We start from the raw sequence: 71,011 nt of genomic DNA, 5'->3' as shown, positions 1-71,011 counted from the left end.
CAACAGTGACAATTTCACCCAATGCATAGATCTGCCAATAAATCGTAAAAGTATGAAATTTTATTATCAAGTATACTACTTTCTGCTATTTTGCAGTGTGTTATTCCAAGATTTCTCTCCTCTCACTTGCTATTTTTTTTTTGGCAGAGCTAGATGCAAAGACCAATGGCTACATTCTTATAAATGCTAATGGCGGCCTGAATCAGATGAGATTTGGGGTCTGGCTGTGTTGATTTCTGATGGTATATACTAGAAAGTTAGGCAGCAAACATAATCTAATGTCTCTATATATTTTGATTGCAGATATGTGATATGGTTGCTGTTGCTAAGATTATGAAGGCAACACTCGTCCTTCCTTCTCTCGATCACAGCTCCTATTGGGCTGATGAGAGGTTGGTTTATTTTTTTAACCTCCTACTATGGAATTAGATAATTGGATCTCTTGGCGAATATATAATGCCCTTGTTTCTTGCAAGCCTGAAACTTTATTCAGTTTCAATCAATGCTGACTATATGTATGGTTTGATATAAGTTTCGTTGTGTTAGACTTGTTCAAATCATGGCATAGCACAGAACTAGAGATGATTAAATATGTGCAAGAAATGTCGTAGATTATGTTGGTACTTTTGCATCATTTTTTAGAGATATGTCATCAATAGAAATCCTACAATTAAAATCTTTTTCCAGGCAATCATCACAACTTTTCCTGTAATGTAAAAAATGCAGATGCCAGAACGATCTAAGTTGTTTTCCTAATCTCTCTCTCATTTATATCTTTTTTTTCCTATCATTTCTTTTTTAAATTATCGCTGTCATCAAATGATGGGTTTCCAGCTTGATAATTTTCTCATTGAATACTTTTTGTGTTCTAGGACTTAATTTGTTTGGATATATTTGCAGTGATTTCAAGGATTTGTTTGACTGGAAGCATTTTATTAATACTCTGAAGGATGATATCCACATAGTTGAGACATTACCACCTGCCTATGCCGGAATTGAGCCTTTCTCAAAAACTCCGATATCATGGTCTAAGGTCAACATAAATTTTCTACTCAAATTACTTCTTTTTCAAATATGAAAAGATATGTTTGATTTATCACATTCTTGCTGAAGTCAGTCATCCATCCATCTAGTCTTTTAGGTAGCCAATTAAATTTTTTAAGAAAATGAGATTGTCACTATCAAATGAGGGTTTTATATGTGTCATCATGTTCATTCTGAGTCGTGTCGGCTATGTTTAGATTGATGAAAAGGAATGGAATGGAATGACATTATTTACCATTGTTTGGCAATTTAAAATGGGGTGGAAGAAATGGAACCTCATGGGATCTATTCCATTCAATATGTTTTATTTTTCTAAACCCCACAAAAAAAAAAAAAAAAAAAACCCTTCAATTTAGATGGAACTAACTTATTGTTTACTAATTTCCTTATCATTTTGTTCATTCCCTAGAAAAGTAGAAATAGATGAAAACTTCCATCTTATCCAGTTTCATTCCGTTCCACCTGTCATTAGATATCCAAACAAAGCCTTAGTGTCATAATCCCTGAATTTTATGCACATCACGTCGTTGCATTCCTTTTTCACAATGTTTTTAATAACCGTCAATGAATATACTTGGTGCTTATTTACAGGTTTCTTATTACAAGACTGAGGTTGTTCCCCTCCTAAAGCAGCACAAAGTGATCTATTTCACTCATACTGATTCCCGGCTTGCTAACAATGGTATTCAAAATTACATACAGAAACTGAGATGCCGTGTAAATTACAGAGCATTGAAATATTCAACTCTAGTTGAAGAATTTGGAAACACATTGGTATCTAGAATGCAACAGAATGGAAATCCTTATCTTGCCCTTCATTTGAGGCAAGTTGCGATTATAATATTTTAATACAAATATGGCTGGATCTTCTTTCTTCCTTTCTCTCTCTCTTGCTTTTTGTTCTTTTATGTTCATGTGGATGTGTCTGATTTAATCTGAGCTGGAAAAGAAAGGGTTGGGGGGAGATATTGGGGAAGTTGGATGTCATCATATACTGATAAGAGCACATTGAATGATCTTTTATTTCCTTGAAAAGTGATCTCACTTGAATCTACATAGATTTATAATAAGATCAAAGTAAAATGACATGTTTCTTGGTGAAGGACCCATGGATTATGGAACAAGAATCTCAACTTAGCACTAGTTTCGGACTCAGTTAATGATCTCAAGTTCTCAACCCATAAAAAAAAAAAAAAAATTGTGTTCCTGTCAATAAGTGTACAACTTTAAATAAACATTTCGCTTCTAATCACCTTACTCTATCTCATCTTTGCTATAGATATGAGAAGGATATGCTTGCATTTACAGGCTGCAGTCACAATTTGACTGCAGAAGAGGATGAAGAACTAAAACAGATGCGATTTGAAGTTGGTCACTGGAAGGAGAAAGAGATTAATGGGACTGAGAGGAGATTGCTTGGAGGTTGTCCGTTAACTCCAAGGGAAACCTCCCTATTACTTAAAGCACTGGATTTTCCATCACACACCAGGATTTATCTGGTAGCTGGAGAAGCATATGGAAGAGGAAGTATGAAATATCTTGAGGATGATTTCCCCAATATTTTCTCTCATTCGTCTCTGTCTTCTGAAGAAGAACTGAATCCTTTCAAGAATCATCAGAACATGTTGGCTGGTATAGACTATGTTGTTGCCCTTAAGAGTGATGTGTTTCTTTACACTTATGATGGAAATATGGCAAAGGCAGTACAAGGTCATAGGCGCTTTGAAAACTTCAAGAAGACCATCAGTCCAGACAAGTAATATATCCTTAACCTATTTCTTTTGTATTACTTAAAGCATTATTGTTTTGGTGATATGCATGTGAAACTGTTTCTCGTTCATTCTCAGTATAGCTGATCTCAATGGTTGACGCAGGATGAATTTTGTTAAACTTGTTGATCAGTTGGATGAAGGTAAGATTTCTTGGAAGAAGTTCAGCTCCAAGGTAAAACAGCTTCACAGAGACCGAATTGGTGCTCCATATCCTAGGGAGCCTGGAGAATTTCCAAAGCTGGAGGAAAGTTTTTATTCAAATCCTCTGCCAGGATGTATTTGTGAAAGAAGATAGGCTGTCTTTGTTATGATGGCATGGTGAAAGCTGCATTCTAAAGGCATTGTGGCTGTGCTGTGATCTTTTTCAATACTTGTGTGTTGAGGAGATGGCAATGTCAATGTTCAAAAGCTGGGTTATCTGCTTAGGTGCTATAGATTGCCTAGCTGTTGGGATAAGGTTATTAGGAGCCAAGGTGGGGATAAGAAACTGAGCTACTCAATTGCACTTTTTAAGTTAAGGATCAATCACGGGCAGACCAAAGTATACCACTGTCAATACACGCAATAGAAATTAAACACCATACCCTATTAAGCAAACCTCATCCCAAACCACACTTTGAATGAAAAGTTTTTTTTTTTTTTTTTTTCAATCAGCCTTTCTGGATTGTATTTTACTCTTTTCTTCTGTTGATATCAAGAAAAGGGGATGGGACTGAATAAGTTGTATTCTTATTGCAAAATAGGATTTTAAAAAAGTCTTCTTGTTATGCATATGAAATTATTTTAGAGATAATAACTTCTCCTGTTGGAGGAGAAGTTACCCCTCTTCCTATAGGGACAATAGTTCAGGAGAGAGAGAAGAGGTGAGAGAAAAAAATTGCAAGGGCACTCTCTCATGCATGGACACGGGATACGACACGACACGCTGACACGTTAATTCTAAAAAATGTCATATTTTGACACGTTGAGACAGGTTTTGATATTAAATAAAAATTTTAATATATATAATATAATTTATATTTAATACATATAAGAGTCCATAATAAGTCATATAACCAATCAAATATTTAAATTTCATAACATAAATATAAATATAAATAATTTTTTGTACTTTGTTAATTTTTCATGTCAAATTTCATAATAGAAAAAAAAATTAATTTATAAATTATTTCTTTTATATTTAGTTAACAAAATAAAATTAAGATTAAAAAAAAAAGTGTCCGAGCGTGTCTGAAAACGTGTTCGAGCGTTGACCGCGTGTCGGAAAAAGTTGACTGCGTGTCGAAAAAACGTGTCGGAGAGTTGATCGTGTGTCCCCAAATGTTGACCGCGTGTCCGTGTCGGACGCGTGTCCGTGTCGGACACGTGTCCGACACGCAAATTTTAAAATACATCACCTCTTTTTTTTTTTTTTTTTGTAAATAAAGAGAGGCTAAGCCCCATAAACAGAAAGAAATTACAAATCAGAAACTAACAAGCTAGACATATTTCTAGCATCAGCAACTATAAGTTCCATCAACTGAGGAGGAGGATCTTTAAAAATCTTGAAATTGAGATTATTAGTCTGTCAAAATACATCACCTCTTTGGGTGTGCATGACAATCTTCTCGGAATTTTTTTTTTTTTTAATTTCTGTTTTCAGGAACATAAATGGATAGAAAACTCGTTTGGTAAAATCGTTGGGGAACAGAAAAAAAGAATCATAAAATTTATGTTTTTTTGTTCTTGGGCACAAAATAAGAAACACTTATCTCTCTCAATCACTCTCCATCTCTACCATCATCACCACCACCACCATCATCCCGACACGACCACCGCCACCATCGCCGTCGCCGTCGTCGTACCACTAGTGTCGTCGTCACCACCCCTCACCACCCCAATGCCACCGCCACCATCACCACCACTTCCACCCATCACCACCACCGCCACCACCACCGCCACCATCAACCACTACCGTCACCGCCACCGCCACCATCACCATCACCACGCCACTACCACCACCATGACGCCACCGCTGCCATCAGCACCATTGTCATCAACCATCATTACCATTGTTGCAGCCACTATCGTCACCATCGTCGCCGCCACTACCGTCACTGGCGGACCTAGGTTAGTTTTATTGTCTGCACTTGCAGACATAAAGTTGAGGAGGAATTTTTTTTTTACATAGGGTGTGTGATTCAAGTCAAGTAAAAAAAAAAAAAAAAAAAAAAAAAAAAAAAAAAGATTAAAAGGAAAAAGGTAAAGAGTGGACTGGAGGAGAATCGCACAGGATTTTTCATGTTTTTTTATGAAACAAACATGGTCAACTTTGGATCAAATAGACATCGACAAAGGTGAGTTTTTGATCGATTAACCCCTACAATTATACTGTATTTTATAAATATCTTTTTGTGGTGTTTATTTATTTTTTAATTATCATTATCGATTATTTCCTTGAAACTTTGGTTGATTCACCAAAGCTTTACTTTTGAAGTGGAAGCAAAAATTGGATCATGATTATGATCTTTAAAAAAAAAATAGGGGGCGGCACCCCCGAACCCCCGCCCTGAGTGTGCAGACGTAAAGAAAATTTTCTGTGTCCGCCACTGACTACCGTCACCACCATTATACCACCCCCACCACTACCATCGCCGCCACACCACCACCACCACTGTCACCTACCACCGCCGCAGTCACTGCCACCACCACCACCATGATGCCATCACAACCACCACCACCATGCCACCGCTACCATTATCGCCGCCACCAACCACCATCCCCACCACCATTGTCGTAGCCACTGTCGTCACCTCCACAATCACCATCCCCACCAATATCACCGCCATCGCCGCAGCCATTGCTGTCACTGCCACCACCACTACCGTATCGTCGCCGCCACCACCACCACAACCACGAGGAGTTATTCTATGGACCGGTCCTATATAATTGACAAATGCTCCCTCTCACATGCAAAGGACAAAAACAGAAAACAAAAGAAAAAGCAGGGGTAGAATAGTAAAAATAAAATGTTGACTGTGAGTGGGACCACGAAAATATAAGATGGGCCAAAAATTTATATAAAATGTATAAATTTTTTTCCACAACCACACCATATGAAAAGGAAAGTGATGATCCAATTTTTTTTTAAAATTTAATAGAAATTTTTTTTATTATATTATTTGTTATGTCATCAAACACAATTCTCATTCTCGGAATAAAAATAGAACATGTTATCAAACACATTTTTTTTCTCAAAAACTGTTCCAAGGCACAGAAATAGAAAATAATTGTTTCTTTTCAGAAACAATGCTATGAAATAAAATGGTTGTCATGCACACCCTTTGTGGCCATGGTTGGATTCGAATCCTTTTTTTTTCTCTTAACCAAATTGTTTTATTATGTCTGAATTAGTTATATATTTTTCAAACCGGTTTAGAGTAGGTTAGGAATCGATCTATGTTTCAAAATCAATTTACAATTTATAACTGGTTCCAAATCAATTTCAAACCAGTTTTTAACTGGTTCTTCAAAGCAGTTTTTTTGGTTTGATTTAATTTTTAAGATGGATTATAAAATCAATTTTGTTCTCAAAACTAGGTTGGTTCGATGATTTTGCTTAATCCTACCCTTTGCTAATTAATTAATTTTCGGATACTACTCATTAATTCCGTTAAAAAACAGTGTCGTCTATCATCTCTCTCCTGTGAGACAGAGAGAGTGGCATGGCTGACTAAGAAGTACGGACACATATATTTTTGAGAAAAATATGTGTCAGACACGTGTCGGTATCGATACACGGTCAATTTTTTTCGACACATAATCAACTCTTTGACATGCATCCTACGCGTGGTCAACATTTTTCGATAAGCTGTCAACGTTTTTCAACACGTGTTCTTTTAATCCAAATTTTATTTTATTTTATCTTTTTAACTAAACATAAAAATTAATTTATAAATGAAATATTTTCTATTATGGAATTTGACATAAAAAATTAACAAGGTATGAAAAATTATTTTTGCTTTATATTTATATTATGAAATTTGAATATTTGATTGATTATATGACTTATTATGGACGGTTACATATATTAAATGTAAACTATATTATATATATTAAAAATATTGTTTAATATCAAAATATGTTCTAATGTATCAAAATTTAATATTTTTTAGAATTAATATATCGGCGTGTCGTATCCAGTGTCGATGCAATGGAAAATGAAACTGGCTCACGATATATTTCTTTTGTTCCCTTATGTTTCTATCCTAATATTTTTCAAATAATTCTATTTTGTTTTCACGAGTCTTCGTGACTCAATTTAAGTAGTAAAGCGTTGATGTTTTTAAGCCAACAAATGTTTTTATTTATTTTTTTAATCATTACTGTTTTAGCCGAAGCTGCCAAAGAACCTGAACGTGTAAAGTAATTTGGATAATCTGCGTCGACTTTACTGAGAGAAATAAACTACTAATATTTTCCTGATGGTTCATTGGTTATCAGCAGTCCCAACATGGAAAAAAATAAAAAGATAGTTGAAAGATAATGGATTAGAATTATTATGGAAATTGACAAAGTAATTCACAATCAAGTACAGAGCAGCAGCCTAGAGGAAAAGTATCAGGAATTATTTTTTGGTAAAGTATACCAGGCAAGGCAAGTATTCATAATTAAGGCACTCACTTAAGATTTGGAGACTCCAATTATACATATGACAGTATCAAAATTCAAAAACACAAAAAACAATACAATCAAAGACGTGCCCTTGGCTCCTTAGTCCCACTTCCTTTGCTCAGGAAAGGGTAATCCGTGTAGCCTATAACAGGATCCTGTGTGTAAAATGTCTTCCTGTTATACCTAGTTAGATCTGCATTAAGCTTGAACCTTAAGACTAAGTCTGGATTGGAGATGAAAAGACGACCATATGATACCAGGTCAGCATCTCCTTGACCTACAGCTTCCATTCCTAACTCCCTAGTGAATCCACCACTGCACATCAATGTTCCCTCATAAGCTTTTCTCAAGCTCCGCATCATATGAGCTTCCTCTTCCTCACTGCCAGGTCTGCCTGACTCGGTTTGGCCATAAGCAGTGTATCGAGGTTGAGTAACATGAAGATATGTGAGTTTTCTGCCCAGCTCTTTCTGGAGATTGTTGAGCCTCTCAACCACAGCTAAGCCTAGCCCAAGTGGGTCAGAGTCAACGGCATCAAGGTGATCAATTGCTGGTGAAATTCTCACGGCCACTCTTTCTGCTCCAATAGCAGAAACAACAGCTTGAACCACCTGAATTAAGAACCTGCATCGATTTGCAAGTGATCCACCATATTCATCTGTTCGATCATTGATCCCATCCTTTAAGAATTGATCAATGAGATAGCCGTGTGCCCCATGAATCTCGATTCCATCAAAACCTGTATGTCACATTTCATCACATATATGCTTTGATCAGTGTGATAATAACAGCCTAATGATAACAGAATGACGGTAAAGTTTTTGTCTTTTGTTTTGAAAACTAACGTTAAGCACAGGTTTGGATTGAATTCCATTCAACAAACCCACAAGCAGTAATCTAAAAGACAGAATAATTAATCTCCATAACGTCCTATTCTAATAAAAATTAAATTTCGGCACAAGTTAAATGGGTCTTTGTCTTCAACCTTAAAAGGGCTCTTGGTGGGATAGGCATGTGCATCGTCCAAACTACAATCCTTAAGATCTCTTGGAGTGAAGAGGCATATTAGAGATGTAATATATAATCATTCATGTTTCTTCCATCACCTCATAACTTAAGTTTTTGGGAGAGTTGGTTTCTGACACAAACTTTACTACTCCAGTGTAACAAGAAGTGTCACAAGAACTAATCAACACCTCAATTTTTCTGAAATATAAGTATTAAGTGAGTAATCTTGTAGTATTTAACTATGACGCAGTTACTTCTCTTCATTTCGAAGCTCATTACAGCAATATGAGACATTTTGTGTCTAGAACACAATACTAAGATGCATCATTGGACCAACTTCAGGTTTTTTTGCTTGGAAGTTGGAATTTGTTATGGAACCCTTAAAACTGAGACGCAAATAACATTAGAACGACAGCATATCATAGTTATCATTGTTTCTTGCTTTTAATATGTTAAGAATTACAATAAATTATACCAGTTGAGGGAAGCAGGTCTTATACTCGTTTATATCATAACGAACTAAAACTAAAACTACAAAAAATACTAATACTATGTACCAAAAAAAAAACTAAAACTAAAGTGAAAAAAGACTAACCTGCTCGAATTGCATTAATTGCTGATTGCCGATAATGCTGCACTATTTCTGGTATCTCAGAAGCGGCAAGTGCTCGAGGCTCTGGGTATGCGCCATAGGACCCATCGGGCAAGAGAATTCTCCACCTAGCTGATATGGGTTTGCTAGTGGAAGAAATGGGAGCAGCCCCACCAGGTTGATACACTGTTTCACAAATTAAGCAGTCAATGAAGTGTTCAATGAATAAATAACTAAAGGCATAACAAACAACTGATATATGTAAATACAATATCTGCCAAATTACTACTCAAGAGTTTTACATGCAGTTAAATTTTAAGGATGGAATTATGATCCATATAATTTTTTGTAAAATTAAGAATAGAATTCATGATCAAAATTGAATTGGTTGGTGGGATAAGGGGCCATTCATTACCAGGATGAGATGCACGACCAACATGCCACAGTTGACAAAAAATAAAGCTGCCTTTGGCATGCACAGCATCCACTACATTTCTCCATGCATCCACTTGTTCTTCGGAATATATTCCAGGTACATGTGGAAACCTGCATTAAACCATCACTTACATATTAATTAGTACTGAGTCCCTGTTCCACCACAGTACATATTGGTCGAGGCGTGCTTTCTTTTTAGCAACATATTTGTATTTTAAAAAATTTAGTCATTCTTACATCACTTTTAAAATAAAAAAATAAAAAAAATACACATTTTAAGTTTTTTTTTGAACAAATAAAGTACAAAAATAATACAAAATTTTTTAGGGATGAATATTATTTTATTTTTTTTATCTATTTGGAATTAAGGATCACAGCACCGACAACTAGTGGAATCCACGTGCTAAGTTTCTCACCATAGGACGCCTTGTTTGACCGTTCAATTTCAATAAGGTTAAGCATTTAGTACAAACATTTATGCGTTGAAAAAAGGAGGAAAATAATGTTTTGAAGTGTGGCTGTTAAAAATAAAAAATTAAATAAAGGAGATGGATTTGTCACAGTTAAATAAGAAAAAACGTTTCTCAATTTAAATGAAACAATTTTGTATCAAGTGAAATGATAATATTTTAATATATAATTGTTAATTTTTTATATTTTTTTTCCTCCACGGTCCTTTCTTCTTTTTCTCCTCTTAATTTTAAGGACTGGTCGGGTATGGCGGACGAGCATCTCCTCCGCTCGGTCGACGGGGAGCTCATCCGCATCAATGCGGCGAGGTTCATAAAAAAATATATAAAAAAGTAACAAATATACAGTGAAATATGGGATGTCGTAAAGTTGTATCTTTCCAATAAAAGATATAATCATAGTTATCACTACGATTCATGTGATTGTGAGGTGTATCATAAAAGAATTTGTATTGAATAATATGATATTTTCGTATAATATGATACATATATCATATGAAATTAAAATTAATTTAAAATTTATACTTTATAATATAAAAAAAGAAAAAAAGATTTAATTTATAATTTAAATTAAAAAAATCTAATAAATTAAAACAAAAATTTAATTTGTGATTTAAACTCAAAAATTAATATGAAAAAGTTTTATTAATAAAAGAAATAATTAAATAAATATTGTAAATCTCTCTAATCTCTCAAGAAGAAAGATTTTATTTTTGAAAATCATTTAGAGACTATAAGCTTCTGGGTAGGTTATATTTACAAACTTTTTTGTTTAGAAACTTTTACAAACTACAATATCTTTTCTCGAGAAAATACTAGGTTTCACTACATTCTCCCGGGAGAAGATAGTGTAATTTGTAAAAACTTGTCAAGAAAATTTGTAAACGGATCCTTCCTCATAAGCTTCCAACGAATCCAGCCATAGTTTTACATCAGAGAAGTCTCCATTCAGAATTCAAGCTTCGATTTCAGATTTAGTTTTCTTTTCTTATATCCATTAATCTATTTTTATTTTTGAATTTATTTATTTTGGTTTCTCTTGCAGAAATGATTCAAATGGCCTTAAAAAAAATCATAAAATATAAGGATGTAACATATACGATTTGATAAGTGGAGAAGGATTGTAACAATCAAGTTGTATTATACCATGTTACTACCAATCAATCTCACCGTTAGATCGATTATGTTGATCCAATGGTTATATTTATTTCCATCTTTGTATGATCATGATTTTTCAAATTTAATACTTTATATTTATTTTCACCGTTGTATACTTATGATTTCTCATATTTAAAGTGAAAAACTTTAAATATGGTCATGATTCCCCATATTTAAAGTTTTTCACTTTAAATATGAAAAATCATAAGCATACAACGGTGAAAATAAATATAAAATATTAAATTTGAAAAAATCATGACCATACAAAGATGGAAATAAATATAACCGTTAGATCGATTATATTGATCCAACGGTTATATTTATTTCCATCTTTGTATGGTCATGATTCCCCAAATTTAATACTTCATATTTATTTCACCTTTGTATGATTATGATTTCTCATATTTAATGCTTTCACTTTAAATATGAAGAATCATGACCATACAAAGATGGAAATAAATATAACCGTTGGATCAACATAATCGATCTAACGGTGAGATTGATTGGTAGTCACTTAGTTGTCACAATATCCTTCCTCATTCTTATGTTGCCTACCTTTGCCTATCCTTTTCAATACCGTTAGATTACAATCTCATTTAACGATGGAGATTTACAATATAAAATACATTATTTTACTCCTTTCTCTCTCCCACTGGCTCTCACTCTTTCTCTCTCATCCCCTTTCTCTCTCTTCAATGACGCTTCAGAGGAAAAAAATGTGCAATTTTTTTCTAAATTCATCCAATATAAAAATATTGAAATGAGGTGTCAAGAAGAAACAAACTCAAGATGCACTATGTTATAGAACCACGTAGATATATTGTTGGGCGTAATATAGAAAGAACAGAGATCATTTTCTCACCTCAAGTTGAAAAACAAAATAAGAAGGAGATAAATTGATTCGATTTCAAATTTCAATATCAAAGTAAAAACGTTGTGGTAAGCGTGTATTTTGAAATATATCATATTCAAAGATTTAGATTCAAATTGTTGTGATTTATGCCGTGTTCAATTATATCATATTCAAGTTATTTTGAAAATTATACTCATTCAGCAAAACTATCCTGTCATTAATCATTGCACTAGTTTATATTCAAATATAAATTCAAGCCGTAAATTATGCAAATCGATAAAGAGAAAAGGGAGGAGAGAGAGAAAATATGGAAGGCAATGAAAAAAAAGAAATGAAAAATTAATTTATTTTATTCTGCAAATCTCTGCTGTTGGATGAGATTGTAATCCAACGGTGTTGAGAGAGGTAGACAAAGATAGACAAAATAAAAGTAGATAGAATAACTTATCTGATGAAAAAATTATATAAATATGAAATGAATGTATTTATGACCATCATTATTGAAAAGAAATGAGCTCTGTAAAAAGAGGAATAATGGGAAGAGAATAGTAAAACAGAACAGTACCCAGGAGCAGTGGGAGAGATCAAGGTGCCTTCACTGATGAGAAATCCACCTGGAGTTGATCTTTGAGCATAGTACTCAGCAAGCGCAGCCTGTGGAATCCCCTTCAAAGCTCTGCACCTCGTCATCGGCGCCAGCACCACCCTGCAAATTCATCGCCAAAACCCTCTTAATCTCTCATGTTTTGAGGCCAAAATAAACAAATCTAAGAGGGGCAAAATTGTAAAGTAAAAAAAAAAAAGCTCTATTCACTGATATGAAGGCGACGAAAAGTGATCAAGTGTGTGACCTATGAGAGAGGTTGAAGTTTGCCATCTTGTAAGGAGAAAAGAGGGTGGTGCCTCCTTCTGTTGAATTCTCCGCCATTATTCCCTTTCCTCGATTCAATTTTCAGAATCTAAAAGACTTTTAGCACCGATTTAACTTAAAGAGGAGAGAACACCTTTTCATATTCAATTATTGAACATTCAGCTTTGGTCTTTCTTATATGCGCGCATGATAAATATTCTTTTATTTGTTGGGTTCAGCACGTGATTCAACTCGGCGACCCAGGTGGCAATGACCAACTTATGGTTGGGTTTTGGACGGTGATTAGAACCTAACGGGGTCTTTGGTTGAGGAAATTTTTTTAGAATAGTAGAAAAATATAATAGATAGAGAAATGATTGGAAAGATAGATAAAATGAGATAGGTAGAAAAATGTAAAAAAAAGTTGTTTGGTGGAGAAAAACTTTACTGGAAAATTAGGTAACTTTATTAAATCAACGGTCTATTAAAAGCCAAATAATCGGTTTTCCGAAAAATCAAACCTTCAAATTGGGTTTCTAAACAGTGCGGATATCTATGTTTATCATAAATTCATACAAATTGGATAGATGGATTTTTGGTGAAAATACGTTGAAACAAAAATAGTGTTTCTAAAAGCCATACTTGAGAAATATAAATATTTACTGAAAAACTCCCAACCAAATACCACCTAAATGGTTAAGAAGGCCTTGGCTATAGCCTAGCTTACCTTATGGCCGGTTTGACACTTTGACCTGCTCTATTTTTTAAATACAGTAGATTTAAGTTTTTATAAAAAATTATTTAAAAATTAAAATATAGATCCATTTTAAAAAGTATGGCCTGAAGCTAACATTTTTATTTTTTTAATATTATAATATATTTATGATATATATTATTCATATTTATAATATTATTTTTTAAAATAATAAGATTGACGTTATTTTAATAAATAATAAATATTTATTTAAAATTTAAAATATAATATTAAATTAAGTTAATAAAAAAATGCAAATTATATGTATAAAATTATATGTACATATATAAAAATTTTATGTGATCTTCGTAAATATTATTTCATGTGTTGTTAATAAAAATATTATTTTATATGATCTTTGTGAATAAATTTTTTTATCTTTTATATTTTAGTTTGATTTGCATCTATAAATTTTGGTTTTTAACTTATAGATTTTACGGGTTGTATTAGATTTTTTAATTTTTTATAATAAATCAGATGAGTATAATATAAGCTTTAAATATTTACTTAAATTTAAACTATTAACACCAAAATCTGACGTAAACTGAACCATTTATACCCTAACGGTGGAGATAATTTATTGTGAATCAGGACCATCATTTTTTAGGTGGTCTCTTAGTGTAAATAGGAGGGTAAAATTGGAAAAGAGAAAGAAAAAATTAATGATGTGAGAAGGAGTGCCAAAAAATTCAGTGGTCCTGGACTATATTAAATATTTTCCTAACGGTGGAATAAATCTTTGGTGTTACTGTTGCACCTAGATTCAGTACTTCCTATCAATAAGAGCATTACACATAGAGAAAAATTTGACAGAAAAAAGTAAATTTTTACTGATATGTCATATTTTTATTGATGAGATGCACTGAATTTCTGGTGAAACTGTAGTTCGCCCAATCATGATTTTCGCGTGGATATTCTCTTTCTTCCTTTGAATATCATTATGATCTGCTAAGTGGATTGGTGTCCTTTCCCACTTTCTTCTGCCATTTATTGGCCTTTTGACGGTACATCGTATATTATACATTCATTATCTGTGCCCACAACAACTTCTCAATTACGCTTTTTTTTTTTTTCTCTTAATTGTATATTTTCCTGATTAATTTTCTTAACAATCATACTTATACTTACAAAAATTGTAAATTAATGTCCGTATAGCACTAACTAATGACTCAAAATTAAAAAGTTAGGTGAAAGTAAAATGTTTGTATATTAAAAAAATTTAAAAAAAGTTTACTTTTTTAATAATTAAAAAAATTTACTGAAGACTATGAAATACTACTTAACTAATATTTTTATGCATTCGTTAACTATATCATTAGTAAGTTCCACTCAAAATACATAGGCATCAACATCACAACATCGTTTTGTCCCCAAAATTATTTTTTTCTCAAAATGATTTTGGTATTCAGGATAAAATATAGAACCTGTATGTGACTACCACGGTCAAATAGAATGAACTCGTTACGTTAGAACCGTAAAAAAAAAAAAAGTACCATAGATTGACAATTATAGGCCCATTTAAAGTGCGGACTAAACTGGTGTGGCCCGTTTGGTCTGCTGACATTTGATTTAAAACGAGATAAACATGGATAAGCATAAGCCCGCATTTAGTTTGAAAAATGTTTTGGATAAACAAATTTAAATTATATATATAAGTAAACTAAGTTGGGCTTGGGTTACTGGTTCGGACTCCTCCAGTCATCAGCCCAAATAATCCAAAGCGAACTCAGCTTAGTTAGGGATTTGATTGTTCCATTGTATAATTTTAAAAAACAATTAGGCATTTATTTAAATTTTACTACAATATTTTTTTATAAAAATCTCAAAAATTAATATTTGGATTGAACACTTAGCAATAGGCTTAATTTTTTTTACTTACCTATATCAGCGCAAATATCATGGATCGACTTGACTTTGCTCCAATGGAAGTGTTTGGTACAGAAGAAATTTTTATTTGTCCAGGAATCTCGATTTTTGAGAATATGATTTTTACATTAAATTTACGATAACATCTGAAAATTTAAAATTTTAAAAATTTCAGTTTCCCAGAAATCCAAAAAAAAATCATATACCAAACGAGGATGTTAGTCTCGCCAACAATTCCTCTCCCCAACAATTGTTTTATGCAAAATATCATCCTAAAAAATTGAACTCGTTACTTTGGCTCTGATGCCAAGCCATTATCTAGAAAGTATTTGATCAAGCGCTTATCACCATATCAAAAACTAAACTATAATTATCAGTTAGGTCACAACTCTTTTTATTTATCCGGACAAACTCAAGTGTTGACTCCAACTCATATTGAATCTTACCGACGGAGAATATTGGCTTTATCAACAAATAATCCTCCATACATGTACTTCAACTATTATGTCATATATGTACCGAAATTGATAAGTGTAATATATTTACAAGTATGCTCTAATGATGAGTAAATTTAAACTATGTGTTTGAGAAACATATACAATATCAATATTTCAAATATTAGAGCAATCTAGTATTTAAAATATGGATTATTAGAGCCAGCAATTTGTATTTGAATTAAATTATAATATAAATTATGTATTATCATGTTATATGTTGTATATTATGCCACCAATTAATGCTGAACTTTTTTTCTATTTATATCAAGTTTAAATTTTGATTTTAAAAAGTTTCTAAAAGACGAAACATTTCAAAGTGATTTAAGTGTGAACACAAAATGGATATTAAAAGAGAGAACGACATGTCAATAAAATTGCTAAAAATATTTTTTTTCTTTCAAAAAATTGTTGACAAAGGCAACAACATAAATTATGTTTCAATGCTATTTACGATTACATGTTTCCAACCCATTGAGTAATTAACTTTAAAAAATCTGTTTTTTAATTATTTTTTTTTAGAAGCTGATAATAATTTAATAATTTTTCATAAAAACTAAAACCTAAAAAATGTAAATTTAATATTTTATAAAAGCTTTAAAAAATAATTTCTAATTTTTTAACTTCTAACCATTTGAAAAAATGAGTAATATTTAATTTTAAGAAACATAAATAATTTAAATTGTTGAAAAAAGCCACAAATCCTTGCAATAAATAATTATTTACTATTATTAATAACTCAATTAAAATGAATGATCATTCAGTGACCAATAAACATCCAACTCATGCAGATTAAAAATGTATTTGACATTAAGTATTTTATAGACTATTTTAATATTTTTCACTATTTTCTGCATGAAAAAAGAGTTCAGTATGTAATATTTTGCAGTGAAAATATATATATATAATAAATTTAAATAATATAAAATTATAGATTAAACAAAAAAACATTTATATATATAAAAATAGAAATATAGTTGATAAATAAAATTTAAATGAAAAATAAGAAATGACATATTTAAACTTTAAAAGAAAATAAATTAGAAATTTAACTTAAAAAAACAATACAAAAAGAGGAAAAAAATTCGTTCAAGTATTTTTTAATTTTTTTTAACAAAAGTTTTAAATTTATATGTATAACCAATTTCTAAAAAATATAAAAATTATAAATTAAAAGAGAAAAAAATTAATTTTTAAAAAAATATGTATAATTATTACAAAAGAATCTAAATTTTAAATTTAAATAAAAAATAAAAAATGACATCTATCATTCAATAAAAAACAAATTATAAAAAGTTAATCACTACAAAAATATAAATTTTAATTTAATATATAAGGAATAAATTAAACTTTAATTCTTTTGATTTAAGAGTCTAATTAACACAGTTTTCGATGTTGTGAATGAATAACTAGAAGTTATTTTTTGTAGAATGTGCGCAGCTTTCTATGCATGTTTTCCACTACTTTTTGGAAAGAAAATTGTTAAGCTTATTAATAGTATTTATTATTATGTCTACTGAGTAAAGAAATATTTCATATTTAAAATTCCAAGTTTTAAATTTGAATTGTGAACTTAATATGTAGGAAAATGATTCATCATTTAATGTTTTCCTTTACTTTATGCATGAAAAATTGTTAAGCATATTAATAATCTAGATGCAACTATAAGAACCTTTTTTTGTTAATAAATATAAAAATCTACTACATGCTGATATAAAATATTGACAGTTAGAGGCGGCAAAATGGGCTTGGCTCTCCCACCCGCCAACATATATTTCTTCTTCTTATATTTATTGTTTAACAAACTCGCCTTTATGTAACGAACATATCTTCTTACTAAGCTCGCAGGTACATAATTTTATACATGGAGTAGAGTTTCGTTTGAACTATAAAAATAAATTATTTATTCTTGTTAATTTTTATATTAAAAGGAATAATCATTCAATGCTTTGCAATAATCATTCTTGTTGACTTTCATATTCTTCACCAAATTATTGTTGTTAGAGTTGTAGTATTATTGAGATTAAATACGATGCATTATTTCCAAAAAAATACGATGCATTAAATATATGCTTATATATATGTTAATTTTGTGAATAATTATTTATACTTATGCAATTAATCTAATGAATGGTCATTTGATATTACCACGTTCAAATTCAACTATTAAGTGTTTGTTAGAATATTAAATATAATACACACACCTGAGAAAGTTGATTTAACGACAACTATAGAAAACATAGATAGATAGTAATCTATACGCAACTATAATAACATTTTTTGTATGAATAAATATAAAAATCTATTATTGTTGATATAAAAAGCATACAAATATAGGTAACAAAATGGGACGACCCTCTCAACACATTTTTTTTTGCGAATAATTACTTATACATATGCAATTAAGTTAATGGATGGTCTTTTGAATTACCATATTCAACTTCAACTATGAAGTGTTTGTTAGAATATTAAATGTACTAACTCAAATATTTACCAACTCTACATATACAAAAAGTAAGAGTTAGGTATCTCATGGTGTTAATTTAAATAAAATGCAGTAATATATTTTTACGATTTGCGTTAACTTTTACGAGACAGACAAATTGATCTTTTTCCCGTGCATCGCACGGATAATACACTAGTAATATCTTAAAAGAAAACTTTTTTTGACAAGTTTGCTGATGTGTCGCTCTCTCCTTAAATATTCAATTTGTGTTCACACTTAAACCACTTTAAAATGTTTCATGTTTTAGTAACTTTTCAAATTCAAATTCTAAAGTTGATAGGTGGGAAAAGAGTTCATCATTTTTTTGTAGCAAACAGCTGTATTAATATTACACTGCTTTCTGGATGAATAATTGTTAAGCCTATTAATAATACCACTACTTTATGTATCGGAAATTGTTAAGCATATTAATAATATCACTACTTTTTGTATCAGAAATTGTTAGGGAAAAGATATTGTAACAACCAAGTTATGTTACTACCATATTACTACCAATCAGTCTCACCGTTAGATCGATTATGTGGATCCAACGTTTATATTTATTTTCATTTTTGTATGGTCATGATTCCTCAAATTTAATACTTTATATATATTTTTACCTTTGTATGGTTATGATTGCTCAAATTTAATGCTTTTTTAACTTTAAATATGAGCAATCATAACCATACAAAGATGAAAATAAATATAACCGTTGGATCAATATAATCGATCTAACGGTGAGATTGATTGGTAGTAACATGGTAGTAACACAACTTGATTGTTACAATATCCTTCCCCAATTGTTAAACCTATTAATAATTTTGTTAGAAGCTTTAAAAAATAAGTTTAAATTCAAAAAATAAGTTCAAAAACTCCTTAGTTCGTGTATAAATTGGATATGTGTTACTGCATAATTTCATTGGTAATCAGTTTTTTTGTACAAATTTCATTTGTTTCTGTCTGTATATTTTCTTCATCTTCTCAAGCTGTTATTTGCATAATCTTACCCATTATTAGTGCGTCTATAATTTTTTACTTCAAGTTTGTTAATATTCCATGTTCATTGCTATGTATTTTATTGGGTGAATTATTTATAGAGACAATAGTTCAGGAGAGAGAATAGGTGAGAGAAAAAAATTGCAATGGCACTCTATATGCACGGACATGGACATGGACACGGGATACGGGACACGACACGACACGCTGACACGTTAATTCTAAAAAATGTCATATTTTGACACGTTGGGACATGTTTTGATATTAAATAAAAATTTTAATATATAATATAATTTATTTTTAGAGTAAACACCCTTTTTAGTCCCTGTCAATATCTACGAAGTCCTTTTTAGTCCCTGGCGATAAAAAAGGACCAAATTGGTCCCTGAAATTACAAAAAAAGGGCCATGTTAGTCTTTATGTCAACTCCCAAATATGTAGAGTGGCCTTTTTCTTGTACTTTCAGGGACCAATTTGGTCCTTTTTTATTGCCAGAGACTGAAAAGGACTTCGTAGATATTGCCAAGGACTAAAAAGGGTGTTTACTCTTATTTTTAATACATAGAAGAGTTCATAATAAGTCATATAACCAATTAAATATTTAAATTTCATAACATAAATATAAATATAAATACTTTTTGTACTTTGTTAATTTTTCATGTCAAATTTCATAATTGAAAAAAATTAATTTATAAATTATTTCTTTTATATTTAGTTAACAAAATAAAATTAAGAGTAAAAAAAATCAAAAAAAAAATGTGTCCGAGCGTGTCCGAAAACGTGTCCGAGTGTTGACCGCGTGTCGGAAAAAGTTGACTGCGTGTCGAAACGTGTCGGAGAGTTGACCACGTGTCGGACGCGTGTCCGTGTCGGACACGCGTCTGACACACAAATTTTAAAGTGTCCGTGCTTTCCAGATGGCACTCATCATTTTATGTTTACGCAGGAAGATGGTAACTTCTCCTGCAATAGGAAAAGTTATTATCCTATTATTTTAATCATGTTTCTGTAAAATACATCACCTCTTTGGGTGTCCATGACAATCTTTTCGGAATTTTTTTTTTTAATTTCTGTTTTCGGGAACATAAATGGATAGAAAACTTGTTTGGTAAAATCGTTGGGGAACAGAAAAAAGAATCAGAAAATTTATGTTTTTTTGTTCTTAGGCACAAAATGAGAAACACTCATCTCTCTCAATCACTCTCCACCTCTACCATCATCCCCACCACCACCACCACCACCACCATCATCCTGACACGACCACCGACACCATCGTCGTTGCCGCCGTCGTACCACTAGTGTCGTCGTCACCACCCCCCACCCACAATGCCACCGCACCCATCACCACCATTTCCACCATCACCACCACAACTACCGCCACCGCCATCATCAACCACTACCGTCACCGCCATCACCACGCCACCACTGCCATCACCACCATTGTCATCAACCATCATTACCATTGTCGTAGTCACTATCGTCACCACCGTCGCTGCCACTACCGTCACCACCATTACACCACCCCACCACTACCATCGTCGCCACACCACCACCACCGTCACCTACCAACGCTGCAGTCACTGCCACCACCACCACCACCATGATGCCATCACAACCACCACCACCATGCCACTGCTACCATTGTCGCCGCCACCAACCACCATCCCCACCACCATTGTCGCAGCCACTGCCATCACCTCCACCATCACCATCCCCACCAATACCACCGCCATCGCCGCAGCCATTGCAGTCACAACCACCATCACTATCATCACCATGTCTCTGCCACCACCACTACCGTATCGCCGCCGCCGCCACCACCACAACCACACCATATGAAAAGGAAAGTGATGATCTGAATTTTTTTATATTTAATATGAATTATTTTTTATTATATTATTTGTTATGTCATCAAACACAATTCTCATTCTCAGAATAAAAATAGAACATGTTATCAAACACATTTTTTTCTCATAAACTGTTCCAAGGCACAGAAATAGAAAAGAATTGTTTTTTTTTCAGAAACAATGCTAGGGAATAAAATGGTTTTCATGCACACCCTTTGTGGCCGTGGTTAGATTCAAATCCTTTTTTTTTCTCTGAACCAAATTGTTTTATTATGTCTGAATTAGTTATATTTTTTTCAAACCGGTTTAGAGTAGGTTAGGAATCGATCTATGTTTCAAAATCAATTTACAATTTATAACTGGTTCCAAATCAATTTCAAACCAGTTTTTAACTGGTTCTTCAAAGCAGTTTTTTTGGTTTGATTTAATTTTTAAGATGGATTATAAAATCAATTTTGTTCTCAAAACTAGGTTGGTTCGATGATTTTGCTTAAGCCTACCCTTTGCTAATTATTTAATTTTCGGATACTACTCATTAATTCCGCTAAAAAACAGTGCTGTCTATCATCTCTCTCCTGTGAGAGAGAGAGTGGCATGGCCAACTAAGAAGTACGGACACACATATTTTTGAGAAAAATATGTGTCAGACATGTGTCGGTTTTGATACACGGTCAATTTTTTAACAATATAGAGTAAAATAAGTGTAAAACTAACTTAAATATCTTTATTTTGATATCAATAAATTGATATTATTATCAATACTTTTAAACTATATATATTTCAGTTCAAGTTTACTTATAAAATTATGTTATTCTTATTAAAAAATTATTCAAGAAAAAAATTAAACTTCATTAACAATATATCATAATAAAACCCTTTTTCTTTTTTATAAACTTCACCACTCAATGAGAGAACAGTGAACCTCAACCTAGATCATACAAAACACAATAAATAAATAAATAAAACAAATAAAAAAAGTAAACACTATATAAATTGAAAACATATTGTCATTCTTCGTAATCCTTGAATGAATAAGAAATAAACCCTTAAGCTCAAAGAACGATTTAAAAATGTTTGATATGATAGTTCTACGGTCAAACATAAGCCTTCATGTTATTTTTTTGAAAATAAGTAATTTATTTTTAAAAATGACGGGAGAAACACTATGGCCAAACAACTCTTCATCAAATTATTTTTCACTGTCCTAACTTACCAAACAACTGTATTCTTCCATTCCCTCATATTGTAGGAACGTAACCACTACTTTCTGCATCAGAAATAGTTAAATATATTAATAAATTTTTTTATTACATATATTAGGATTAATTAATTTTGGGGGTCTAAAAAAAACTAAATTGCTACAACTATATCACTATGTTCTGCTTTAGAAATTGTTAAGCCGATTAATAATATTTATTATTATGTCTATTAGGATTAATTATTATACCTATTAATAATTGAAAAGTAAAACTGTTTCCAATCACCATGTGTCTCTTCATAGGTCACTCAATATGCCTATATCCTTTAATGTTTGCATGCTTCTTACAGTTTTTAATACACAACGTGTCTCTTCATAATTCACGTTATTTTCCCATAAACTTTTATTTTTGCATATATTATACAATAATAAATTTTAAATGTGCAAAGAGACGAAAATAGACTAGAACTACCAGAGCATTGTATCAAAAGTGAAAAAGATTGGAATTCTTCATCTGATCACTAACTCTTATGCAAATAATAAAACCAAAACTTAATAGAAATACAAATACCCTGATGTTATAATATGCTATTATTAATTTTATTTAAAAGTATAATTATTAAAGTGTAAAATATCAAATTAAGTATATAAATTCAAATGTTTATAAGCTTAATAAGAAAGAAATCCGGATACCAAAAAAATAATGAAAGAAAGAAATCCTTAATTGCATATTTTTTGGGTAAACTAACAGAAATCTTTAATTGCGTCTTTAATTAGTGCCTTTAGGTGATAAGCTCAAATATTTCTTCATAAATGTTTGGTACGATAGTTCAATAGTCAAACATAAGCTGTCATCATCATATTTCTCTTGACAATGGTATGAATATATAAATGTTTAGAACAATGTTATCAAAAAAAAAAAAAAAAATGTTTAGAACAACAATTTATATTTACACATGAAATTTTATAAGCGACTATGATTACATGCAAATTTTGTATACTAGCACGTTTTTATAATAAGTGTTGAATGTGTTTTGTATTTAACAAGAGATGATTGCGTTCTATTAGGAATTGTCATTTTACGAGTTGGTTACATATTGTCACAAATTCAAATTTATTTGTAATTTATAATTCTGAGCCTATTTATGGGCAACATTTCAATGAAATGAGTAAGAGTGTACATACCAACATTTGAGTTGGTGACAATCTGTAACCAACTCGTAAAATGGCAACTCCTAATAAAACGCAATCAGCTCCTATTAAATATAAAACATAATCAAGTTCTATTAAATACAAAACTCAATCAGCTCCTATTAAATACAAAACGCAATCAACTCCTATTAAATACAAATTGCAATCAACTATTATTAACTTGCTGATTTGCTTCATATGCATGGAATCTGCTTTTGTTTATAGAGGAGATTTGACCTTTATTGCCTGTTGGGAGATTTAATCGATTAACTTGAAGATTTAATCGATTAAATCTTCAAGTCAACCATTTTTGTCAGTTTTGACCATTTAATTGATTAAATCTTCAAGTTAATCGATTAAAGATGGACAGATTGGTAGATAGTTTCGAATAAGGGGCAAAATGATTATTAATTAATTAATGAAGGGTAAAAGGGTCAAAAAACCAAAAATATCATGTATTATATGTATATTTTTATTTTAAATACAAAAATATAAGTAAAAAAAATATTTAAGAGAAAATATATTAAAAATTACAAAAGAAATATGCACAATTTAAATAAAATAATCAAATTAAAATATATGAATATTAGAAATCATAAAAAAATCTTAATCAATACAAAATATTTGAATTTAAAATTTTAAAAAGTTACGAATAATATGTGTCATTCTTTAACGGAGACAAGAATAAAAAAAATTGAATGTATAAGCAATTAATATTTGGAGAAAAAAAATTACAATTTTTTCAATTGAGAATATAATCAATTAAGATTTGGGGAGAATACGAAGTTTTAATATAAAAAGAGAAATTTAAAAGTAATTGATAATTTGAGTTTATTTTTTTGTGGAATTTAAAAATAATTTAAAACTATAGAAAACATAGATAAATAGTAATTTAAACACAACTAGTGAATTACCCGTGCGATGCCCGGGGAAAAAAGAACAAAATATTTATCGTCTGCCCTGGTTGGTTAATCGCACTGCAAAGCTTATATTTACAAAAACCTGAGAAAATCTTACCGCTACACTAAGAAAATGAGATGTGGTGGCAATATTATGAATCCTTCCGTCCTGAAAAATGAATAAATCAGCCAGTATAAAATTTATGAAAATGAATTCATAGGGTTTGTTCATAAAGAAACAGAAAATTATACCAATAGAACAATCCCTACACACATGGACGAAAAAAAATGCAAGCAAGACAACAAAAAGAAGCAACACTTCCCTATTTATAGACAAAGTCGTAATTTTTTTTTATTTTTTTTAAAAAAATAGCTTGTAGAATACATTTCACCATTACCAATGCAGAAAATAGTGGAGGGAACTTAATTGTTAGGTGACTGATTTCAATTTCAATTAATACACTTCCCACCCATTTCAAATTTCAATTTCAATTAATACACTTAGTGGAGGGAACTTAATTGTTAGGTGACTGATTTCAATTTCAATTAATACACTTCCCACCCATTTCAAATTTCAATTTTGAATTTTGAATCGAGAACATCATTAATACAACTGTTTGCCACCAAGTATTTTATAATGATTTAAAAGAAACTCTCCCTCCTTTGTAGAATTTTTTTATTTATGAAATAAAAAATATTTCTAAAAGAAGTAACTTTTCAAACTATCTCCAATGTGAACACAAAGCTGAGAATTAAGGAGGAAGTGACACGTCAGCAAAGTTTGGTTCTCCTTTCTATATATTATTATTATAAGATATATTAAGAAGATTATAAGAACCTCTCTTTTTTTGGATAAATATAAAAACCTATTAATATAAAATGCTAACTGGTAAAATGGGCTAGGCTCGTCCCATATGCCAGCACGTTTTTATAATTAAACTAAAATTTCACCCTTTATCTTTATAATTAAATTCCTAAATATATTTTCAATTTTGTAAATACTAATTTGAAAATTTCAAATACTAAGGGCACAAATCCTTGCAAAAAAACAATTATTTATTCTTATTAATTACTTAATAAAAAAAATGACCATTCAATGTTGTGCAATATAGCATTATTTTAATACTATTTATTATTAGTTGTTTCCAACCCAGTGAGTAGTCGATTTAAAGGCAATTATAGAAAATATAGATAGATAGTAATCTATATGCAACTATAAGAATATTTTTTGTGTGAATAAATATAAAAACTTATTACATGCAGATAAAAAATGCTGATGTTAGAGGTGGCAAAATGGGCTTGACCCGCCCGCCCGCCAACACATTTTTTACTTTTATTTTTACATTTACTGTCTAACAAATCCGTCTTGGTGTGACTAAGATCATTAGATTACTGTAAATATTTTTAAACAAAATGAACAATCAAATTGTGATAAATGAAAGTTCATCTCTGACAAATACTGAACAAAACTGAGTCAAACTAAGTAATTTTTGAATGACTATAAAACAAGATAAAATGCAGTAATATACTTGTAAATTTCGCGTTAATTTTTATTTTTCTAGGTGAAACGCACGAGTAATATACTAGATTTTATTAATAAAACAAACACAGCTTAAAATGTTTTTATTTTAATGTTATTTTTTTTCCTTTGAGAATGTCAAGATAATAATTTTTTTTAAAAAAAATAATAACTATATTATTTTCTTGCTATTATCGTATCACAAAGAGAGCATTTGGTAGAAGAATTTTTTTTTTATTCGAAAATCATGATTTCCAGAAATATGATCGGAAAATGAGTTTTTCGGGAATATTAGCAAAAAGTTATTTGGTAGGCTAAAATATTTTCAGAAATATTGAATTAATTTTCTTTATACTATATTTGGTTATATTAAAATTTTTCTTGTCATAGAAATCTTAGAATACCACCCTTAGATGAAATTTTCAAAAAAATGTACACACAAAATAAAATCCCTAAAAAATCAGATTCTCAATTTTTTTTTTTAAAAAATCTCATACCAAACGTGAATAAATAAGATTATCACCTCCAGTTTTTCAGGAATCCTAAAGAAACCTTTCTAGTTTCTGCCAAACGGCCCTCAAAAGTAATTATTATTTTTTTGGCGAGGAAAAGGGATTATTTTATTAAAAAAAAGACACCTCAAGTTAAACAATAGCTAAATTAAAATGCGGCAATTTAACATCTAATTTTATATAAGATAAGTTATTCTATCTACTTTCTTTTGTCTACCACTCTCCAACACCGTTAAATTAGAATCTAAAGAGCAAAGAGAAAGATAAATGTTAATTCAGATTTTGATCTAATGGTGTTGGAGAGTGATAGATAAAAAAAAAGATAGGTAGAATAACCTATCCCATTTTAAATATCTATATTTATATAAAATATGCAAATTCTATTTAGGGGGTATTGTATCATTAAAATCATAATTATATAAATGATGGTTTTTGTTGTTATGCAGGTAAAGTCACTCGGTTTTTTTTTTTTAAATATTCTAATTAATTTATCGCTTCGGGATTAGTCCAATTTGTCTCAAGTTTCAGAATTAAAAACTTTAGAACTTTTTCGAAAACACACTGTAAAAGATATATTAAAGTCAGTTTTAAATCTAAACTATGCGCGTCTAATTTCGAACTAGTCTTTGTGATATTTGTATGGATGAGATTGCTTGTACGATGATGACGAGGCTAAACTAAAATTAGCTTTTGAAATAATTAATTGGTTCACTTTGGCTAAAATAGCAAGGTTATAAATATTTGCTGTGTAACTCGATAAATGGATTAATTAAATATATCATCTTATGAGGGTTAACATAATTGGTCAAATATTTTGTTAATTTCATGTTAATTGTGACTTAAATTCAAATCTCAATTTTTTTCTTTTGGCAACTTTAAATTTTGAATGAGATTGATAGTTTTTTCGGAACTTACATTGGACGTGTGTCCCCTGTAACTAGTTAATGGCTATGCTTAAGTTAAGATGCTGAAGAGAAGCACCCGTTGATAAAAAAAAAGATCAAACAAAGTAACAACTAACAAACGAACAGTGAGTTCAAGCGACACAGTAAAAGTACGAGGGAAAGTGAGGGTTTTCCGAACATATGTCTGTCAGGTCATGCATGCAATTATGTTGGCTATCGTCTAGGGAAGAAGATCATCCCCGTGGGCCCCATGACCATGAACATCACAACCACAAATAAAAGTCCTACATTGTTTGGTCACTCTCATCATATTCATTACTGCATCTTTCTATCCACTAAACCAAACTAAATTGGACTTTGCTTTTGAGCGCTACTACAATTATCAATAGTCATTACTATATCGATGTGAACTTGTTAAAAAATATACAAGAAAAAGAAAAGCAAATAAATTGCGAGCTTGTTAATCCATGGTTATGTATATTGTATCATGGTTTTAATGATAATGATAATAATAATAATAAATTTCAAGGCATTTTTAATGAAAATTAAATAGAGAGAGGAAAATTGTTTGAATTTTATTTTTAAAAACAGTTTTTTGATTTTCACAATTGATAATTCTTGTTTTGTAAAAATAATTCTAAAAATTATAACTATTTTTAGTTTTTAGAATTAAATTTAGAGAATATATTTGGGTTGTTTTTGTTTTGTATTTTGACTTTTAACTTTCAAAATCAAAATAAAATAAAATACAAAACACCTAATTCATTAACTATTATACAAAACAGTTTAAAAAACAAAAAATAAAAAACACAATCAAACAGACCCGAAATTCGATTGTGTTCTATGTTTTTTCTCTCTAGCTCTCTCAAAACTTTTTTATAGAATAAATAATAAAATATATATTTTTTGTGTTTTAAAAGTTAAAAATAAAAATACAAAACAAAAACAATTCATATATATTCTCTAAATATTATAAAAACTAAAAAAAAATTATAAATTTAAAAATTACCTTTACAAAACAGCTAATTAAACAATTTTTTTTTTCTGAAAATCAAAAAGCTATTTAAAAAAATACAATCCATACATATTCGCTTAATCCTCAACGTTTGAGCAAAGCAACAGACAGGTATGGTACGAGAACAAAGTCTTCCACTTGACATCACCCATTGAACTACAAATGTGAAATGCCTTTGATTTGCCAGAACTTTTATTTTTTCAATGAGGGGTTAGAATTGTGATTAAACAAATGGGGGATCTGGCTTTTCCAATTTGATGCAAATAGCATTATCATGATAACCATCTCCAAAAAAAAATTAAATTATCACCAATTCACCATCAACTCCCTTCCATGGATTGCGTGCATTTTCAGGTAATAAGAAAAATTAATAATATACTTTTTATTATTAAATACTTTTTATATAAATTTATTAAACTATTCCAATTTATTTTTATTTAATAAAATTCAAATTAAATTTACTCGATAATATAACATATATTAAAAAGATGTGTTAAATAATATAATAGTATCATTATTCATCTCGCAAAGTGCCATCTCATAAAGCCATCACCATCACCATAAACAGATAATTGATAATAATCAAATAAATATTAATAATATAACCCAGTTAACTATATGAGGTTAAATGAATATAAAAAATAACATACAGTAAAACAAAAAAAACAGAAAGAAAGGGTGGAGGCATTGATTGGATGGAGTTGTGAGCATAGGAACGAAAGAGAAGAGAATATTGGGAGTGTAGAGTGAAGGAGAGAGAGAGAGGGAGAGAGCACTAGCAGCAAAGGCCAAAACAAACAAGGCGTGCAAAATAAGAAACTGAACCCCCTTTGTGTTTGCCCTTTGTGTTTGCATTTCGTCTCTTATTTTTCTTCCCATACTTGTCCTTTCTCGTATTATTTATTATAAGATTCGATTTTCTAAAATTATTTTAAATTATTTTATTTAATATTCACCGAAATGATGTTGTTTTGTGATGAAAATTATGGTATGTTTGTATTTTTAATTTATTTAAGGACTATAATAATATTTATTATTCTAATTTTTTAATTCAAAAACGACGTTGTTTTAGTGAACATTGGATAAATTGTCTAAAGTAACATTAGATACTTTTTTTCCTCATTATAACATATGAGTTTATTGTTTTTCATTTTAAACGATGAGTTTGCTTTTTCTGCAGTTAATGCAGATAAGTTATATGCAGTAAGCCCGATACGACGTCATTTTGGGCAGAAATTACGATGGTTTTGTAATTTTAATTTATTTTAGGGTTATTATAGTCTTTATAATTATAATTTTCTAATCTTTCAATCTCAAAATGATATGGTTTTGAAAGTAAATGCACATATTTATCTGCATTAATTACAGAAATATTTTTATGTTAAAAGATATAGTTTTATGTCATTTTTAATAAAACTACGTCGTTTTAATATATTTTGTCATTTCTCTAATTGATAAAATTAGAAATAGAAATAGAAAAAAATGGAGAAGAGAAAATGCAAAAAATTATAAAAAATGATGTAATTTCATTAAGGGAGTTACTAATCTCATGTTGCTTGAGATAGTTCTCTCATGTGTGTGAGAAAAATATGTGGGATCCACAACTTAAAATAAGGAAAAAGAAATGGAAAAAGCTGGCACAAAATTCGATGAGTGCATAGCATGAGATAGTTATTTCAACTAAATGAGAAAAATATTTCTCTTTCATTAAAATATGACATAACTTTGTATATTTAAAATGACAAATATTTTTTGTTTTTTTCTATATATATATATATGGTTTTATAAGAGTGTAGAAAAAGTGATTGTGTAATGTTAAAGAGATTCGTTTTGCGTGCCGTAATTTTTTTTTTTTCTTCAAAAAGTGTGGATCCCACAAAATATTGTTGTATATGTAAGAAAATTTGTTGTGTCGTGATAAATGACAAATGCAAATCCCATATATTTATATATTTATGTGTGTGTTTTTTTTTCTGTTCCATCGATCTTTCCAAATCTAATATAAATATAAATAAATATATATGTATATATTTCACCCAGAAGCGAAAACTACGCGATGAAGTTGATCAATTAATTCAGCCAATAGCTTTGTTAATGGCCGCCTGAATTCTTTCTGTCTATTTGTCTCTGTGATTTTGTGTCTTTCCTTCTATTTTGCTATTTCGAGGTGAGGTTACTTTTTTCTTTTTCTTAATTTTTTTTCTTCTTGTATGTGAATTTTACTGGTTCCAATTGCAGCTGTATATATCTGTTCAATTCGAATTGTATTTCTTTTCCTGGACTGTTGCCATTTTTTTACATATATAAATAATAAGCAACTATTAAAAGTTTCTTTTTTTGGTGGGGTGCTTGGACGATGGTTGGTGTATTACTATTTAGTATGGCGAACTTCAATTTAATTAAATGTTCTCTTTTTTTCTTGAAAGAAAAATAAAAATTGGTTGTGTTTCATTAACTTGTGCAACGTGTTTCCTTTCTCTCTGTGTTTTCAGTTCGTGTAACTGACAGAGCAGAACATGAAATGGAAATAGAAGATACTCGCCGATGCATCCTATGAAGAAAACTATGAGTATGTCATCGGACAGTATATGTTCTTTGAGCCAATTTTTTTTTTTAATTTATAAATACTTCTACTTCTTTTAATGTGCGGAAGCTTTTAAAGATTTACATTTTTGTATGAGAATGAGAGATATGAGAAAAGTGGGAAATGTAATGACTGGATGTGAATCTAGTTTCTTTTGTTTATTTGCTTTCGATATTCAGTTGGTAGAATTACCAGTGAGAAAATAGCTTGCTAATTACACTTTTAATCAGGTAAATATTATGTCTTTTTAAAAGTAGATTGATATGCATAGCAATTAAATTGAAGTTCTACCGCAAAATGCCTTGTCCGTTTGCATATTATAAAATGGTGCTTGAGAGTTTCAGTTTTTGGTGGCTTGTCCGTATACTTATTCATAGCTGTAATTATGCTCCCTTTTCATCATTCAGAATGGATTTGAGATTTAATGTAGCTTTAGTTCTGACAGATACTGTATTTAAATTGATGTTGCTTACATGACATTTTTGTTTATCTGAGTCATCGAATATCATGTTTAGGAAGGAATAAATAACTGGAATGGCAAAGGAGGAAGAGTCAGGTACTCTTAGGTGGGGTGCTTCATTTTTTATGCAGACAAAAGAGGAAGTTGCTAGAGCTGTTGCTGCTGCTGTTAATTCTCCAAGGTCGTCCGCAACATATTCATCAAAAGATGATAGTAGTGGTAGCCAACTTCAAAGGCTGCAGTATCAAGTTACGAAAATGATAAAAGGCTTTTCACGCCCTCCTGATGTTGTAAACACGAATTACAACCCTGAAATCCTGACCAGTCTGAAGCGTCAATGGGCTGCAAACTTTCAGTTGCAGTGCATGGTATGGTACAATGTTGTACTTCAATGTACCAGAATTATGTGTTCCTTATAATCTTTTGAGTATGAACTATGAAGACAGCTTGAGCTGCTTGTTATTGCAGGATCCTTAGCCCTTGGTTTTGAATGCTTCCTCTTCCTTGCATTTCCTTTAGAAGTTCAGCTCTTGCATCTGTTACTTATTTGAACTTTTAGCTCTTTCCCTTTCTCGTTTCTTTACTCTGTTTGCCATTATCAGTTTTTAGGATCTATACATTTTCTTCTTGCCTCATGGACAACTCATGAACTAAATTGTCCCTTGATAGTTCTCATACACTCCCTCTGATTTGAGTTGACAGGACCAGAAGTCTTGGAAGGAGCCCTCACGGCTGTTCGAGAGCATGGTGGTTGTTGGACTTCATCCTAATTGTGACATCCAGGCACTGCAAAGGCAGTATGTTGATAGAAAGTTTGAAGGCTCTGGTAAATTGAGAAGTGCACTTGGTTACCAGAATCAATCCCGTGTAGAACCCAATATTGAACCTCAGGTTGTGATCTTTGGTAGAAGAGACTGAACTATTGTAATTATTATCCTTATTGCCAATGCTACTTGTACTAGTGCAAGTTGTATTTTTATTATAGTTTTAGTGCAATGACTACTACAACTTTTATTGACTGCTGTCTTTAATATTAGTTGTCTTTAAATATTTCTGTATCATGAACACTGCACATTCAATTTTTTTCAGGTCTTATTTGCTTACCCTCCAGAAAAACAACTGCCTCTTAAATACAAGGATCTTCTTTCTTTCTGCTTCCCTGGAGGCTTGGAGGTCAGGTGTATGCTTAATGAACTTTAATCTTCTCCCCCATCTTTTTTATTTCAACAAAGACTAGGGTGTGATAATGATGATGATGTTGGGTATAGCTATAGCATCAATGGCAACGGGTGTGGCGCGTAAGAGAACATCACTTATGTAATATATTGAATTATGTCCCTTTACCTGGCGTACGTATTAAGTATACTAAATGAAAAATCAGAGTGATCAATAGTGACAATATTGCTCATATTTAAATTCATGTCATTAATTGTAGTTCATGTATGTATTTGTACAGTAAGTAGTCTGTAGAGTCAGTCATCTAGGCTCTGTTTGATTGTTGTTTTTAAAAACAGTTTTTTAGTTTTCAGAACCAAAAAACTCGTTTGGTAAGGCCTGTTTTGTAAAAAATGTTTTGAAAACTATAACTGTTTTTTTTTTGTTTTTAGAGTCAAATTTAGAGAACATGTCTGAGTTGCTTTTGTTTTCTGTTTTCGTTTTTAACTTTCAAAAATTAAAAAAAATATAGAAAACAACTATTTCTATAACTATTTTACAAAACAGTTTTAAGAACAAAAAAACCAAAACACAATCAAACAGACCCCTACTTGTCTGTTTTGTTTTGCATTTATTTATTTTCATGTGTAACTTATGTGGAGCTTTTAATCAGGTTTTGATCTTTCTTGGATATAATTTTAGGTCCGTGCTGTTGACAGAACCCCTTCCATGAGTGAGTTGAATGAAATTCTTTTTGGGCAGGTATTTTTTGCAGTGTTATACTTCCATTAATATTAATTTATGCAAATTATTTTCTTAATTAATATTTGATTGATGTATGAATATATTTCTTCCTTCCCTTCTTAAGTGATTGACCAATTATTAACATATAATCTGAATTGATATATCAATCTTTGTCAATCTGGTTACCCTGTATCTCCAACTTTATTTTTTATAGATCTGGTATAAATAGTGTTGGAAACTTGGACACCTAATGGGCATTTAGTTCTAGCAGAGTGCTTCTTTCTAGAAGATGTTTCATGTTTTCATGAAGTTGTCATATTGCAGTTATTTGAAATTAAAGGCACTATATAGTTACCATTATCAATTGGTCTTTCAGATCCATGTTTCCCCAATATAGTTATCACGATTTTAGTGGATTTTCTTAGCTTATAGACACATTGTTCAGATTCTGGTTCCTAAGCCATTTATGCTTTCATTCAGCAAAGGTTGTCTACTGTAGGCCTTATAACTTTATGTGTCAATGGATAACAAATAATTTGGGGTTGTTACCACTTACTTTTTATATTATATTAACTAGGTAAAATCATCATCAGCAAAGTGTTGACAAGCTTTTTATTTGATACAGTTGGAGGGAAATTAAGTGGTTAAATACTGATAACTAAAGGACGTTTTCCAATATTGCAGGAACACCTTAAACGAAGGGATCTGTCATTTGTATTCAGGATACAGGTATCTAAAGCAATCTTATTGTCACTTTGATGCCACTTTCTTACATTTTCTACCTTTGGTTGTTTTTGATGACTCTATTACTGTGTGGGCCTTTGCTATTTTCTTAATATCAAAACATTCTAGGAATGGTGATTCGAATACATGCAACTTTTTGAAACTGTATTCTAAAACTATATGTGGGATTGTACTCTTCACTTATCTTTCCATTTTTTTCTCTCATACTTAACTTTCCCTATTACCATATTATACTCTTACGAACACTATTTTATGCTGAAGAGGTTTTTGTCTGGACCAGTGTTAGTCGGGATTCTTTCATAGTCGTTTTATTATGGTAGTTATGATGTCTACCTCCTTCTGTGATGTAAAAACCACCCTCAATTTGCTAGTGCTAATTGTATTTTTATTATTCCATCCTAGAACTAATATTTACAAAATCTCTTGTAAGAATACAATTTTCTTGCTACTACTGTAATTTATTTGTTGGTTTTCTTTTATATAAGGACAGAGGAATCTAAATATTTACAGTAATAGATTGTTTGGTAGAGTGAATTTGGAAAGAAAAGAAAGGATATGATTGATGTGTTTGGATTGGAGGTCTGAGACCTAGTGTGGGGAGGGGTGGGGTAGGGTACACTAAAGTGCAGGTCATCAAGTAGCCTAGGGCAATTCCTAGGATCAAGTAGTCCCCAATGGCACTTGTTGTCACTTTAGCTATGGCTCTAGGGCTAGAGCCTAGTCTACTTTATATGCTTGAACCATTTACTTTATTTTCTTTCATATCTACACCACTAAACAGTGTCTTGTTATTATTATTATTATTCTATTTTTTTATGGTTCTTATACTCGCAATGTTTGTTACTTTGTGGTTATTTTTGTTTCGTAGGGTGGTGACAACTCAACACTTTATGGGTGTTGTGTCCTAGTTGAAGAATTAGTGCAAAAGCCCTCTGGATTGCTCCCTCTGATTTCTGATAAGCAGCCATCTTACTCTTCTTTGAGACGTCATATATTAACCACACACAGATGTTACTGCATTCTTTCAAGGCTTCCATTTTTCGAATTGCACTTCGGCGTATTAAATAGGTAGGTGTTTGTAATAGAGTCGTCTGATGGGAAATGGAACGTAGAAGATATATGCAATTTGTGACATTAAATTTTGAAAGGATGATCTTGTTAACGGTTCTATTTTCTACGCCTTGCATGCACCAAAATAGTAAAAAAGTGTCAAGGAATTATTTCTGATCCAGAGATTGTTCAATGGGATTAATCTGTAGTACATGTATGATAGTATTTTGTATATTTGTGAAATTGAATTGTCAATATACCAACTAAGCACTCATATGAAGATATTCTGTTTCAAATGGAGACAGATAGAAGGAATATTTGCATTTTATCAAATTGATACATTTTGAAAAGCGTGTGTAACAAGCAATGTTTAAAAAAGATTCAACTTAAGTACTTACCTACTTTGGCAGAATGTTCACACGCACATGTACACTTCCACATCCCAACATAAGTTTCTGCAAGAAAAAAGGAAAACTGGTTCATTGATATCCAAAGATTAGGTGAAACAAATAATATATTGGTTTAAAGTAATTAAAAAGGTATAAGCTTCCCAGGATGTAGTTTTGTTTTGACAAAATCTTGGTCTTGTGCAATGAGGAGTCAACTTATAAACTGAGGAGCTTTATCTGTTGTTTTTATTTTTCCTGCCCTTTAGCATCAGATTTCAAATTCACAAGATTATTTCAGACACTTTTTTCTCCTTTGACTTTTTTATTTTTTGGTGGCTTACATGATGGCATGCTGTTTGGTAACTGTCTATTTGGCTGAAATAATTTGAATTATGGATAATATATGGTCGCACATTGTATTCATGCACGAGACTTAGAGTTGTTTACTTTCTAGCATGCCAGGTATGTTATGGTTTTATGATTTTTGCTCATTTTATTGTCCTAATATCTCTGTAGCATTTTTACACAAGAAAGGCTAGAGCTCTTGACAAAAAGTGTTGGAGATTTAAATCTAGAATTTGTTGAAAGTAACTATGAGGAAGAAAACTCAGAGGGCAATTCTGATAGTGTGTTAGTGAGCGATGGACCAATAGACAGACTTAATGAAAATCAAATAATCTGTGAATCAAGAGTACGAAATTCTACACCTGAAAACATTGTTGGTGATGGTCACCCAGAGCACCTAATGGTAAATGGTGAGCTGCAGACATATAAGGATAGAATCAATTTTGACAATGTTGTGCCAACTGAGCCTGAAACTGATAGGACAACAGCCAAAGAAGAATCTGGCCCTGCAAATTTTGAAAATAGTGAACAGTATGGAGATGCTTTTGCAACCATCAAACAATCAGAAGATAGGCATTTACCCACTGCTATTTTGCCCTTCCTGCGCTTTTGCCAGTATGAAAGTTCTGAATCTTCCTGCAGGTACATGGCTCTGAAGCTTAGTTGTTTTAATTCTGGTGTGCTTACTCTCTTTTTCCCCTAGTAGATAGCGTGTTTGATCTTTTGTGTGAGGGAAATATCTACATTTTTAAAATATTTGAACCCAATGCTTGCTTTCATAGCCCCCTTTTTTTGGGGGTTCCTGAGTTTCTTTCTGGGAGTCTCCTTGAAATACATGCAAGGGATTGGAGTGCTTTCTTTTATTAATGTCTTTGCTTTGTTGTATTTGTATTTTGTCCCCTATTATTCGGTTGCTTTGTTGACACAGAATAACTTGTTCTCCTTTCTCCTTTGTATTCGTTATTTATTTCTTTCCAATAACTTTTCTAAATTTATCAAAAAAAGAGTATTTTTCCACGTAGTTTGCTCCTATTGGGTGGCATCTTGTCCTCAATGAAATTGTTGTCCCATTCTTCTAAGTGATGCATCCTGAACATATGATCTGCTTTATGCAGTTTTCAAGGCTCACCTTGTGATGACAGAAATTTTAGGAGTGATGTTGATAATGAGACAGAAAATGGATCTTTTTCTGGCCAAGAGGATTTAAATGACTTAAATGATATTCTTGAATGGGCCAAGGTTTGTAGTTTAACAGGCACCTAGAGCTGTTTTTGCCTAGTCTTTCCTGATGACATTTTATAGCTGATGGTATTTTACCAATTTCCAGGAAAATAACCATGGACCACTACAGATTATAACCGAATATTACCGTTTAAGTTGCCCTGCAAGGGGCTCAACACTTACATTTCATCCTTTGGAGCACCTGCATCCCTTGGAATATCATAGACCAGATGAGACAGTTCTGCGTCTCGCTGGTTCAACAGTTGATTTGAAATCTTGCAGTACCGGTCTGGAATTAGCTGATGTATGCTGTCATAATAACTTTTTATTGGATGAGCTTGCTTTAGTCATACTTTAGATTTAAGATTTGAGTCTTTTGGGCTGCGTTCTGTTTAATGGTCATATGCTCATGGTAAACACTGTACTTCATTGTTGTTTGTTCCCCTCAGGCACATAATGCTCATCTGGTGGAAGAGGCAACTGCATTATCTGTATGGGCTGTAGCTTCCATGTGCGGTACCTTGAGACTAGAAAATGTATGTTTTATGCTTTGGTCGAAGATTTTATAACTCTATTTTTTTTGCCATTTATTGTTAATATCTTGCTTCCCAACTAGTCTAGAATAAAGGTGATGATGATGTTGATCTTGATTGTTAATATCATGCTTGATCTTCCAAGTATATGGATTTTTTTCTATGGAAGATTTATCATGGCAGTTTTCTCCTGAAGTTGATATGCAGTGTTCCAAGTGTAATGGTTTCATGATGGTTGTATAAGAGTTTTACAACTATGATTTGGTTTAACTGATTCTGTGTCCATCTGCAGGTGTTAACATTCTTTGCAGGAGTTCTGTTAGAGCAGCAGATAGTTGTCGTCTGTTCTAATTTGGTATGTCTTGTACCTAAATTTAAGTTTGTAATTATCCAGTGACATTGATTAATCTACCCTTGTTTATATATTGGTTTATCCTTTGGAAACCTTAGTGTTCCCTTATTGATAAGTCCCTGCTCTATCAGGGACCGTAATAATTGTATTTTTATTTTGGTTTCTTCTCATTGTTATGTTGGTCTGGCTCATGTTCATATGCATATATGAACAGTCATTTTGCTGCTTATTTTTTACGTAAAAGCCATGTTCGTTATTTGTCTATCTTGCAACAACATTCTTATCCTCTAGTTTTACAAATTAGTCACTCTAACGATGAAATATGCATGCCTATAATTATCTTGTTCAATAATTTGCACAACTTATGCTTCACACCCAATCTTTGGGGAGATAATTTGGTGAGTTCAACTGAAAAAATCATTGATGTTTTATCTTAGTCCATATTAAAAATAGCTTTGCCGGCTTGATTTGATTATATAATATTTTAAATTTTCTTTCATTTCCAGGGATTCTTATCAGCTTCAGTTTTATCAGTTATTCCGCTAATCCAGCCTTACCGATGGCAAAGCCTGCTGATGCCGGTTTGATTTCTTTTTCATTTTCTTTTTCCAGCATGGAAGTGAATATGAGTTTTTACTTTATATTAATTTATATTTTTCACCTTACGGTATTTGATAAGAACATTATCTTCCAGGTTTTACCGAATGACATGCTTGAATTTTTAGATGCACCCGTCCCTTATATAGTGAGTATTCCTTTCTTCTTGCTTTAAGTATTAAGTTAAGAATATTATCTGCTTGAAGTCGGGACATGAGGTTGTTTTTGCATTTTGGATTATTTTGTTCTTTTAAATACATGCTCATGCTTGCCCCAGCACATGTCCAGCTATTACTTAGATATTGATATTGGATATATTTCTTTGAAGCTGGTAAAACTTTTTATATTACCTTTCATATATTGGAAGGGTAATGATGCGAACAATTTTCACTGCGAACAATTTTCACTTCACCTTCATTAGTTGGTGTTTAATAGGGAGTGGTGTATATTGGAAGATAATGTTAGATTTGTTATTGGAGTGCTTAGTTTTAAATTTGCTTTCAAGTTCAACTGTTTTTATCTTAAACCTTCAGTTGATAATACCATTTATGATATCTTTGACTGTCCACAAAATTAATTCTCTAGGTTGGTATCAAGAACAAGACCAGTGAAGTTCAGTCAAAGTTTAGCAATGTTATTCTGATTGATGCAAATAGAAACCAGGTTTGTGATTTTTAACAACATCAACATCAACACCACTTTTATTCCAAACTCTTTCTGCAGCTTTCAATACTAATAAAAACTAAATCCTTTTCGACCCAACAGTTTACTGAGCATTAGTATGCATGACCTTTTCTTTCCTTTTATCGTTGACAAGTTATGGCTTCAAATGAAGGAAAACATTATTCTTCATATCATTGATTTTGTACTACTGTATTTTATTATTTTTTCCATTTGCTTGTGAAACACGTTCGAGTTTCATTTTCTGGTTCCTTAAAATAAATCTGTTGTCAAATTGACATCTTTGTTAAATTTAGTTTTCCCTTTTTGATAAGAAAGGGCTCATTATATAAGTTTTAGGTTTATTACTGTTATAAATATGGAAGATATTTGTTATTATTTCTTTCCTTTATTGGTTAGATTATGTTTCCTTATTTCTTAGAATTTGGGTTCATTCCTTTAGGCCCATTAGTTTCTTTATAAATATTGTAACCCTTTGTACCTATGTTTTTGCAAAAGCAATAATATTTACCAGTTTCTCTCTTTTCAAGTTGGTATCAGAGCTCCGATCTTGGAGCCGCTGCTTTTGCTAAACCCTAAGCCTGCCTCCAGTTGCAATCGTCGCCTATTGTGTGAGATTGTTCTTCTCCTTTAGTGAGCTTTTCACTAGCTGTGCTTTGATTGTGTCGGTTCTGGTCCCATTCCAATCGCTGCCACCAGAAAAACTTTTTGGCGACATTTATTACTCATCCTCTCTTCAGATTTGCCTTCACTTCGTTCAACGGACATCGTTTGGATCACAGATTTGAGTTTTTTTGGCTTTCTTGAACCTTCATTACTCGGATCCGATCTTTCCACTGCTGTTTGGGGTTCTCGGAGACTTCATTGACTTCTGTGGTAATTGTCCACACCTTTTATGTGCTGCCTTTTTCTTTTTTCATCCATGGGACGTTCGTGCATCCACTATGAGGGGTTTGGACACACAAAACACATGTGCTTTCGCCTTCATGGAAAGCAACAGGTTCTAGACAAGCTTGGTAAAGCATCCCCATATGTGACTATTCGACGAGGAGAGTTGGAGCAAATTAAGGCCATTGCTGATACTTTTAGTAAGCCTCATGACACTTGTTCTTTTGGCTATGTCTCGTAAGATCACATACCGTACATCTCTTCTTGCCTCTTGCACTGATTTCAAAAATTCATAGATTATGGATTTTGATGCAATTGATCATATGACTTGTCTAGCTGAGCCGTTTCTTTCATATCACCCTACTAGGGGTATCCATACTATAGCTGATGGATCTCACAAATTAGTTGTGGTTTCTGGTAACATTCAAATTCAACCCTCATTGTTTCTAAACAATGTTATTTATGTTCCTCAGCTCTCCACCAATCTTATTTCCACTTATAAGCTTACAGCTGACTTGAAGTGTGTTGTCACATTTTTTTCCACTCATTGTATTATTCAGGATCTCACCACCAGGAGGACGGTTGGAGTTGCTAAGGAGTAAGGTGAGTTGTACTATCTCATTCTAGAGCATGTTATAAGTGATATCAAGAATCAATTATTGATGACTCATCACCCGTCTACTCCTGTATCACAAATTTGGCTTCATCATAAGCGCCTGTGGTACCCGTCATTTAGCCTACTGAAGTCATTTCTTTGTTTCTGGATCAGTCAATTGACTCCTTCCATTGTGCTGTTTGTAAGCTTGCAAAACACCATTATGTGTCCTTTCCTTTAAGTTCAATAAAAAGTATTGAGCCATTTACTCTTATTCACTTTGATGTTTGGGACCCTTCTAAAGTGCACAATATTTTAGGTGCTAAGTGATTTGTTTCTTTTACTGATGATTGTATTCGGGTGACATGGGTATTCTTGATGAAAGACAAGTCAAAAGTACCATAATTGTTTATTCAGTTTTATCACATGATCAAGATACAGTTTGATAAAAGTATTAAGCGATTAAGATCTGATAATGGTACGAAGTACGTCAACCAACGCCTGGATTCATGAGCTCACGTGTGTGGATACCCCTTAACAAAGAGGGGTTGCTAAAAGGAAAAATCGTCACTTGCTGAAAGGAAAAATTGTCACTTGCTTGAATTAACCAGAGCATTACTTTTCAGACATATGTTCCCAGCTCTTATTGAGGAGAAGCGATATTAACAGCAACCTATGTGATCAACAACTTACCCTCCCGAGTGCTTGGCCATGTGAGTCTTGTTCATTCCATGATTTCCTTCTTTCCTTTTGTTCCAGTCATGTAAAGCCTTCAATATTGGGTCTTTGGGTGTATTGCCTTCGTCTATATTCATAAACAACATTTGAGTAAATTAGACCCTCGAGCTCTTAAATGTATCTTCCTTGGTTATGCTCTAGACAAGAAGGGGTATAAATGCTATCATCCTCCAAGTCATAAGTTCTTTGTCTCCATGGATGTCACTTTCCATGAATCTGAATCATATTTCCCTCGTCCTCACCTTCAGGGGGAGAATAATTCATAAGCTTCGTCCATTTTCTCCTTTGAGTCTCAGCCTCCCTTACCATTACCTATACCTCCTGAGTTAGTCTCTACTTCCGTAGGCACTCCAGAAGTTGATAACAAGTAAGAAGACTTAGTTGATGAGCCTAACTCAGTTGATGAGTCTAACAGTTCATCTGATACTTTAAGTGAGATGTCTCTTATTGATCGAAAGAAGGTACAGAATGCTCGGACACCGCAACTACTATATCAAAGGAAGAAGCAATCCACCTCCCCCTCTGTATAGCTCACAATCCCGTTCAACATGACAGAATCAAGTATATTGAGATCGATCGTCACTTCATCAAAGAAAAACTAGACAGTGGACTAATTACTACACCTTATATTCCCTCTAGTTGTCAACTAGCAGATGTCTTGAACAAGGGACTTCCCGCAGATAGATTTCAAGAACTTACTGATAAGTTGGGAATGATAAATATACATTCCTCAGCTTGAGGGGGAGTGTTGTAAATGTGGAAGATATTTGTTATTATTTGTTTTCTTTATTGGTCAGGTTATGTTTTCTTATTTCTTAGGATTTGGGTTTATACCTTAGGCCCATTAGTTTCTCTATAAATATTATAACCTTTTATACCTATGTTTTTACGAAAACAATAATATTTACCAGTTTTTCTCTTTTCAAGTATAACTCTGGGCTTAATTTTGTGGATACTAATGTAGACTAATAGCACATTTTGCATGGACCTTGTAGTGTGATAGGTTGATGGGATTTGTTTGAGGCAATATTCAGTTTTAGTAATTTGGTAGTTTAATTTTAAGTTTTATTAGTTAGTCAAATGATACCTCATGCTAAATGTGTAACATATGGGAGCAAAAGAATTAAGATTTTGGAGGTTAGGGTTAAAGCTTAGGATTGATTAAGGTAAACTGATTAGATGTGTTAAAGATTGAATATCCTGAGTTCCTAATGATTTGTTGCAGGTTTGCAGAACATAGAAAGGGCTCCCTTCTAGTTGTTATTTTCATGTGTTTCTATGATTCTGAGAGACTACTAGCCATTTATTTTTACACTATACAGCTGTTAGATATTTATGGTATATTGTGGGTTCACGTGAGTGTAGAATATGCTCCAATTAATCCTGCCCCGAAAAAAAAAAATGGGGCTAAGCTCCTCCAATTATTTGGTTTTCATGTGCTTATATGCTAATTGTTTGGGTGTCTCTACATTGTATATTCGAGTTGCAGATCGGCACACGGTTTCTTATCAAACTGCTGTTATGTTGCAATAGGTGAAGTCACCAACATTACCACAACTGCCAAGACAGAAAGAGCTAGTTTCCTCTTTACGTTCTTATCATGCAACTCTTGTAGGGGAAAGCTACTTGGGTAGGAAAAGGCCGGTTTATGAATGTACAGAAGTGCAGGTGTGCCCTTCTAAATGATCTCATGTTATCCATTACCATTACCCTTCCGGATTCCCTCTTCATTGCTCTCTCTCATTCTCTACTTTCGATCATTTTTGGTATTGTGATCATTACAGACGTCAGTCATGCTTGCATGTATTGTATTAAGTGATTTAGAGTGCATTTAGATTGTCCATTTTTTTTAAAAGAAGTTGCTTTTTTTTTTTTAAAAAAAAAGTAAGGTCCTTTTGGGTCATTTTATGCATTTGGATATGAACTTTTACAAAAAGCAGAATTTAAAAATAGAAGTTAAAATAGTGCTTTTTTTTAGAAATCAAGAATCCTTCTTTATGAAAAAGCAGAAGCCAAAAGTCAAATAATTTTTTAAAATTTAATTTTATCCCAACTCTAATCCAACTACTCCACCGCACTACCATCACTCACATATCCTTTTAAGTAATTTTATATATAAATAGTGCTTATTAATTTTAACATCCAAATAACTTTTTAATTTAAAAGTTCTTTTTTATATATTCCATCCAAACATAAAATAGCTCTAACTTTAAAAATAAAATTATTCTAAAAAATGCAAGCTATAAAAAATCCTTTTTTTAAAAGTTCATCCAAACGAGCTAATTGCCATTTTGTAAGAAGCAGTTATTCAGTTTCATAGTAGTTCATCTATATATTGTGCATCCTCGGAAAAATTCAAGTAGCGTTTCTGGTTTTTCACAGTTGTTTCCATGCCAAACTGTTAACAATCACATCTCAATATTTTAGTCTATGGTTCTCATGTATGTTAGTTCTTCTACAGATTGAAGCTGCGAAGGGGTTTCTTTCAGTGTTAAGATCTTATTTGGATTCTCTTTGCTATAACATCCGTTCTCACACAATTACTAATGTACAATCCAATGACGATAAGGTCTGTGTTTTAGTCTCGACAGCAAATAAGGATTTGATTGATACTTGTAATCTAGAACCAACTTGGACTTGGACTTAATTTTACCCAAAAAAAAAAGGATCAATTATTTGTTGGACTTATAATCTTCCTTTAATGAAAGAAACAACATAGTTTTTTTGGAATGAAATTGTTTCCAATAACCACCTTAATTTACTGATAATTCTTTGTTGGCGATATTTTAAAGTTCAGTGATATGAATGACAGAAGTCCTAAAATATCTCAATACAACTAGATAAGCTTAGGTGTAACACCTTTATGCATCTAATGCCCAACCTTTATCACTGTCCTTTTTGTCTCTATATGAAAACATTACTAAGATGCCTGGGTTTGCCTTCTGCTCAAGTGGTCATTAATGTGACTGTGAGGCAGATTATTATATCCTAAGTTCAGTAAGCAAACTTGAATAAAACAAGATTATGTATAATTTAAAAAATTGTAACCGAAAGGCATGTGTTAAAGTGAGCCAATCATTTATAAACATTAACATGCATTGCAATGAGCATATTTTAGTAAATATTTTGAAGATCTGAAGTGATGGCTTGTACCTTCAGGTATCTTTGCTTTTGAAGGAGAGTTTCATCGGCTCGTTCCCTTATCGTGATCGGCCTTTTATGAAGGTTTGTTTCTTGAATCTTGAGCTTACATCATACTTTACGCTAACTATGTAAACAAATTTTACTCATATTTGCTTGTGAGTTTTAAATGATCGGAATTGACTTGCAAACTATTTTGGATTTCTAGTAGTTGAGTCCAACTCGAAATCTGCATTTAATATGTGAATATAATTCAGACTTTCAGATTTTTATCTTCTCAGGATCACAACTATAGCACTCTGCAAGCAGTTTTTTTGCTAAAATTTGTCTGGCTAAATTGAGCTGACATTAACCTTTCAGGCAGAGAACATGTGGAATTTGTTAATTTTCTCTGGAATAATCAATGTAGGGACTAGCTAGGTCTCCAGAACCTGTTGCAGAGGCTTGGGAAAGGTTGTTGTGCTTGTAATGTGGGGTCTGAGTTTATTTTCAACTGTTGACCCTGTTTGTCTGGGGTCTCCACATGTCGGCTGATCATATGTTCTTAGGTGCATCAATTCATAAACACTTGTGAGAACACAAGTGAATGTGTTTAATGAGAACCAATTTTTTTAGAGACTATTGAACATTAAACATGTACTTTTTGCTCATCACAGCGTACTCGAATGAGCTTAAGCTTGTTTGCCTAATTTGTTTTACTTAGATGACAAATGTTTCTATATTAACAGAGCCTTTTCAGTTCTGGTATTGTATTTTCAGACTACTAATGCAGATTTTTTCTGCTTTGTTGTCTTGTGCTAAACAGCTTTTCGTGGATACACAGCTTTTCTCTGTACATACAGACCTTGTTCTCTCTTTCTTACAAAAGGAATAAGGCCGCCATGCAAAACATTCTGAGAATATTGTCTTATTTCAAGCTTGACGGAAGTTCATTGTTGCATAATTCTCGTATATGGAGTTAAAATTTTCTCCTCTTGACACGTTTACACAAACACCTCCCTTCTAGGGCCCTTCTTTTTGTTTTCCCCCCTTTAGGCTCTCTTCGAGCTTTTAAATGGTTATAGGGTTTTGTTCCATGTAATTGTCTTTTTTTCTCACACCAAGAGTAAGAGATGATAAGCTTATTCTCATGCAAAATGTAAATATTGCAACCCGATTATAAGAAAGCTACTACCTCTTATTATGTGTTACTAACAGTGGTGTTTGGGGATCAAAGACAACATGATCTGGATTCGAGGCTTGTTATTTGTTTAAATGGTTAATTGCAGTTTGCTTTTGTAGGATATTTATTAGAGACAAATAATGGATATTTATTATGTAGGTGAGATGCAGCGCTTGAAAATTTGTTGGAACTTGGAAGTGTTCACATGACTTTGTGTTTGAAATTGAGGCTACTATGCCTTGCCATGGCTATGTGAAGTTAATAATAACTATATTTCTTTAATGGAATGAAATTGCATGCATGCCCATGGGTACTTACGAGTTGCGAGTTTCTTTTTTTGTTTTGGATCGGAGGTAAGGATTGTAAAATTGGGTTGGTCCAGAAAGGTCTGTTACACATAACACCAGCTAAATGATTGCAAATACTTATAACTAACAAAAAAAGTTATGTTTAAAAAGTAAATAGATAATGAGGAAGATTATATTTACAGTCATTTTTTTCTTACAATATTTTATAATTATTGAATCAAAATCAAAATAATGACTCTTAGGGTGTGTTTGGTACAGGAGAAATTTTTTGGTGACCGGGAATCATGATTAATGGGAATTCAGTAGAAATTGAGTTTACTTGGAATCTTATGAAAGATGTGTTTGGTTCGCCAAAATATTACCGGGAATATTGGGTAAAAATTACTGATTCCATATTTGGTTTAGAACGAAATATGACTTGGAATATGAGGTTATTTTACAAAAATAACCCCAAACTATTTTTACTTTTGTAATTGATAGATTGGGTCTAGATTTTTATGTGTATTGGGGTATTTTTGTCTCAAAATTTATTGTTGTGCTTTCCTTTTACTTGGTATTCTGATTAGTATTCCGAATTACCATATTATTTTTGGTAATCTGAATAGTGACTTTTCTTTATAAATCAAATTACCGGTAATCCTTGGATATCCGGGAATCGTAATTTATTCCTTCTACCAAACGTGGTAATTACATTTACCAAAGAAGGATTACCGGTAATCCTCTCCAAAAACTTGAACCAAACACCCCCTTACTTAATATTATTTTATAATCGTTAATTAGATTTTGATTAAACGGTAACAAAAATGACAATTGGGATAATAAAAATAATTAATTTTTGATTTTATTTTGATCCAATAATAATAAAAATGATTGTAGGAGATTATAAGAAAAAAATAGATGTAAGTATAATCTATACTTACAAATAAAAACTAATTCAAAGTGAATAGGTCCATGCCATAGTTCAAACTTTCAAGCTACTGTGTTTATTTCAAGGCAAGTTCTATATTCAAATTTGAGAATCTGAATTTTAAAGATAGTCTGCAGAGTTTAAAGACCTTTTCCTAACGTTTTCACTCCAATTGGCATTACACAAGGATAAAAATTGGAGAGCGTTGAGTGTGTAGTTGTGACTGCAATTGCAAGTTGGGGATATGATATGATCACTATTGACTAAGCGTGGGTTGTGTTGTGTTGTGTCTTGTGTGGTCTCAAGACTGTGGTCCAAGTTCAAGATGTGTCAGCTCTGCTTGATTCAAAACCAGAATACTACAGCAGAGACACCGGGATTTGCCCTTCTGGCTGTTACATTAATGGAAACATATGATGTGTCCCTTCCTGCTTTGGACCTTTTACTTCTTAAATGTGCCGCTGTTTTCAGTAACTTGGTAGTTTTGTGGAGCTTTGATTAAGCATTTTGGACTTTAATTGTTTTGACTATGAATGCCAAATTCAAAGGTACGTGGCATGCTTTGAGACCTTAGCCTCTGTGGTTTCATAAAGTGGAACAAATCATGGATGGCTTACTCATGTTGCTTGCACTTTTTCTCATTTATAAAATATTCGATGAAAAATTAAAGGAGAATATTACTGTAGAGAATTTTTCTTTAATGCACTCATAAATTAAGGATGGGATCCATTTTCTATTTTTTTTTCTCTTCTTTATTCTCTCCTCTAAATTATGAGTATATGAAAGAAAAATTATCTTATGTAACATGAGAATAATATTTTTCAGAATTAAAATGGGAGTATTTTGTGAATCAATTGATTCCTACTTATTTGATAGAACAGTACCCTTGTATTATTATTTACACTCTTATCGAACATGCGGCAACGTAATAAATTTCGGCTTGTATTTTTTTATGCATAATTTATACTTTAAGTTGTTTATTTTATTTTATTTTTTTTTGTAATATTTTAAGTTGTTTATTAGTTGAAGTGCATCGGGTTTGGGTTTACTCTCTCTCTCTCAGGGTAGGAAATTCTTGGTGAGGACTTTTACTAATTTATTATCCTCGATCATAACAACATAATTGATGACAACTTCCAAGAGTATTTTTGGTGAGGATAATGAATGCTTTTTCTAACAGATGATACTATTGCGATGGGAAATTCTACCGTTTTGACAAAATTAAAGGTAAAAGATAATACACTGACCAAAAAGAAAAAAAGAAAAATTACATGACATGTATAGTGAGCAATGAACTCACAAATTATCATTTTAGAAGTTCTAATGCATATAAAATAAGAAATTTTTTATCAACCACACTCATATAAAATTAAGTGAATTTTATCAAATTTCTCTCTCTTTTTTTATAATGAGATATATTTATTTTTATGTGAATGTGACCGAAAAAATTTTTGTACAACCAAAAACAGAAATTTTTCCCCATAAAATAATATCTTTTTTATGCGCGATATCATCTATCTCTGTTCCAACATACTTTCTATATATCAACAAAATCATATATGGCACTCAATATTGTGAGGGTGTGTTATGTCAGCAGCAAACCAGTTCTGTGAGCATTAAGATTGACAAAAAGTTTGAGTATCTAAACGAAATAAAGGCAAAAAGAGTTGGATGTTAAAACAAGATATAATGTAATTTGAAGCATAGACGTCTAAGCAAGAATGTCTATTTTTTTTTTTTTTTTTTTATAATAGATAGGGGCTAGGCCCCAAGAAGACAGAAAAAACCACTAAAACAAACAGAAAAAAAACCCTAACTAGCCAGGATCCGCATCTATGCACTGAGATATTTCATTGAGGTCTAAATTAAACAAGGAAATCAGATCAGTAGGCATAATCCGATAGCACTGTAGATCAAAGGAATTCTGGATTGAAGACTTGGCTAGCCAGTCAGCGCACCTATTAGCTACTCTCGGATATGCTTTAGAGTCACTAACCAATCTTGATTAATAAGAGTTTGTACTCTTGCCACAATGTGGGGTAGACAAGCTAACCAATCTTGATTAATAAGAGTTTGTACTCTTGCCACAATGTGTGGTAGACAAGCTGCATTGCTTCTACAAGCAAGAATGTCTATTTGTTGAAGCAGGGTTTTGTACAAAGGTAACGAGGATGTGTTGAGGTCATTGTGATCTTCTCAATAAACTGTTGGAAAAATCTCGCAAAAAAAAAAAGGTTATATTTATTTTATTTTACATGAGATAAATAATTTTTTTACACATACAAAAGAGGAGTGGATTCCACCACTCTTTTTTTTCTCTTCTCTTATTTGCGAGTCCCACTTGCAATTCTATTTCTACAACATGATATAACTATTTTTCCACGACATAAGAAAAATATTTCCGAAATTTTTTTTTAGCTCCAAGGGTCTTAATGCAACCTAACACTATTGAACTGCTTTTCATTATTGCAATCAATATCTATATTCAGATTGTAGTGTTCTGCTATTGCTTAAGAAGTGATGAACGAATCATTTCATGTTGAGATTTCTCACATGAAAATTTTATGTATATTTCTCCTTTTTTTTCAAAGATATTCATAATTTTTTTGTACCAAAAAAGAAAGATATTCATAAATTTCACATGAGATAACGTAATCTAAAATTTTAACATGAGATAATATATTCTCATAATGTAAACTAATATATTCCTTTGTGCCATTTCTTTTGTCTTGCATAAAACAGAAAAAAGGGTGTTATATCTAAGCATGTGAGGGCTGTTTCATTTTGAAGTACGGATAAATTGTAGTTGCTTCTGCATTTCAACAGAGATAATGGACAAAACAAAAAAAATATGTCGATCTCGTCTTTTTATAAAAGTAAAATAACAGAAATTATGTTATTTAAAAAGATAAATATTTTTTCTATAATATTTAACTTGCAGGGCAACCGGATGATCAAGTTCTAATACTAAGAGACTGTAAAGATCACACTGTCTGAGCACTAACCACTACAAGTACAAGATTTGAATCAGTACTTGGATTAGGTAAGTAGCTTTGCTTTTAACAAAATATGGAACTTGTTTCAATGGAACTAGCAAAACGACAATACAAAATAACCCCAGCTAAAATTACAGGTGGAGGATTCCTGTTTTATCTCTGCATCTCTTATTTTCTACTTTTCTGAAATGGGAAAAAGGTGAAATTGTAAGTGGGGGGGTTCTGGGGTCTGAGTCTGAGGTAAAGGAACAGAAAAAGTAAATGAGTTAGTAGCAGTAAAAGCTCAAACCGTACAATCTTCTCCGACAGACATTGGCTTCAGACACCACCAACTCTTAAATATAGTCTCTTATAAAATAATACCAATAATAACTATTTCCTCTTTTGTCTTTAGGAGCTTTTTGTTTTTCTCTCTCACTCTCCCTCCCCTCTTTAGTTTATGGATTTCCGTAAAAGATGTCAGAGACAAGAGGTGCCAGAGAGGCAGCTTAGTTGCAGAAGCAGTAGCAATAGCAATAAGAGAGGTTGAGTCATAATAGGAGCAGATAGAGTCCATTGGCATGCACCTCACAGTCGTAATCAGAAACCATTAGTTTATTCATGTACAGCAGATTCTGTAACACAATGGTCTCTGAAATAAATATACCTACCCTACTCCAAGGCCTAAAGTAATAAGTAAATAACCCCTAAACACTCAAAACTCTTCTGCTGTTATTTCTTCTCTTTCAATGCACTGTGAGCTCTGAAGAAGTTCTGTTTCATTTGTTACTATCACCCATCAGCTCTGTGCTTCTTGATTCCTTTTTACCCCCTTTGTTGTTTTAATTTGTTTTTCCTGTTTTATGATGAATGGAAGGAACAGGTTCCCTTTTACTCCATCACAGTGGCAAGAGCTTGAACATCAAGCTCTTATATACAAATACATGGCTTCAGGTATCTCCATTCCACCTGATCTTCTCTGCACTATCAAAAGAAGCTACTTGGACTCTCCTATGTCTTCAAGGCTCTTGCCTCACCAGCCTCATCAACACTGTAAGTCTTGTATGCACTTGAACATATAATTTGGGTTCTTTGAACCAATAGTTTGACGAAAGGGTTTTTTTTTTTTGGATACATGCAGTTGGGTGGAACTATTTGCCAATGGGTTTGGGAAGAAAAATAGACCCAGAGCCAGGTAGGTGCAGAAGAACAGATGGAAAGAAATGGAGGTGCTCAAAAGAGGCATACCCAGAATCAAAGTACTGTGAGAGGCACATGCATAGAGGGAAAAACCGTTCAAGAAAGCCTGTGGAAGTTTTGAAAACAACACCAACACCAACACCAACAAACATAAATGCTTCAACAACACCAACAATCTTATCAATCACAAAAAATAGCCCTTCACTAACCCCAACCACTCATTCTCTCTCACCTCTTACATCGGTGTCCTCTCATGACTCTTACCATCATCACCCTCAGCACTCCTTCCTCTATCATCCACCACCTTCAAGGCCATCATCATCTGGTATTGGTTTATCATTTCAAGACAACAATGTTCCCTTGTTTCTTGACACTGGTTCTTGCTCTCATAATAACACTGACTGCAGGTTCTTTTTCTCAAATCCATCACATACACAGTGCTTAAGTTTTAAGTTCCATTCTTTCAAGTGTTTGTGAGTGATTCTCCTTTTCTTCTTCTTCTTTTTGAAAAAGGAACAGGTATGTATATGGACTCAAAGAGGAGGTGGATGAGCACGCTTTCTTCACTGAACCTTCTGGAACTATGAGAAGCTTCTCTGCTTCCTCTATGGATGATTCTTGGCAACTCACACCACTGACTATAAGCTCCTCATCGTCTTCAAAACAGAGGAGTTGCTCTGGCTTATCCAACGACAACAATGAGTACTCTTACTTGCAACTTCAGAGCCTCAATGACAACTCAAAACAACCACAGCAAGATCATGGTTGCTACATATCAGGCAGTGATATCAAATGTGAAACATTCATGAAACTTGGGAAAGAAGAGCCTCAAAAGACCGTTCATCGATTCTTCGATGAATGGCCACCCAAAAGCCGAGGCTCGTGGCTTGATTTGGATGATAAATCATCCACCACCCAGCTTTCAATTTCCATTCCCACATCTACTCATGATTTTACAGCTTTTAGTTCCTCAACCCAACAAGGTACTTGAGAAACCCTCAGCTTCTTTGATTGTTGTATTCCTTCTTAGTTATGGGCTTATGGCTGAGGATGTATCTTTAAGTTAACTCACATTTTGTTATGCAGATGGTTGAGCTTAGCTTTCAATAATGGGTGCATGTACTTGACTCAAAGGCCAATAATGTACACTTACATGGTTGGGTTGGTATTCTGTGAGGTCTTCCTTCAATTGCTCCCACTTTTTCGATAATGTTGTTGAAGTGGATTTGATTTGTGCCTCCATCGAGGGATCCAGTTGTATGCTATTGTTTTCAAAGTAATGTTCTTTCTACCGGACGGACATAGTTTCAGATTCTCCCAGTGACATCGCCATATCTGTTTTTTTTTTTCTTTGGTTTGAGCTAACATTCAAAGGCACATATGTTTTTTTTTCTTTGGTTTGAGCTAATATTGGATGTTTATGGCCCCCAGGATTTTCTTGTTTGTCAATTATGAACTCCAAAATTAAGTGTACTCTGCGAATCTGGTAGTCATTAAAGTTAAACCAAAGGGAAACTCATTGATTACTAATAACCAAGTACACAGATTTACATAATAACTAACAATGGTAAACAACACCCTTGATTGAGAAACAAGGTTTGAGTGTACCCAAAAAAAAAAAAAAAAAGTTTGCTCAAAGTCATTTTGTCATCACTATTATATTCATTTTACTATTTTATTATCGCGATATGCTGCTTCATCAGCATTACTGACCTCTGTTGATGAGGTCGGGTACATGTGCCTCAGTTCTACAGAGCAACATCCAAATGAAATAATAAGATCAGAAATGATTCAGTGCATACAAAGTTTTTCAGTTACGAAGGAACCCCGTTAAAAACTATGTTGGAGAAATTGTGACCCCAAATGCTTACCATAAATGTTGGTAGTTTACTTTGTAAACTAACAAATAATCATGCATATGTTTAAGTCTAGGAAAAAAAAAAAAAAACTGACTATGTTTCGTTGCGTCGAATGTGTTGCGCTTTAAGTACTCATTTTATATCGATGTAAAGCTTGTATATTCTAAGCTAATGTTAGTGGATTAAGTGCAAGTTATATTGTAAACTACTTTACTTGATTTGTAAAAGACTTCGTCATGAAGTGATAGTTTAATTTTTTTTGAATATTAAACAAAGAATGATCTTTCAATGAAATGATATAAATAATTTTAAGGGCTTTACATTTCTCTTTTCACCTTTTTCACCTGAGAAAAAGAATTTTCTTACATAACATATTCAGGTGGATTCTACTGAAAAAAATAAAAATTAAATATGTAAAATGGTGTAAATATAATATAAGGAGACACTTCTCTTATGATAAGAGAAGTGTTTTCCCCTAATTTTAAATACTATTTTAGTGGGCAAAACTTGTCATTTCCTTTCACGCCCTTCTGCAACCTATATAACATAATACATAAATTGCCCAGCTAGTACACATTTATCTTTTAATAAAGCTATACAAAGGAGGGGAAGAATACCATTCTCTTCACTCTGAAAAATAACATACAAATTAAAAAAATAGAACTGTCCTCGCTCCTCTCCACGCCCATGTAATTGTAAATAAAATTAAAAAAACATTTACTAAAAAAAAAAAATGTGAAGAAAGAAGAGTCGCTTTCATTATTTATTTACTGGGTCATAAAAATGAAAGCAACCAAGTAGCCACCCTTGGACTGTCCAAGGCAGCTTTAGCCAAAAAAGAGTTCTGATTGTGAAGAGTGTGGTGTGGTGTGGTGAGTGAGTGGGACTGTTGTTGTGTATTGGTGCAAATAAAGTGTTAAGTAGTGGTTGCAGGATTCAGACTTTCTCAGGCCTGTAGGGACTTTAACACTAATCAGGAGTGACAGATGTAAACATACACTTATAATCCTTTGCATTGAACCATCTGATCTGACTGTGTCAGGTGCCAGTCACTACCCGACATTCAAAGAATCCCTTATAAATGTCAAATATCATATTATGTTTTTTTTTTTTTAAATTATAAATTAAATATTAAAAACTACAAATTTAATAATAAAAACTTTTTAATTTTTATTAATTAGTTTGTAATTTTTGAAATAAATATTTATTTAATAAAATAATATGATACTTATTTTTTGGAGTGTTAAAGTGAATTTTTTATATTAAAATGTTGAATTACCATGTTCATTGTGTTGAGTAAATGGGAACCATGCTAGGAAAGAATTACTACGAAATGAGTTAGACAGTAATTCATTATAATGAGTGGGCTAGGTGTTAAATTTTAACTCAAAATCTTAAAATATTAGATTATGAGTATTTTTTTATTTATTTATATCTACGGAATTACGTTTACACGTGAAATATTTGTTTTGCTAAAGTTTTTGTCCTTAGACCTTTTAGAATGTTGTTGGACTAGACGTACCCTTCATCCACTTTGTTTGGTCCGGATAAATTACTTGTTGAATTTATTTGACAGTCGAAATATTATTTCAGCCAACATTTGTACCGTCAATGTCATCATACACATCTTTAATATAACATATCGCAAACTTGTGTTTAGGGGATCAAATTTATAAGTTTTATGAATATAATGTTGCTTGACATTTTTTGTGTCATGTCATATACACATAAATATTATGAATTTCACTGCATAGAAAAAGAGAAAAAAAAAATAGAATAAATCCCATATCTTTTTTAGTATGTAGAAAAAAGAAGTTGGATCATGACATACCTATAATATTTGTGTATAATGTTAGATAATTATTAGCGAAGTCTAGACTTAAATTTTAACACTCTAAATGTTAGATACAAGAAGTTTTATTGTTATAATAATAATTATTTTAAAAAAGAACTATTAAAATTGAAATACCTTTTTCCTTACAATTATCGCATGAGCTTTCTTTGTAATATAAAACCTGTCTTGTATCTATTTATCTGGTAAATTTTATAATTCACTGTAGTCACCCCTAAAAATGACATAAATTTGATGTAAAATAAATTCTTCGGTTCGGTAATGACATTTTCTAAATAACCCAGAAATGTATCAAATCATACACACCAAAATATAAAGGGTGTATAGCTCTCAAACTACCTTGTTATTCTTTTATACTCCATTAGAAAAATTATGTAAGATGGAGCACCGTGGCATTTTCAAATAATTAGTGATGTAGATTTAGTAGAACATGTGATTTATCCATGTTTTCCGGTTTATGATCCTCCTCTCCCGCAGTGTCCAAATCCTCCAATTCACGAACCTACATTTGTGTTCTACTTCCATTTACGTGTTATACAAGTGAGAGTAGTGTTCCATCATTGTCTCCTGAAAGTAAGCTATTAATAACGACCACTCGCTTCTACCAGAGGCTTTGGCCAAAAATTGGCGACAATTGATCATGAGCAAAACAAAAAAGAAAAAGAAAAAAAAAAATGGGAACGAAAAATTGTGTACTTGGCGATGAGACTGTAAGGAAGAAAGATATAAGAGTAAGCTAGAGAAAAAAGAAAAGCAAGGCATATACAAACATAAATACATACATATATACATATGTATATATATATATATACATATTTACCTAATCAAACCTCAAATAGTTTTTGGTGGGCCAATGGCGTTAGTCCAATGTTCAGAGAAGCTAGGCTCCCTCATGCTTCAATTAGGCAAAAATTTCGTTATGTTCATGGTGATGGTTATTGCATGCAATGGTTTACATTTCCTACTAAGGCCTTTTTCACAACCTCGCATTACTTCTGACATAATTGTAAGCCTTCCTCTCATAATGAACAATAAAAATATACATAGTACTGAAAAATGAAGTTTCTGATGCTAGCTGTTAATCATGTTTATGCAGGTAGGACTAGTTATGGGCAACGTACCTTTTTTACGTGAACTATATGCGGGATTCAACAGGACGTTTGAGTTTATCATTGATTTTGGTATGGTGTGTTACATGTTTGCCTTGGGAATAGAAATGGATCCTTACGTACTATTCAAACGACCAACTAGGGATGTTCACATTGCTTACGCAGCAGTAATATCCACGTTCATGCTAGCCCTTTTCACAACCCCAATTCTCCGCATCTTCTCAGGAAAACATGGAATAGAATTCATCATCTGCTTATGTATTTTCCTTTCTAGCACAGCATCCCCAGTCTTGACCCGTCTAATAACTCACCTCAAAATAGGTAAGTCTGATATTGGGAAGCTTGTCATAGCAGCAGGGATGCACTCAGATTGCTTGTGCATTTTGCTTCTTTCAGTTGGCTACATTTCTATGCCATTGGATACATTTTGCAATGATGTGGAAGTAAAGAACCGTCTTAAGAAGACCATTATAATGGGGTGTGCAGTTATTGGGCAGACATTGTTGGCAGCCATAGTTTCACCAATTTTTATGAATTGGGTTGACAACGAAAACCCAGAAGGAAAACCCATGAAAGGTTCACACCTGGTACTGTCAATTGCCTTCATGACAATGGTTTGTGCCTCCTCAACTCTATATGACTACAGTCCAATTCTAAGTGCGTTTATAACAGGGGTTTGTTTTCCCCGGAATGGAAGAGTTTCCAAATGGGTTATAGGCAAAATCAACTACATGTTGAACATCATCTTCTTTCCCATCTTTTTCTTGTGGATGGGTTATGCAGCTCATTTCAGGGAGTTTGAGGTTGGACAGCTATCAACATGGATGAGATTATTTGTACCCATAGTGGTAGTGACGTTAGGTAAAATTGCTGGAACAGTTATTTCTGGGGCAATGCTTGGCTTTCACTGGCCTGAATCTGTTGCAATCGGATTGCTCCTCTCGGTCAAGGGCCATTTTCATATCTACATAGCTGTCAAATTGGCAAGTATTCTCATTTTCTCAAATAGTTGCCTGCCCTTTCATATGTGTCAATTCAAATTTCTAGCATTGTAACTTTTATGATGTCTCCAAGTGATGTCAACTACCATCATGTACGTTGAGTGTCAAAATGTTTCCATTTTATGCGTGAATTGACATAGCAGCATGCTTCTAACCCAGAGAATTTGAAGTATTAAATAATAAAGGATGACACATTTTCCTTCACCAATGACACTAAGTGCAGCATTTGAATCTTGCTTGTTGAACATCAGGAAATCTAAGTCATTTGAAAATCCAGTATAGGAGCATTATGTAGACAAAAGGCAAAAGTTAGCCTCAGAAGAGATATTTTCTTTGAATCTATATCTCTCCTTAAGCAGAAATATATGATATTGAGAATCTAGGAAGGGTGTAGAGACTCACTTATAATTGTTAAACAAAAAGACACATGCAGCAGAAAGAGATAACTCTGTAATAGCTAAACTTTTTTCAGAATTGTAACAAAAATAACTGAAATCATGTTTACCATTAAATCAATCTCATAGCTTGTCCTTCTGTTATCAGATTGGTTGTGGCGTCAGCAGTGTTTCCTCCAGCATTGCTATGCTAATTGCAGTATTTTTCACGGTGGTGCATGGCCCCACAGTTGTGGCAAATATCATCAAACGTGCCAGGAAGAGAGCACCTACTCATCGCATGGCCCTCCAATTGCTCGATCCATTAAGTGAGCTAAGGATACTTCTGTGCGTTCATGGACCTGACAATGTTCCTGCTTCCATCAACTTCATGGAGATCTCAAGGGGGACAGCAGACCCTGGCATTCTTGTATATGTTGCTGAAATGATTGAACTAACTGAACAATTAGCAGCCACAGTAGAGAGGGGTGAGGGAGTACTAGCAACAATTGTGAAAGACAAGAAAGTCATGGAGATGAGAGACCAAGTAACCAGCTCCTTTCAAGCCTATGTAGATGAGGATGGTGATGGTATTACGCTCAAAAGGACATTGGCAGTGTCAACAATCAATAACATGGCAAGGGACATTTGCGTTTTAGCAGAAGACTTGATGATTGCCCTCATCATATTACCATTCCACATGAGCCAGCGTCAGGATGGAAAATTGGATAGTGGCAATCAAGGGTTCAGACATGTGAACCGAAAGGTATTTATTTTCAGGAATTTTTTTTTTTACAATTTGAACCTATGAACTCTCATCCAAAATAGAGTTTGAAGTTTTAACCAAATATGATCTCTTATCAGTTCATCTTTGATATCATTAAGGAAAAGAAATATCAGAAAATCTTAGACAGTATATTGAAGTTAGAGCAACATAGTTCCAAGTTATAGTCTCACCTATACGTTACTGTCTTTTAAAAATCGATATGCTTTATTGTTTTGTTAGTGTAGAGTACACAAAAGAAACAACTTACTTGCGAAGTACTTGAATTAATAGATATTTTGTTGAACAGGTATTGAGGAGTGCTCCTTGTTCGGTGGGGATTCTAGTGAACAGAGGCTTTGGATCCATTGAAAAGATATCAAGATGTGAGGCATCCGTGAAAGTGGCAGTAATATTCATTGGTGGAAAAGATGATAGAGAAGCACTTGCCTATGCAGGTCTAGTAGCTAGGCATAAAGGAGTAAAACTCACAGTAATAAGATTTCTGGTAGATACAAGTGCAGAATCCTCAAGATTAGCAGCTTATAGGGTAAGCATTCCAGGGCTGGAGGAGGAGATGGGATTGGATGATGAATACTTTGCACAGTTCTATGAAAAGCATATAGTTGGAGGTCGTATTTCCTATACGGAGAAACATCTTGCAAATGCAGCTGAGACCTTCTCCACTCTCAGATCATTTGAAGGTCAATACTCACTGGTCATAGTAGGAAGAGAAGGTGGAGTGAACTCTATATTGACAAGGGGGATGAATGACTGGCAACATTGCCCAGAACTTGGACCAATAGGGGATGTTCTTTCAGGATCAGACTTCTTAATGACAGTCTCTGTGTTGATAATCCAACAACACAAACTCAGAGGAGAATTAGATGGACTTGATGATGACTTCTCTATAATGTAGCTGTAGACTGTATGGGTAACGTAGAGGTAGATAGTTAGATGATAATTGTAGCAAGGAAACAGAAAATTGCTAGAGCCACATTGTGAATATTGTAAAGATAAATGTAAAATTTGATAAGAGGTTTTACTTTTATCAGAATGTTACAATAATATATAGATCGTGCATTCAGCAGTAATGTCTCCAGGGGCACCCCATAAGTGCATTGGTGCATTTCATCCTTATTCACCACAGATTAAGACCGCATATTCAACGGAATTCCGTTAGTATCACTAATAGTTGCATCTAAATAATAGAAGTCTACTCTTTAAATAATTACAATACAATAATCTAAACAATGAATGGCCACCCAAAAGCAGAGGCTGATGGCTTGATTTGGAAGATAAATCATCCACCACCCAGCTTTCAATTTCCAATCCTTCAGCTTCTTTGATTGTTGTATTCCTTATTAATTATGGGCTTAGTTATGGCCGGAGATCTCTCTATAACTCTTATGTATTTATTTTCGAAACAAGTGAGAATTGATCCCATGACCTAATACAACTTACACATACCTCTCAGCACTAGATTAATCTCAATGGCTTCTATGACTCTTATAGTGTGTAAGAAGAGCACAAGAAACTTAGAGTCCATTCAGCTGCTAAGAGTTAGGGTTTCTTGAAACCAATATATATTCTACGTTTATAGTCATCAGTCTCTAGAGGTCTTTGTTTTCTGGTAACAGAGGCTGAGTTAAGATCATTTTCCTGAAAGTGAGAGAGTGCCTACCTCCCTTTCCCTAGAGATATTCTGAAAGGTCTGTTGCCAACTAGCTATATTCGTGTTATGAGGGAGACGAAATCAGTTATACACACAAGGACCGGTGCATATAGTTCCTACCCGGTGCATATACTTGAATCAAAGGCCAATAATGTACTTACATGGTGGGGTTGGTATTCTGTGAGGTCTTACTTCAATTGCTCCCGCTTTTACGATAATGTTGTTGAAGTATTGAGGGACCCAATGTCTAGTGCCGTTTTTGTATGCTATTACTTACATAGTTCAGTTGTTTTAATTTTGAGTTAACATTCATAAAATTGAGAGGGAGCATTGGAATAATGCCATGAAAAGGAAGGGAAGGATACCATTCTCTTCACTCGGAAGAAATAAGAATAAAAAGAATTAGAATAGTCCTCTTGTAATTGTATAGGGGAGGGGGGACATTCATTGAAAAAAATGTAAAGAAAGAAGCATCACTCTCATTATTTATTCACTGGATCATCAAAATGAAAGCAACCAAGTACTTGAACTGTCCAAGTCAGCTGGAGGAAAAAAGAGTTCCGATTCTGAAGGTGATGGTGTGGTGAGTGACTCGGATCAAGGCAGTCAAAATCGAGATTTTACCTAAAATCGAAAAGGAAATAAAAAATCGTAAAATCGTAATACAAATCGTAAATTTTACCTGCACTCTAAAATTAAATTTTTACATACATATACTTATGTATAAAAAAAATTAAGAAAAATAGACTACTTGCCACCATCCTTATACATTTGCATACAATTGTCACACTCTAAGGGTCTAAGCTAATAAATCATTCAAGTTATTATCATCGAAGACATTCTGTTCCACGTGATCTTCAACTACATCATTCAAAATTGTCTTATCTAAACTTTCATCATGAGATAAAGTTCCTTCATTTTCCATAATCCATTCATCTCCGGATGAAATATCAGCAATGTTATATTCAACAATTTTTCTAACTTGCTTAACATCATTCCAATAGTTAAAATCGGGATTTAAATTTTAAAATCGGGACTTAAGTAAAAGTCTAAATCGAGATTTTATATTGGAAATGATTTTAAGTGAAATCTAAATCGTTTTTGCAAAAATAAATCGTTAAAATTGAGATTTTAAGACTTAAATCCAGATTTTAACTACTATGAGTGGGATTGTCGTTGTGTATTTTTTTCCAAATAAAGGGTAAGTAATGGTTGCACTCGCAGGGTTCGGAGTTTTTCAGGCACAATTTAGTTTTTATCATTTGAAATAAATTATTATTATTTTAAGTTTACTATTCTTACTATCTGATTGATTATTATTGAATTAATTTGAAATCAATGGCTAAAAAGTTAAGAAAAATTAACTACCGATGATTTCAAATTGATCCAACAGTAACTAATTGATAATTAGGCTAAAATAATTGTAAGTATAACCTTCTCCAAAATAAATATGTAATTTTTTTTAAAAAAAATGGTATTTATTTTTAAAAAATATTAAAGAAAATTATTATATTAAATATTGATGGAAAAATATTTATCATTTCAAAAGATAAAATTTTATGTCATTTTAAGTAAAATTATTATGTTTTGATAGATTTTTTTTACTTTTTTTCCTTCAAAAAATAAAAAGGAGAGAGAGAGAAAAAGAGTTTTGAGGAAAAAAGAAGGTAAAAGTCACAAAAATATAATAATTTTATTTAAAACAACATAAAATCATGTCTTTAAAATGATAAATATATTTTTCAATATTAAATTATCATTTTGATTGTGCATAGTAAATTAAGAAATGGCATTAGAAAAAAAAGGCGATAAATTAACGTGCTGGGATGCAATGATCACTAAAATTAACAATATTGTGAGGCATGGAGTAAATTTAAATGTTTAGCGTAAATTAATGAGTTGGGATGCAACCAGTGGGTTTAGCGTGTTAGATACAAGGGACATAGCATATCGTTGGGCCCAGCAGCAGGACAAAGATACATTGTGTTCGACAATATGTCTGTGCCAATGGTGCACGTGACCAAATAAGACTCGCTGTACCTGACAACGGGTGTTCTAAATGGTATATTGGTTAATTTTAGAAAAATGGCATTTCGGTAATTTTATTTTCCAAAAAAATGACGTTTGATCGTTTTTTTGAGAGAAAAATAAAGAAAAAAATATTTATTATTTTAAAAAACATAATTTATGTTATTTTTAGTAAAATTATTATGTTTTAATAAATTTTTCCTTTATCTCCTTCACAAAATAAAAAAAAAAGAGTATTGTGTAAAAAACAAAAACAAAAAAAAGTAAAAAACCACAGAATGACACAAAGTTGCGTCACATGTTTTTTCCAAAAATAAAATTGAGTAAATACTATTTTCGATCCTCAACAAATTTTACGATATTCACCTTAGTCGCTAACAAATAAAAAAACTATTCGTAGTCCTTAAAAAATTTAAAATAGATTCATTTTAATCCTTTTAAGGAACTAATGTGAATTTTTTTAAATTTATGAAGGACCGCAATTTCAACTAAATAAATCTATTATAATTTTATCGAAAAGACCACAAATAATCTATTTATTTGTTATGAGACGTCATGAAATTTGGTAAAGATGAAAAAGAGTATTTACTTAGTAAAATTATGGAAGCAAAATGACACAAAAAAAGTACCGCATTTAAACGACAGCGTGCGAGGAAATAGGATCCTGGGTTTGGAAACGCAAGCATCTTCTGTGTGAATCGAATAGCAGGGAAGTAGTCCCTCTGGGCTTGGAATTACGAGAACTGAGGATGCCTATCAGATGGTATGAGCAAAATGAATTCCATATTTGTTTCAATTATTTTAAAGTTGTGATTTTTTTGCGGTTTTCTCTGTTAGGATTCTGCACTGGCAACCCAACCAAGGAACTATGGTGAACAGCCAAACATTGAATGAAATTTCACAGTGCGTCGAGAACCTCAACGGCGTCAAAGACGGAAGATGGAAAGCTACCCTCACATTCTACAGACCCAATTTGCGAGGTTGCCTCTTCTTCCTTAATCGCTTCCTTTTTTTTTCTTTTTCTTAATTTTCTCTCTGAAACCCTTTCATTCTGATTTTCATGGTCGCCCCGCAGACCAATCAATCCCTATCGATTTCCCGCGTGATTTTCTGGGGATATCGCTGCTGGAGCAGCCCAACAAATACTACTTCATAATTCGGGGCCATAAGATTGTTCTTGAGGCTGATTCTTCAATCTTGACTATAATGGAGAAACTCCAGTCCTATAAATCCAAAGTGGCTCTTCATTTCGAAGTAACTGTTTTCCGTTTTTTATTTTGCTTGTGTCATGATTTTTACGTTTTATTGTCTTCTTGCTCAGTTGTTTATGTTGATGGTGCAGGGAGTGCAGTATAAACTGGGTGACTTTCAGCTGAGAGTGATTAAGGTTGTTCCCAATCAAGCTGAAAGTCTGAGAGGAATTTTGATGGAGGTAACCGCCTCTGAATTTTGTCTGTATTCTTCATGATTTTTTTTGGTGATACATGTTTGTTTCTTGTTCTTGATATGGTTATGATGACGAGAAACATAAGGTCTAAATGTTACCTCTTGAGTTAATCTGACTGTCACTGCTTGAAACTTTGGAAAGGAAATGTACAGAATCCATTGCAATGGTGGTTGTCTGGCTAGTCTCATTCAAGTATCATCTGGTTATTGAGATAGCTTTTGGTTTTCTTTATGATAAGCCAGATTGACCACCTTGTGCAGTTTGTGATATGAGAATTGACTGCATGAATAGTCTTGTACTCCCTTATTTAATTAGAGGGATTTTTTTTATTTTTTTTTCTTTGGCTTCCTTTTGAGAACAAGCCTTTTACTCCTGTCTTTAATCAATTGAGTTGTATTTCATGTTTTTGGTGAATAATAAACCTTTGGACTGAAAATACCGCACTCCTTAAAATCTTTACTTTTTAAGTGAAATCCAGTTGATTTCCTATATTTTTTTTCCTCTCCCAGTCACTCCCCTCACATGTCATGAGAAAATGAGTGTTATCTGGGGTGGATAATCTTTCCTTCAACATATTGTGGGGCTAAGATTTATCACTTTGATTGGAGAGGAATTCACTTCTGGAATTCAAATGGAATGGTGCATCTTGACAATTTTCTTTTGGTGGTGGCGGTGGTGGTTCACAATACGCATCTTACATGGTGCACTGTTAGGATTTGTACAATAGTAAGTTAGTAACTTACATGGTCCAAATGAAGAAAGAAGACATCCAAGTAATAGTTTCTCGATGTGATGTGATGCGATGCGAGCATTTTACTTTGTGCCTTTTTAGTTAGAAAGTGGATTAATAACTGTAACTTGCACTTAAGACGGAGTGAACGTTTAATTGTTATATATGGATTAAAAAGTTTAAAACGTTATGAAGATACAGATATGCACACTATTATGATTAGAAGACTTTATGTTTTATCTGCTTAGTTTAGTCTTAAAAGACCTCTTCCCTTTGAAGATTGGCTATTGTTACTCCCTCTTCCCCCCTTAAAAGATCGGCTTTGTTGTAGGGTGGGTGGAATAATCTTGCTTAGTTTGCTCTCTTTTTATTTATTTTTTGCTTAATTTAATTATTCAATACTCATTCTATGCATGGCGTCTTCATAGTTGTTGAGTTTTAGAATAACACTGCTTCTGTAAGTATGTATTCAAGTTTGTAAGTTTTCTGCAGATTGAGTATCTCCCTATTTCTTCCGTTGAAAAATCTAGGCAAATTATGGAAGAGTTCATTGATATGTGGCGAGAAGTGGTGTCTAAAAAATCATTACCGGGTCATTTCATGCATGCGGATCCAAATTATGCAGAGTATGGGCTATCTGACAATTATACTTCTCAACATACAGCTGTTCAGTATGCTGCTGCGTTAGCCCAACTAATTGCATCAGTGCAGTTAAGGAGTTAGGACAATTGAAGGTTTTTGGTTTTCATCTGTTACTTGTAAGACTGCACCTTTCCATTGATGTGAACACTGAACAGCCAACTTTCTCGGTTCAATAACTTGTGTCATTGCAGGTGTCTTACCTTGATTGTATTTAGCTGTTTGAAGCCGAAATATATCAACTTATAAGGGGAATTTGGGTCCCTTCAGGGGGTGGGGTGGGGGACTTTGGTGATGCTCGTATTGTTTTCCAGATATCAAAGGCAACATGGATGTTCTGCTTCTCTAGTTACTGAACTCCAAGAATGTGAAAACATGGTAATTGTGATTGTGAAATTGATTTTTGTTGTCTCTTTCTGTCTCCTTCAGTTTTATTTATTTCTGAATTTTGCATTTTGAGGATCTTGATCCTTATTTTATATCTAATGATAAATATTATCTGTACTTAAAAAAACTTTCCTGCATGCAACATCTTGTATTAGTTTACAAAAGGGGCGAGTAGTTAAAGTTAAAGACGTTTGGTATATTGGTCTCACAAAGGCCACACAAATTGTAATATTACGTGTGGTTGGATAAATTTATTTTAAGGATTTTTTAGGAGCTGGTTGTACTTCTTATCTCTATAGCTTATTTACTATCACTTTTTAACCGTTATATTAAATCCAAATTAATAGCTCTCAAATATAATAAAATAAAATTACATTTTGGGTTCCACATCATTACTTCTTTCTCTTGATCATCCATGCCACGTACATTCTCTCTTTTCAATTTCACGATAAGCTTCCAGTGTGAAATGGAAGAGAAGAATGGTCACGATATTATGACGTTATTGGAATTGTTGAGATTCACCTACTCGAGACTTGGCCATGATATTAATTACGTTGAGGGCGAGTGTATCAATTTCAGAATTTTGATTGCCATTATCAATATTAGGGTTCTGGAAAATTGAATTGGAAATTGGGAAGATTCCAAAATTTACCGAGTAAATCCAACCAAAGTATCACATGTCATGTGGGATCAGACTTCAGAGTATAACTTTTTTTGTTTTAATTTTATTGTGTTTGAGAGCCATTAATTTAGAACTGATCTAACGATTAAACGGTGATAACAAGTGTGGTAAAATTATGAGGTAATACTATAACTTACCCTTTTTTTAAACCCTTTTTGAGATAATATATTTGCCTTTAGGGGAAGGCAGAGCTATATATGGTGTACAAAATAACACAATGACATTAAAAGTAGTGATGAAGGGAAATTATTTTCTATGAAATGATAAAGTATTGACTATAAGACGTTGTAAAAGTTAAGAAAGTTTCTAAATCTGTATGTTTTATTTTATTTTTTATTTTTTTATTTTATACCTAAAAGTTTAGACTAAGGGAAGATTTGCTTCGATGCGAAATTAAGAAATACGCCAGCCTAAACAATGATTTATACATAGAATGTATTCTCATCAATAAGTTGCCTCAGAATCGAATGATTCTTTATAATAAAAAATAAAGTAAAATATAATTTCTCGAATAAGAAAATAAAAACTAACATCTTGCCAAAGTCTTAATCACGAATAAAACAAAAAAAGAAAGAAATAGTTAGCTAAGATTTTCACTCATTTAAAATATTTTAAGATATTGTTAAAACTAAATATACACCATCTTTAATTTTAGATATGCATGAATGCATGTCCACCTTATTAAAGCAGAATAATTATTTTTATTCTACAGTTTGGCGATTATAAAATGAAATGATTTGTTATTTGTCATATGTAATCAATTAAGAATAAAATCAAAGTTAATCTAAATGCAATTGGTATCCTCTTTACTTCTCTCTTATATGATGTGTGAACTTAAAAAAGAATGAGTGATGTGCGAAATTAATTTTCTATACAACTTGATAGCAAAAAGTATTTATAGTTCAAAAATATTATTTTATTTGATGAGGGGAAATTGAAATGAATAGAATTATTAGGATTTAATAAATCTATGAGATATTTTCTTGTGATATTTTAGATGATAGCTGCGTACTTAAAATTAATTGTGAGATATGAAAATTAGGTTAGGATATGTTTTAAAAGAAATTGATGGGAGGGGCTGAACCTTTAGCCATCACTGTTCTCCCGCACTCCGGATTAGTCTCATAACCGGCTCAAAGAGTCGAAGCTCGTGGGGATACCGGAGGGAGCCAACTCGTCTCGAAGAGATAATTAGGGTTGGTAACTCCAAAAAAAAAAAAAAAAGTAAATTTTTTTTTCCATTTCTAAAAATCACAAAATAAAATAAGAGAAAAGCCGTTTCCGTTGCTAAAAGTAGCCTTAGGTTTTAGACTTTAGTAGTGGGGCGAATGACTGCCGCTCAAACAAACCTTTGTTTGAGGTCTCTCCGATCAAACAAGTAAAGTCCCATCCCATGTTTCTGTCATATATGTTTGCGTCTATTTCACTTCGTATCTTGCAAATTCTTATTATCAGATGATTCACTTTTTATCCGGAATTGTTCAAACAACGTAACATACTCTGTTTCCAATAACTAATATTCATACATTGTTTTTTCGTTATGTTTCGATCCAATAATCAGCAACGTTTTGTTTTCTTCGCACGCCTCACTTGTGATTGTTCTCTGTGTTTTTAAGGTTTAAAGTGTCTTATTTAGAATTTGTTTTCATTCTTAGTTTGAGATCAACATTAGACTCTTATGGATTCAGAGACTTCCAAGAACACCGCTGGCCCTCGAAGAAAGGTTTGATTTGATATTGTTCAATACATTTGTTACTTATTATTAATACTACTACTATTTCATTTCATTTTTTAAACGTGAAGTTAAATTATTTATTCCTCTGTTGACGTTGTTCTTTTGGCGAATAATCTGAGACATTGCAGGTAAAATTTGTGCCAAGAGCTCCACCTCGTCGAGTGCCAAAGCTAGAAGTTAAAACGTGTGTATCATTTTGGTTTAACAGTAGTTTGCGTAACAGCTTAATTTGATGTTCCTCTAATTTGTCCTGCTTCTTACTGTTCTGTTTCTGCAGTGAAGTTGTTGAGGATGCAGATGCAGTCAACGCTAGGGATCTCCTGCGGCGTTTCAATGTACATATGATTTCAATTTGATTGACAGCCCTTATTCAACTTTTACACTGACTTTCACTTTAGTATTTTCTTGTTGAAATTTTATTATTATTATTAATATTTTTGTAGGAGAGTGCGATGAATGCAAAGCCCAAGGTTGAGAAAAAAGGTTTAATATTTTACACCTTTTGGTATTGATATTCTTTGATCCAATTTTGTTTGACTTTTATTTATATCTGAAGCATTGATTTTCTGTTTTGATCATCTCAAGCGGTGTTTGATCTTTTTGTTCTTGGTAACTTCATCAGGAAAACAGATCCTACTTTTCTAATAAATCCTCAATAAGTGAAGGTTCCCATGAATGTTTCAGTCATTAAAGTAAAAAACTTGGATTTACTATTAAATAAGCGTCTCTAGAGAGACCAATTTTATACCTGAAGTCACGAACAGAGCAATTTCTCCATGGAGTAAAGTCAATTTTTTTACTACATTATCTTCGTATCTGATTGTGTTAGTTGAATAGAGAAGAGCACTAAGTGAATATTTACTAAGATTATGTCTCATATTGCAAAACTCATAAGAGAATCAAAATAATCCCTTTTTTATGGGATTAGTTTCTGCATTTTCATTTTCAGTGAACACGTGATTCTTAACCTGCAGAGATTTACCATTTACTCTCTCAAATGTTTGTGCGATTCCTATTAATGCCTATACAAGTTCCTCACACTTTGTTGATTATAAGTAAAATTGAAGTTGGGCAATTCGGATATTTATCATCTTATCCGTCTATCATATATAGAGATATCAGAATGATGCCTGACATGATGCCCTTTTCACTAAAGCAGAATTAGCACCATTCTTTCTGTTTTCTAAAATTGCATTGTTCATATTTATTGTTTGCAGTATCAGCGTCACAAATTGCTTTTGGTTATGGAGGTGAATCAACTTCTATCAAATCATATGGGATTCCCAGGGGTGGGAGCAATACCAACGGAAGTCAGAATTCAGCATTCAACGGTATTGCAACTATCTAGGCATTTTCATCTAACAGAATGCTATTAAGATGTTTTGCTCTTTGCTGCATGGTTTTTCCTTCTCTTAACAACATTTTTGTAATGCTTTAATAACCACAGGTGCGAGAGAGAAAGAATACAAAGAACCATGGGTAAGTATACTGAATGAAATAAATATGCTTTCTTATTGATTTATTGTTTTTATCCGTTTCCTGTGTGGTGTAATCGTTCGTGCTTGTTTTATTCTGAAGTATTTGTTGTTGGATGTTGCTACAGGACTATTACAGTTATTATCCTGTAACTCTTCCCCTGAGGAAGCCATATTCAGGAAACCCAGGTATATTCCCAGAAGCATCTTTGGAAAAAAGAAAAGAGAAGAAAACAAAAATAGTGAAGTATGGAATTTCAGTATCATGGAAATTGAGTGATCTGAACTAGTCAATTTAGTAACAAAACTTGTTCTGCCCATTTACAAAATTATGAGGTTTTAGTTACATTGACATAGTTTCCACTGTTCACTTGAATTTTTTTTCTTTCTTTGGAGTCAAGAACTTATTTCATTGCTACGTTGAAAATAAAACACTCTTTGCATTATGTAATATTAAGTCGTATTAACTCCACATATTATTGTGGTAGAATATCTTGATGAGGAGGAATTTGGGGAGGCTGAAGAATCCAGAACTTATGATGAAAATTCATCAAAGCCAGCAATGGAGCTTGGCCTTTTGGTAGGTAAACTGAAATTTATGAAATCAAATCTATTAAGTTCAGCTTTTTTTAATTATTATAATAACGTTTTGAGCAAATTGTTGGTAGGAGGACAACCCAGAGGCAAAAATGTTTTTGATTCATTTACCACCAACTTTGCCTATGATTAAACAATCAGCTACTGCTGGTCGCCAAGATGTTAATGAGAACTCTAAACCTCCAAGAGGTTCAAAAGATGTGGAGAAACCCTGTAAGTTGAACGAATTACCATCTGGCTTCATGGGTAAAATGCTTGTATACAGGAGTGGTGCAATCAAGCTGAAACTTGGTGATACCCTTTATGATGTGAGTACTGTATTTACATGATAAACAGGATGCAGATCCGAGCGCTATTTTATCATTTCTTATTTTTAAAATACTCAATACTACGGAAGGCCTTATACCAATATTTTTAAAATGGTTGCAGGTTTCCTCGGGTTTGAATTGTTCGTTTGCTGAAGACTTGGTTGCTATCAATACTGCACAAAAGCATTGTTCCTCAATTGGGGAGATCAGCAAGCATGCCACTTTAACCCCGGACATAGATGCCATAATTGGCAGTCTGGCTGATTTATGATAAATTCAATGCATTTCGTTTTAAAATAATTTGCATTATATTTATGAAATTGTTAAAATTTTATGTCTTAAAAATATAAAGTATGAGGTTTTCTTGATTGCAAAGGAAAACAACTGCTTACTTAAGGAAAGGAAAATAGAGATACGTCTATGTAATGTGTTTTCTTATTTCTCATTCTTGAGAGTTTCCGTTTCTTCAGATTATGTCAGAAATTTCTCAGGTAGCCAGCGCAATCATTGAATTAAAAATAACATCATGGAATCATATCGAAGTTTATTTATTATGACTTGTATTGCGTGTGGATCTTGCACGACATCGTATGGTGCCTCCATAATGAGGACATACTTTTTTTTTTCTTTTTTTTTTTAATTATGGGAATCTTATATTCTTATGTAGTTTCAATTGCATTTTAATGTTAAAAAAAATAATCATTTTGTTGTACTGACTAACCAAAATGTTTAGCTAGAACTAGCATTCATGGTCAATATGGTAGTTGTTGCTTGTTGGAGGACAACACCATAATGGTCGTTGTTCGAATGCTGGTAGAGTCCAAAAAGAAAAAAAGAAAAAATGTATAGCTAGACGTGAACTCCACATAGCTGCCAAATATGGGTATGACTTTAGACAAACACATGTCCAGTTCTAGTAAAAGAAATTACATTTCAGTTGGTTTTCTCATTTATTTTATATTGCAACAATCATCCCCTTCAAGTTGCTTGAATTAATTTTGACAAAAGAAAATTTAAAACCATCTGTATCTTGATAGTCTAATTACTTTGCTCTTAATAGAAGCA

The 71,011-nt window shown here is 32.5% G+C and overlaps 7 protein-coding genes across 12 annotated transcripts in view; 6 read left to right on the top strand and 1 right to left on the bottom strand.

Annotated features, from left to right (window-relative positions):
* Positions 1–3,523, top strand: part of LOC133305355 (O-fucosyltransferase 35) — a 5,358-nt gene extending 1,835 nt beyond the window's left edge. The window contains exons 3-9 of the mRNA XM_061505553.1: positions 1–50; positions 148–218; positions 304–392; positions 901–1,033; positions 1,636–1,868; positions 2,324–2,800; positions 2,919–3,523. The exon at positions 1–50 is cut by the window's left edge and continues 23 nt beyond it. Coding sequence (XP_061361537.1) covers positions 1–50; positions 148–218; positions 304–392; positions 901–1,033; positions 1,636–1,868; positions 2,324–2,800; positions 2,919–3,111 — 1,246 coding nt within the window. The 3' untranslated portion in view covers positions 3,112–3,523. The remainder of the gene's footprint in view (positions 51–147; positions 219–303; positions 393–900; positions 1,034–1,635; positions 1,869–2,323; positions 2,801–2,918) is intronic.
* Positions 3,524–7,353: 3,830 nt separating this feature from the next.
* On the bottom strand, positions 7,354–13,018 carry LOC133305356 (12-oxophytodienoate reductase 3). The gene is made up of 5 exons (XM_061505554.1): positions 12,837–13,018; positions 12,551–12,691; positions 9,485–9,615; positions 9,073–9,255; positions 7,354–8,208 (listed from the first exon to the last, which is right to left on the bottom strand). The coding sequence occupies exons 1-5, from the start codon at positions 12,911–12,913 to the stop codon at positions 7,547–7,549; spliced, it is 1,194 nt and encodes a 397-aa protein (XP_061361538.1). The 5' UTR covers positions 12,914–13,018; the 3' UTR covers positions 7,354–7,546.
* Positions 13,019–30,560: 17,542 nt separating this feature from the next.
* LOC133305343 (uncharacterized) lies at positions 30,561–46,042 on the top strand. 4 transcript variants are annotated; one of them, XM_061505534.1, is made up of 20 exons: positions 30,561–30,683; positions 31,009–31,085; positions 31,620–31,928; positions 32,263–32,451; positions 32,650–32,733; positions 33,418–33,477; positions 34,144–34,188; positions 35,072–35,271; positions 36,159–36,629; positions 37,103–37,226; positions 37,315–37,512; positions 37,658–37,744; positions 38,034–38,096; positions 38,600–38,674; positions 38,788–38,838; positions 39,276–39,353; positions 43,126–43,260; positions 44,054–44,161; positions 44,752–44,817; positions 45,539–46,042. In XM_061505534.1, the coding sequence occupies exons 3-20, from the start codon at positions 31,635–31,637 to the stop codon at positions 45,605–45,607; spliced, it is 2,397 nt and encodes a 798-aa protein (XP_061361518.1). In that variant the 5' UTR covers positions 30,561–30,683; positions 31,009–31,085; positions 31,620–31,634; the 3' UTR covers positions 45,608–46,042. The 4 variants fall into 4 exon arrangements, with proteins under 4 accessions (XP_061361518.1, XP_061361516.1, XP_061361519.1 ...); XM_061505532.1 differs by having other exon boundaries at positions 31,616–31,928; XM_061505533.1 differs by lacking the exon at positions 30,561–30,683 and adding an exon at positions 30,861–30,894 and having other exon boundaries at positions 31,616–31,928.
* A 5,184-nt stretch (positions 46,043–51,226) lies between these two features.
* LOC133305548 (growth-regulating factor 1) lies at positions 51,227–52,426 on the top strand. The gene is made up of 3 exons (XM_061505802.1): positions 51,227–51,692; positions 51,799–52,268; positions 52,372–52,426. The coding sequence occupies exons 1-3, from the start codon at positions 51,247–51,249 to the stop codon at positions 52,377–52,379; spliced, it is 924 nt and encodes a 307-aa protein (XP_061361786.1). The 5' UTR covers positions 51,227–51,246; the 3' UTR covers positions 52,380–52,426.
* A 3,423-nt stretch (positions 52,427–55,849) lies between these two features.
* On the top strand, positions 55,850–59,162 carry LOC133305479 (cation/H(+) antiporter 28-like). Its single transcript, XM_061505715.1, has 4 exons — positions 55,850–56,002; positions 56,093–57,088; positions 57,650–58,246; positions 58,554–59,162. The coding sequence occupies exons 1-4, from the start codon at positions 55,850–55,852 to the stop codon at positions 59,160–59,162; spliced, it is 2,355 nt and encodes a 784-aa protein (XP_061361699.1).
* A 3,444-nt stretch (positions 59,163–62,606) lies between these two features.
* LOC133305450 (mediator of RNA polymerase II transcription subunit 20a-like) lies at positions 62,607–65,363 on the top strand. Of its 3 annotated transcripts, none has more exons than XM_061505679.1 (6): positions 62,607–62,709; positions 62,784–62,926; positions 63,022–63,200; positions 63,289–63,378; positions 64,616–64,857; positions 64,957–65,363. In XM_061505679.1, exons 1-5 carry the CDS (start codon positions 62,696–62,698, stop codon positions 64,844–64,846), a joined length of 657 nt encoding a protein of 218 aa, XP_061361663.1. In that variant the 5' UTR covers positions 62,607–62,695; the 3' UTR covers positions 64,847–64,857; positions 64,957–65,363. The 3 variants fall into 3 exon arrangements, with proteins under 3 accessions (XP_061361663.1, XP_061361661.1, XP_061361660.1); XM_061505677.1 differs by having other exon boundaries at positions 64,616–64,881; XM_061505676.1 differs by having other exon boundaries at positions 64,616–65,362.
* A 1,771-nt stretch (positions 65,364–67,134) lies between these two features.
* LOC133305518 (uncharacterized) lies at positions 67,135–70,359 on the top strand. The gene is made up of 11 exons (XM_061505762.1): positions 67,135–67,209; positions 67,487–67,554; positions 67,695–67,750; positions 67,844–67,901; positions 68,010–68,049; positions 68,784–68,897; positions 69,014–69,045; positions 69,170–69,230; positions 69,530–69,621; positions 69,710–69,946; positions 70,068–70,359. Exons 2-11 carry the CDS (start codon positions 67,510–67,512, stop codon positions 70,215–70,217), a joined length of 885 nt encoding a protein of 294 aa, XP_061361746.1. The 5' UTR covers positions 67,135–67,209; positions 67,487–67,509; the 3' UTR covers positions 70,218–70,359.
* The last annotated feature ends 652 nt before the right edge of the window (positions 70,360–71,011 follow it).

This window comes from Gastrolobium bilobum, unplaced genomic scaffold, assembly GCF_033153095.1.
Source record: "Gastrolobium bilobum isolate Gb01-03AN ecotype WA unplaced genomic scaffold, APGP_CSIRO_Gbil_v1 utg1221, whole genome shotgun sequence".
NCBI lineage: Eukaryota > Viridiplantae > Streptophyta > Magnoliopsida > Fabales > Fabaceae > Gastrolobium > Gastrolobium bilobum.
Note: the sequence above shows the minus strand (reverse complement) of the source record. Positions and strands in the feature narration are given on the sequence as shown.

Excerpts from the sequence above, each read along its gene's own strand:
- LOC133305356 (XM_061505554.1), bottom strand. The coding sequence starts at position 12,913 with ATGGCGGAGAATTCAACAGAAGGAGGCACCACCCTCTTTTCTCCTTAC. Across the intron at positions 12,692-12,836 it reads AACTTCAACCTCTCTCATAG|GGTGGTGCTGGCGCCGATGA; the intron begins GTCACACACTTG and ends ATGAATTTGCAG. Across the intron at positions 8,209-9,072 it reads AATTAATGCAATTCGAGCAG|GTTTTGATGGAATCGAGATT; the intron begins GTTAGTCTTTTT and ends TGTGACATACAG.
- LOC133305343 (XM_061505534.1), top strand. The coding sequence starts at position 31,635 with ATGGCAAAGGAGGAAGAGTCAGGTACTCTTAGGTGGGGTGCTTCATTT. Across the intron at positions 37,227-37,314 it reads ATATTCTTGAATGGGCCAAG|GAAAATAACCATGGACCACT; the intron begins GTTTGTAGTTTA and ends ACCAATTTCCAG. Across the intron at positions 38,839-39,275 it reads ATGCACCCGTCCCTTATATA|GTTGGTATCAAGAACAAGAC; the intron begins GTGAGTATTCCT and ends TTAATTCTCTAG.
- LOC133305548 (XM_061505802.1), top strand. The coding sequence starts at position 51,247 with ATGGGTTTGGGAAGAAAAATAGACCCAGAGCCAGGTAGGTGCAGAAGA. Across the intron at positions 51,693-51,798 it reads CATAATAACACTGACTGCAG|GAACAGGTATGTATATGGAC; the intron begins GTTCTTTTTCTC and ends TTTTTGAAAAAG.
- LOC133305479 (XM_061505715.1), top strand. The coding sequence starts at position 55,850 with ATGGCGTTAGTCCAATGTTCAGAGAAGCTAGGCTCCCTCATGCTTCAA. Across the intron at positions 56,003-56,092 it reads GCATTACTTCTGACATAATT|GTAGGACTAGTTATGGGCAA; the intron begins GTAAGCCTTCCT and ends ATGTTTATGCAG. Across the intron at positions 57,089-57,649 it reads TCTACATAGCTGTCAAATTG|ATTGGTTGTGGCGTCAGCAG; the intron begins GCAAGTATTCTC and ends TTCTGTTATCAG.
- LOC133305450 (XM_061505679.1), top strand. Across the intron at positions 62,927-63,021 it reads CTACAGACCCAATTTGCGAG|ACCAATCAATCCCTATCGAT; the intron begins GTTGCCTCTTCT and ends GTCGCCCCGCAG. Across the intron at positions 63,379-64,615 it reads TGAGAGGAATTTTGATGGAG|ATTGAGTATCTCCCTATTTC; the intron begins GTAACCGCCTCT and ends AGTTTTCTGCAG.
- LOC133305518 (XM_061505762.1), top strand. The coding sequence starts at position 67,510 with ATGGATTCAGAGACTTCCAAGAACACCGCTGGCCCTCGAAGAAAG. Across the intron at positions 69,046-69,169 it reads AAGAATACAAAGAACCATGG|GACTATTACAGTTATTATCC; the intron begins GTAAGTATACTG and ends ATGTTGCTACAG. Across the intron at positions 69,622-69,709 it reads CAATGGAGCTTGGCCTTTTG|GAGGACAACCCAGAGGCAAA; the intron begins GTAGGTAAACTG and ends AATTGTTGGTAG.